The following is a 72,089-nucleotide window of genomic DNA, read 5'->3' as shown; positions in this document are numbered from 1 at the left end:
ATACGAAATGAAGATGATGATGATTGCGTGATACGATGATGATGATGGTGGGTGCTTCGATGGAGAAGATGATCAAGATACGATGATGGTATGATAATAACTGTGACGAATAGATGATTATGATATGTGATGTTATTATCTTAGGTGATGCGAGATGATGAAATAAAAAGCGACTGATGCTCGATGGTGATGGATTTTGAAGGTGAGTATGATGATGATAAGTAACGAATGATAAAGAAGATGATTATGATGAATCACATTTCTGTTAATCGATGATGATGTTGATAATATGTTTAAGAGACATGATGATGATTGATGATAAATGATGATGAAGATGAAGGAAAATGGAAATATGGATTATATAGTTTTAATCTAAGAGTATAACAGAAAAACAAAAATGGCAGGAGGGTTTGGTGTGTTAGTAATATTCTAGAGGTCCTAGGTTCGAACCTAGGCCATTACAATAATTTTTTTTATTAATTACAAGAGAGACTGTTGTTGGGCCGGGTTGCTGTTGGACCGAGTTGCATTTGGGCATAATTCCTTATCTTGAGTTGGGCCGAGTCCCTTTTTCTTTTGTGGGCCGAGATTTGGTTTAGAGTAATTAAGTGAAAAAGATAATTCAAAGAAGTTACTAGCAGTGGAGTGGTTAGGCGTGTTTGTGGTTAACGAGAGGTCGCGAGTTCGAGACATGTTTAGGTCATTTTGTTTTTGGAAAAGCTTTTTAAGGTAGTATTTCATATTACTACTACTACTACTACCACCACCACCACCACCACCACCACCACCACCACCACCACCATCACCACCACCACCACCACCACCACCACCACCACCACCACCACCACCACCACTACTACTACTACTACTATTATCATCATCATTATTATTATTAAAAGTAACATTTCTATTAAAGTTAACATTATAATTAAAATTATCATTTTAATTAAAAGTATCATCAAAATTATCATATTATTAAAAGTGTCATTATTATTATTATTATTATTATTATTATTATTATTATTATTATTATTATTATTATTATTATTATTATTATTATTATTATTATTATTAAACATGATTTTATTATTATTATTATTATTATTATTATTATTATTATTATTATTATTATTATTATTATTATTATTATTATTATTATTATTATTATTATTATTATTATTATTATTATTATCATTATCATTATTGTTATTACTAGTATTATCATTATTATAAGAGTCATTATTTTAATATATTATTATTAACATTATTATTATTACTACAAATAAAAAGACTAGTATTATTATCAAAAATTAAAATTGTCATTATTAAATCTAATTATTATTACCAACACTATTTTAGTATTATTAAAGTCATTATTTTAACAAATCAAAAGTTATTTATTTAAAAAAAACATCAAATACATATATAATAACTATATAAATATTACATTACTATTTTAAATAAGTAATATATGATTTGTATATACAAACAGGTTTGAATATTATTACGTGTTAATAATATGTGTTAATAAATATATGAATAATATAGGTTCGTGAATCCGAGACCAACCCTACACTTGTTCAATGATGTCATATATATTTTTACTACAAAATACAGTATGGTGAGTTCATTTGCTCCCTTTTACTCTTTACATTTTTGGGACTGAGAATACATGCGCTGTTTTTACAACTGTTTTATTAAATGCTTTTGAAATATATTTTGAACTGCGAATACATGAAATGCTTTTATAAATGTTTGACGAGATAGACACAAGTAAAACATTCCTCGAATAAATTATTATGCAGACAGAAGTTCTGTGGATTATTATTGAATTAGTTGGACATTATAATTGCCACTAATTGTTGTGAATATTTCCCCAGATTATTATTGCTTGGTAACCTAAGAATTAGAATCGGGTATGGCCCTAATTCACGCGAATCCTAAAGGTAGCTACCGGGTTTAACACCCCCACCCAGAATGTTCACTAGACGAAAGAGCTAGTGAGCGTGGTGTTTAGTACTTCGAGGTTTATATATTATACAAACGAGATGTTCTGTTTTTGGGGATATTATTTATGCGCATTATATGTTAAGGTCGGTTACCAAGCCAAGCAATGAATGAAAAGTGAATGTTATGTATCGAGAGAATGATTTTATACATAGGTTATGTATATGATATTTTTGTACACGAGATATGTGTACGGTTACTAAGATTTATGAAAATGGTTTCGTACACGAGATAGGTGTACTGTATTTAAATCTTGTAGTTTATCAAAATGATGAATTTTATTGTTTTATGATAAACCTATGAACTCACCAACCTTTGGTTGACACTTGAAAGCATGTTTATTCTCAGGTATGAAAAAAATCTTCCGCTGTGCATTTGCTCGTTTTAGAGATATTACTTGGAATCATTCATGACATATTTCAAAAGATGTTGCATTCGAGTCGTTGAGTTCATCAAGAATATTATTAAGTCAAATATAGTTGGATATATTATAAAATGGTATGAATGCAGTCAACTTTCGATGTAAGGAAAGTTTGTCTTTTAAAAACGAATGCAATGTTTGTAAAATGTATCATATAGAGGTCAAGTACCTCGCGATGTAACCAAATGTAATGTATTCATCCAGATGGATTAGGACGGGTCGTTATAGGGCCTAAGACTCGTTATGCTGTACCTAAATGTCCATGTCAGATGACAGACATGTCAATGGGTAATTATTCTAGGTTTGGTAATTTTGAATAGAGAACAATGCACTCAACCACCGACGTCTGTCTATAATTTCTACATGAAGGTACGGGCGCCTCTTCAATAGGAGTGCTCGAAAAAGGCCGCATATTAACATTCCACAAGGTCTAAACTTTCTTATGTATAATGAAGGATCTTATGTTTTCCCTAATTCGAGAGACAAGATGTGTTTCAATGCTTTCGTTAATGATTGGGTAAATGATCAGTTAGGCGCTAAATTAAAAGTGTTCAACCTCTAAGACACCTTGGCCAAGTTATAGTGTAACCTCTAGGAACATGTCTAGTTATCCCAATGGTCCAATCCTTTACTAGTTTTAAACAAGCAGTTCATAAATTCGCTAAAGAATCCCTCAGCTTAGTGCAATGCTGAGACCGCATTATGGTGTAGTGTACTAGTCAATATTAGAAAATGATTCCATACCTATACATAGCAGGGATACAACTTACAACAATTGTTGTGCTTCAGCATGCGCTTACTATGTTAATATGTGTAACACCATTCATTTTTACGCATTTTTTAACACTCATAGCAGAAGACTTATTTTACAACACATCATATAAATATACATTACACCATTATGTGATTAGAAACACAGGTGTTACGTTAATATGATAAACCATTTCCAATTTAAGTTTATTACAAAAACATCAGAGTTATGCATTGTCAAACATCTTCATCTTCCTGCAGTACTCACCCAAAGCTACTAATATACACATGCAGGGCAAAACACTGTGGGGGAGTTAGCATAATGCTAAGTGAATGGAAATAATCTAATAGGATACCACTATAAGCTCTAAACACAGCTCATGGTTACAAGTCACAGGCTACTGGTGCACTAGCACATATAAGATCGCAAGAGGACCGACGGCCTGGCCAAGCCTTTAACTGCTAACTGATCGGGCTAGTGTTCACCGATAGTCCTTAGTAATGAAACACTGGTATAGTCTTCCAGACGTGAGATACTCGTCATTCACACTATACCACCACATCAATAACACAAGAACCCAACACAATTTCTATTGCACAAAGAACCTCGTTAGGAATAGTTGACCTGTTCCGTCGCATAAACCACTTCGACGAGATCACTGGGTGTACACGCAATAACATAATATCACAGTCACTGGTCACAGACTAAATGCACAGTCTACTCATGCATACTACAGGTTACTAAACATATATCACTAATCAAAAGACATAACACTTTCTTATCACTATATAACTATATCCGAAAGGATAGTCTCACTCACCTGAAAGCACAAGTACTCAGTGGTCTTATTTTACCGATTCTTCACCTTTCTATTTATCACCTAAGAATTATCACATATACAGAAGTCAGTCATAACGTTATATCCGTAAATATACAAGCAGAAAACATAACGACTATATATAAACACTTAGTAAAATTTCACTGCCAAAGACCATCGGTCGATCATCATAGATGCTCGGCCGACTGTCACCACACCAATGATCGATGATCTCACTCCATCGGTCAATCATCTAAATATTATGCGTTGGTCAAAGGACTTACACCATCGGTCAATGGTCTAGTCCCTCGACCGATAGTTAGGCACCATTGGTCAATGGTCAACAACCATCGGACGACTGTAGTTCATCAGCAACAGCAGCTGCTAAGTTACGGGTTTCACACCCACTCTCACCAATCTTGTTCCCAGACTCATTTTTTAATCTAAAAACTACCATTCAATATTCGCTACTTAGTTTATACCATAAGCCCACTAATTTGATACTCAAAACATCATCAAATCTCAATATCTCAAATGAATGAGATAACTGATACGTCAAGAAGTTTAAATCCACTCGCCACAATACACGGGTATTTTAAGTTATCTGGAACACAATGTACCACATTTGGAAATCCAAATAAAGTCCAAATCACATAATCCAAATATCTCTGTGACCCTTGTCACAAAGCGCGTCTAACCCCATAATTAAATAATCAATAACACATAATTATTTAGTTCACTTAAATAAACACAGGGGTGAAAATAGTAATTTACCACTAGGAACAAGACGATGATGTTACAAATCTACCCCCCTAAGAAGATTCCGACCTCGGAATCTGGTCAAGCTCAAATAGGTAATCTAATGCCCCGTCCTAATCCATCTGGATGAATACATTACATTTGGTTACATCGCGAGGTACTTGACCTCTATATGATACATTTTACAAACATTGCATTCGTTTTTGAAAGACTAACTTTCATTACATCGAAAGTTGACGGCATGCATACCATTTCATAATATATCCAACTATAATTGACTTAATAATAATCTTGATGAACTCAATGACTCGAATGCAACGTCTTTTAAAATATGTCATGAATGACTCCAAGTAATATCTCTAAAATGAGCAAATGCACAGCGGAAGATTTCTTTCATACCTGAGAATAAACATGCTTTAAAGTGTCAAACAAAAGGTTGGTGAGTTCATAGGTTTATCATCAAACAATAAAATTCATCATTTTGATAGACCACAAGATTTAAATGCTGCATGGTACAAATGGGCCCGAATCCTATACCCACCTGTAATGTACATGCGATATCTTTTAAATACAGTACACCTTTCTCGTGTACGAAATCATCTTTCATAAATCTTAGTAACCGTACACATATCCCGTGCACAAAAATAACATACACATAACCTGTGTATAAAATCATTCTCTCGATACATAACATTCACTTTGTTTTCATAGCTTGGCTTGGTAACTGACCTTAACATATAATGCGCATAAATAATATCCCCAAAACAGAACTTCTCGTCTGTATAATAATCATATAAACTTCGAAGTACTAAACACCACGCCCACTAGCCCTTCCGTCTAGTGAACATTCTGGGTGAGGGTGTTAAACCCGGTAGCTACCTTTAGGATTCGCGTAAATTAGGGCCATACCCGATTCTAATTCTTAGGTTACCAAGCAATAATAATCAGGGGAAAAATATTCACATAATGGTGGCAATTATCATGTCCACATAATTCAATGGTGGCAATTATCATATCCACATAATTCATTCAAGGAATGTTTTGCTTGTGTCTATCTCGTCAAATATTTATAAAAGCATTTCATATATTCGCAGTTCAAAATATATTTCAAAAGCATTTAATAAAACAGTTGTAAAAATAGCGCATGTTTTCTCAGTCCCAAAAATGTAAAGAATAAAAGGGAATCAAATGAACTCACCATACTGTATTTTGTAGTAAAAATACATATGGCGACATTGAACAATGTAGGGTTGGCCTCAGATTCACGAACCTATATCATTTGTATGTTTATTAATATACATAGTTGTAGTCGAACAATATATATATAAATTTGTTAGTTATATACTTTTTATATTAATAATATATATATGTTTCATTTATTCATTTTGTTATATAAAAATATTAATTTTCGTTATGTTATATGTATTAAATATGTTTTTAATATTATTAAAAATACAAATGATATATATATATATATATATATATATATATATATATATATATATATCATTTGTATTTTTAATAATAGTAGCTATAATAAAACCAAAATAATATTAATAGTGGTAAAAAGGATAGTAATTATATTACTTAATATTACTAACGTGATAATAATGATAATAATAATGTTATTAATAATTATAATTGTAAAATATTAGTTTTATTGTTAATGATAGGCGTGCTACTGGTTTTAGTAATTACATCATAATAATACTCGTGATACTACAAATAATAATACTTATGTTAATATTAACAATTCTATTATTTATAAAATGGTATTAATACTAATGTTTATAAAAGTACTAATAAGTTGTATCATTTGTAGTAAGATTAATAATACTAATCATAATAACAATTAACAATAACTAATAATAATAATAATAATAATATTAATAATTTTAATTAATACTTATAGTAATAATAATGTTAATGGTAATAATAATACTACTTTTAATAAAAATAATATTAATAATGATAATTATACTAAGATGATAGTTTTAATCATGTTGGTACTACAAATACTACTATTTATGATATTTCTAATCCTAATAATAATAATAATAATAATAATAATAATAATAATAATAATAATAATAATAATAATAATAATAATAATAATAATAATAATAATAATAATAATAATAATACTAATGGTAACCATAATAATAATAAGGGTAATAATAATTATAATAACTAATGATAATACTAATAATACAATAGTAATTATAATTTACCATTATAATAATAATAAAACTAAAAATAATAATAATAATAATAATAATAATAATAATAATAATAATAATAATAATAATAATAATAATAATAATAATAATAATAATAATAATAATAATAATAATAATAATAATAACAATAATAATAATAAAATTAGAAAACTACCTTTAAAAACGAGTTGTAAAAAAAATTGCCTGTGCTTAGGCTCGAACCTTCGACCTCTCGTTAACTCGAATACACACTTAACCATCCGTCTAGTTCTGTTTTTACTGATATTATCCCACCTCATTTTATTATAACATGTATCATTCAATTTTCCTTTTTTCTTCTTCATTAACCCAGAACGCAATTGACCAGAGTATAATTCGAAAGAAAATAAGTTTCCATAAAGTCTTTGGATTTATAAACGGTGCAGAAATATTATAAGATTGATTTAATTATCTAAAACAGAAAAGAATTAAAAGAAACCAAGCTGAAACAGAAGAAAAGAAAAAAAAAATAGAACGCGTTTGAACCTTAAATCTAATTCGAAATTAGAGACTGTTTTAGGTAAAGATCATAACATGAAATATATTGCAATTCACTCCTGGAAACCTTCTGGATCGTCAATTAGACTTAAAACATCAAAGTGATTACGAATTTTGCTGAAGAACAATGTTTGACTTTTTTTAAATAAAACTTTGACTCCTAAATTAGGGATCGTTAGAATAAATTAGACATTGTAACTTTGCAGATAGTTTAAACGACGGATTTCTAACCTATCTGCATTTACACATTTTGAAATCTCATTCGAAATTGTGGTTTTGACAAAAAGAAGTAATAACAGAGATATATGTGATGTGTTCTTCTCTTTTTAATTGATTTTTCTGTTTTCTCCCTTGAATTATCTTAGTAGAGTTTTATTTAGATGTTACAAATATATTTACAGCTCATGGAATTTATTTCGTAGCTTAAATGATTTGACACACTTGCAATCAGAAACAGGAAGAAAATAAATAAAAATAAAAAGGCGTACGAATTCCTATTGCATTTGTTATCTTGTGATTATTGGGAATCAATTTGTACTGGTTTCTGATAGAATAAGAAATTTATCTATAGTTGGAAATGATTTAAAACTAAATCCATTCCATTCTGTAATTACATACGTATATAATGTTTTTATATATTTATATACCTGTATTTGTATATGTAAACTGTATGTATCTATATTACGTATATATACAGAGTATATCTGTATTTATATATATTATATTAAATAAATTAGTGATATGAATTATTTAATAAAATCCATTAATATTATTAATTTTGGTAAGAATACTAATAATAATAGAATTAATAATAATAATAGTATTAATAACAATTTTAATCAAAAGTTATACTATTAATAATAAAAATGAAAATAATAATAATAAATGATAATTTTAATTTAAATCATAATTAGATATTTTAATAATTCATATAATAATACTTTTATATATATATATATATATATATATATATATATATATATATATATATATATATATATATATATATATATATATACATATATATATATATATATTTTAATTTTGTTTGATAACCATTCATTAAAATTATTAGAATTCTAATTATATCAATAATATTAGTAATAAGATTAATAGTAATAATATTGACATAAATAAGATATTGGAAGTAACTATAATAATTATATTTAACTATATTTTAAATCAGTAATCAAACTTAATATTACATATTATTAATTTTGACATATATGTAATAACATATATATAACATTTAATATTTATATATATATATATTACAATATATATAACATTAACTATGTATCGAATTCATATATATTTACATATAACCTTATTTTAATCACAAACTTTATTATCTTATTTATTATTTTACATATTCAATTCAAATGATTAAATTGTTTTCTATTATATATATATATATATATATATATATATATATATATATATATATATATATATATATATATATATATATATATACATGCATTTATTTGCAGATAGTGGTTCGTGAATCGTCGGGAATAGTCGAAGGGTAATTGATTTCATGAAGATAGTTTGCAAATTTTAATATTCAACATTACAGACTTTGCTTATCGTGTCGAAAACGTATAAAGATTAAGTTTAAATTTGGTCAAAAATTACCGAGTCGTCACAGGTAAGGGTATCTAGATGTCAACAATTCCTCGGTCTTCTATGTCAAATTGTTGCCTAAACTATGCTTTCACTCCACAGGCACCATAGGAATCTGTTTCTTACGCAACTTAGTCACTTTTTCTATCGACGATGCTCACTTGTTCTTCTACCAATTTCTTACTAGAGTCCACTTTCAGATCTTGTAAAGGAAGAATTTGGTTTTCATCATCCACTTTACACTTCCTGATATAGCAGATGTTGAAAGTGTCATGACTACCTGCTAACTCTCGTGGAAGATCTAACACTACTGTTTGGTCATACAACATTTGACGAATCAGAAATGGACCAATATACCTTGGTGGTAACTTTCTCTTTTTACCAAATCGGATTACACCTTTCTACGATGACACTTTAAAATACACACGTCCACCTATACAGATAGTCATTGGTCGAAGACATGGATTTGCATACATCTTTTGTTGATATCTGGCCGTTTCAATTTATCACGCACAATACAAACTTTGTCTGCTGTCATTTGTACTATCTCAAGTCCAGCAAACTTTGTCAAAAAATCCATAGTGATATGTTCCCATTTATGAGTCGTTATGTTCACAAATTCTCGTAGCATATCCTCTAATGTCTGCATACTTTTCCAAGTGCAACACAAAATCCATAGTGATATGTTCCCATTTACATTCTGGAATTTCCAGTTGGCATAACAACTCATAAGATTTCTGGTGTTCAGCTTTCACTTGAGCGCAAATATGAAACTTTTCCACGGTTTGCGCGATGTCTGTTTTTGTTGTAGGTCACCAATATAACACTTTTAAATCTCTATACATCTTAGTACTACCTGGATGTACAGATAATTTTGATTTATGTGCTTCATTTAAAATTAAATTTCGTAGTCCTCTAAGCATAGGAACCCAAACTAGGTTTCGATAGTTCTTTAATCCACGAGAGTCATCGATTAAATCCACTTTTTTTACCATCAATTCGGATTTCAGATGTTCATATTGTAGAGTTCAAGTTGCACTATTTTGAGTCTATCCACTAAATCTGATATAATTTCAATTCACATAAATTTTACATTGTCAGAGGATTTCTTACGACTTAACGCATCAGCCACGATGTTTGCTTTGCCAAGATGAAATTTGATTTTACAGTCGAATTCTCTAATTAGTTCCCGCCACTGTCTCTGACTCATATTCATTTCCATTTTTGAAAAGATATACTGTAGACTTTTATGATCCGTGCAGATAATACAATGAGTACCATAAAGATAATTTTGCCATAATTTTAACACAAACACTATTGCAACCATTTCTAGATCATGAGCAATATAATTCTTTTCACTTGGTTTCAATTGTCGCGAGGCATATGCAATTACACGCTCTCTTTTCGTTAACACACAACCTAATCCCGACAAAGACGCATCACAATACACAGTGAATTTGTCAGATCCCTCAGGTAGAGCTAACACTGGTGCTTGACATAATAATTATTTAAGGGTTTGGAAAGCCGTTTCCTATTCATCACTCCATAAAAACATCACATCCTTTCTAGTTAACTTTTTCAATGGACCCACTGTTTTTGAAAAATCTCGGATGAACAGTTGATAATAATAGGCCAATCCCTGAAAACTCTTAATTTTCATTGGATTCTTTGGTCAGTTCCAATTCATTACATCTTCAATCTTTGATGGATTAACTTAACTACTTTCCGCATAGATAATATGACCCAAAAATTGAACTTCACGTAACCAGAACTCATACTTTTAAAAATTTTACATATGGATGTTCACGTCTCAAGAGTTCCAACACTTGTCTTAAATGCTCAGGATGTTCAGATTCGGTTTTGGAGTACACTAAGATGTCATCAATGAACACGATTAAAAACTTATAAAAACAAATTTACACACCCAATTCATAAGATCCATGAATATTACTGGAGCCTTAGTTAACCCAAACGGCATCATTAGAAACTCATAATGACAATAACAGGTACGAAACACAGTCTTAGGTATATCAGATTCTGCGACACAAACTTGATGATAAATGAACGTATATCAATTTTCAAAACGTACAAAGCTACTTGAAGATGATCAAATAGATCTTCTATTCTCAGAAGTGGATACTTCATCTTCACTGTTTGCTTATCCAATTCACGATAATCAATATACATGGAGAGAATCCCATATTTTTTTTCACGAACATAAGGGGAGCACCCCACGGGGAACAACTTGTATGAATAAACCCTCGATCCAATAGTTCTTATATTTGGGACATCATTTAGCAAATTTCTGAAGGCACTAATTGGTAAGGAGCTTTAGCAACTGGCGTAGCCCTTGGAACTAGTTCTATCTTATACTTAACTTCCCTGACTGGTGGTAACCCCAAAAAATCATCTGGGTTCTGGATATTCTGACACTATTGGAATATCGGTCACAAGTTTCTTTTCTTTAGTCACATCGATCACATAGGCCAGGTAAGAATCTCGCTCTTTGGCTAGCGATTTATGAGCTTTTATCATAGTAATCAAAGGAAAATGAAACCCACCATGTTAACCACGCGCCACTACTCGTCGCCCATCGGTCAAGGGAAAGGAAATAATCTTCCTATTGCATTTAATATTAGCCTTGTGTTTACTAAGCCAATTCATACCTGTCGCTAAGTCAAATCTCGGAATAAACTACCCTCAATGTCGATGGCGACTCCAGATACACATGTTGTGACTCGGCTACTTCTACACTTAAAGGATCAGGTATCACATCCACATGCAATCTCAACTTGACACACAATGTAGTTGACATAAAAGAGTGATTGGCTCCAGTGTCAAATAACCCGCGAGCCAACACGAATTTTACTAGAAACATACTGGTGATTACATCTTCAGTAGCTGTTGCAGCTTCTGCTGACATGTGACAAGCTCTGGCTTCCGGCAATGGAGGATTCTTGCATTTCTGCCCTGTATATGAAGCAGATGATCCCCCCGCTAAACCAGCACGTGACCCGGATCCCATCCTGTTAGGACCCCGAAGTTGTATAGTGTTAATGTGAAACATGCTTAAATGAAGGTTCCTTAGAAGAGGGCTATATAAGGAACCTATGTAGTTCTAATTAGATAGCCATGGTATTGTAAATGAGTTTTAGAAGCTTTGGAATGTAAATTTTATAGATTCTCTCTCATACTGAGTCTCCTTCTTACATACCGAATCTCATTCTAACTTATCATATCTTACAATCTCAACATGATCTGACCTATCATTTGGTATCAGAGCTTCCAGGGAGTGATATTACATCACTAGATTGATCCAGAGTTTAAAGATTACAGAATCTGTACGCTCTCGGTAGATTGAATCAGATTCGGTATAATCGAATATGATAATCTAACGTTCAGATTTGTGTGATAAGTTCAGCGAAGGTGTATTAGGTTGATTAGAAAGAGTTTCAATCATCATTACAGTTTTTTAACATCAAACATGAAGAATCAAGTTGATTTTTAGAGTTCGTGGCTAAAACTCTCGGTATTGATCAAATATAGCTTGATTCTATATTTTAGTAAATGTTTGAGGTTTCAGTTGTGATCGTGAGGTGTTAAATCACATTTCTGACGGTTTAATTTCATCAATTCTTCAAGTTTTGAAGATTCGGTCAACATTCGGTATCGTAACTGCCATACCGAGTCTGCTTCAAAGTTGATAATTTGTGTTAAGTGTTGCATATTGTGGTGTATTTGTGATTCTATCACTTTCGGTTTGATCATACGCAGCTAATTGGTGTGGTTTGAAAAATGATTCGATTGTATTTCTAAGTTTTCATACTTAGACTCAGTATTGTCAACTGCTACAGTTGACATTCGGTATCCAATACATTCGGTATCTTTGATATTCTATATATTACTAACTTGTTTCCTTGTGCAGTAAGGTTACCGAATCTAATTCAAAGGAATTGGATTGTGTTTGCATTAAAAAGTTTACAGAATTTGACTATCGAATCAGAATCTCGGTATCACTTAATACATTGGTTTTAAGTTTTCCAAGGCTTCAAATCTTGTGGGTACCGAATCCATACTGAATCTGGGTGTGTTACGCTTGTTAGTGATCAGTTTCTGATATAGAATCTGATTTACCGAATCTGCTACAGTATCGAACCATGTACCGAATCTGCTACAATACCAAACCAGATACCGAATCTGACATTTTTGTTAGATTTTTGTGAACCTTTATCCTAGATTTGTGTAATACCGAATCTTTACCAAATCTACCTCAATTTCAAGATGTCTACTCAAAGATACTTTGATCGTTAGATCAGATTCCCGACCTCCAGTGCTGTTTGATGGAAAGTACACTCAGTGGCTTCATCGTATCACTCGGTACATAGACTACAAGGGTGAGAAAGCAAAGTACATATGGGATTCTCTGAGAGATGGTCCAGTTGTAGATTATCATCCTATTACAGGTATGCCAATTCCAGTCTATGAACTTTCTGGTGATAGACGTGAGAGAGCTCAGGGTGACATAGAGGCAAAGAACATTGTTATGCAAGCTATCCCGTATGATTTGTTTGAAAATATTGATAGCAACACTACAACAAAATACATATGGGAGGAGATCAAATGACAGCAAGAAGGTTATGACATGTCAGATGTTACTAAATTGAATAAGGCTCTGGGATTCTATGAAGATTTCAAGCAGGAACCCGAAGAACAACTTAAGGATACCTACCGTCGTTTCAATTTTGTTCTCAATGAGTTGAAAAGGTGTAAGATTATAAAAGTAAATGCTCAAGTCAACATGAAATTCCTTAAAAAGCTCAATGTTAATTAGCTTCCTTATGGAACCATTGTTCGATCTACCAAAGAGATTGACAAGATGACTATTCATGAGCTTGTTGAAGTTCTTATGCATTATCAACATGAAGTGTCTAAACTTCAAGAAGGAAGGAAATAGTCTTCTCCGGGTGATCCACTTGCCCTAATTGCCAAAAAGAAGATCAAATCATATTCTATTTCCAAAAGCTTAACCAAGAAAGTGCTTGTTGAAGAATCAACTGATTCTGAAGAGTTGAATCTTTCTGATGTTGATGATTCTCACCTTGAATTAGTAAAGATGGCAGCCATGTTCACCAAAGCCTTGAACAAACACAAGTTTAAAGGCAAATCAAGGAATCAACGCAAGAACTCATCTTTTTCTGTTAGGACCACGAAGTTGTATAGTGTTAATGTGAAATAAGCTTAAATGATGGTTCCTTAGAAGAGGGCTGTATAAGGAACCAATGTAGTCCTAATTAGATATCCATTGCATTGTAAATGAGTTCTAGAAGCTGTAGAATGTAAATCTTATTGATTCTCTCTTATACCGAGTCTCCTTCATCTTTACCGAATCTCATTCTAACTTGTCGATTCTTCTAATCTCAACATGATCTGACCTATCATTTGGTATCAGAGCTTCAAGTGAGTGATATTACATCACTAGATTGATCCAGAGATTGAAGATTACAGAATCTGAGCACTCTTGGTATATTGAATCAGATTCGGTATTATCGAATCTGATAATCAGAATCTTGTGATAAGTTCAGCGAAGGTGTATTAGGTTGATTAGAAAGAGTTTCAATCATCATTACAGCTTTTTAACATCAATTATGAAGAATCAAGTTGATTTTTAGAGTTCGTGGCTAAAACTCTCGGTATTGATCAATTCCAGCTTAATTCTGTATTTTAGTCAAGGTTTGAGGTTTCAGTTATGACCGTGAGGTGTTTAATCACATTTCTGACGGTTTAATTTCATGAATTCTTCAAGTTTTGAAGATTTGATATACATTCAGTATCGTAACTGCCATACCGAATCTACTTCAAAGTTATTAATTCTCAATCAGTGTTGCAGATTGTGGTGTGTTTGTGATTCTATCACATTTGGTTTGATCGTACGCAACTAATTAGTGTGGTTTGAGAAAAGATTCTGTAGAATTTCTAAGTTTTCATACTTAGACTCGGTATTGTCAACTGATATAGCTGACATTCGGTATCCCATACATTTGGTATCTTTGATATTTTGTGTAATACTAACTTATTTCCTTGTGCAGCAACATTACATAATCTAATTCAGAGGAATTGGATTGTGTTTGAATTCAAATTCATACAGAATCTGACTACCGAGTCAGATACCGAATCAGGATCTCGGTATCACTTAATTCATTGATTTAAGTGTTCTCAGGCTACAAATCTTATGGTTACTGAATCTATACTGAATCTGGGTGTGTTACTTGTATTTTTGATCAGTTTCTGGTAAAGAATCTGGTTTACCGAATCTTCTACAGTACCGAATCCTTACCGAATCTGCTACAGTACCGAATCAGATACCGAATCTGACATTTTTGTTAGATTGTTGTGATTTTTCATCCTAGATTTGTGTAATACTGAATCTTTACTGAATCTACCTCAATTTCAAGATGTCTACTCAAGATACTTTGATCGTTGGATCAGATTCCTGACCTCCAGTGTTGTTTGATGGCAAGTACACTCAGTGGCTTCATCGTATCACTCGGTACATAGACTACAAGGGTGAGAAAGCAAAGTACATATGGGCTTCTCTGAGAGATGGTCCAGCTGTAGATTATCATCCGAATACTGGTATGCCAATTCCAGTCTATGAACTTTCTGGTGATAGACGTGAGAGAGCTCAGGGTGACATAGAGGCAAAGAACATTGTTATGCAAGCTATCCAGTATGAGTTGTTTGAAAATGTTGATAGCAACACCACAGCAAAAGATATACGAGATGAGATCAAACGACGGCAATAAGGTTATGACATGTCAGATGTTACGAAATTGAATAAGGCTCTGGGATTTTATGAAGATTTCAAGCAGGAACCCGATGAACCACTCAAGGATACCTACCGTCATTTCAATGGTGTTCTCAATGAGTTGAAAAGGTGCAAGATCATAAAAGTACATGCTGAAGTCAACATGAAATTTCTCAAAAAGCTTAATGTTGATTGGCTTCCTTATGGAACCATTGTTCGACCTACCAAAGAGATTGACAAGTTAACTATTTATGAGCTTGTTGGAGTTCTTATGCATTACCAACCTGAAGTGTCTAAACTTCAAGAAGGAAGGAAAGAGTCTTCTCCGGGCGATCCACTTGCCCTAATTTCCAAAAAGAAGAGCAAATCATTTACGACTTCTAAAAGTTTGTCCAAGAAAGTGCTTGTAAAAGAATCAACTGATTCTGAAGAGTTGAATCTTTCTGATGTTGATGATTCTCACCTCGAATTAGTCAAAATGGCAGCCATGTTCACAAAAGCCTAGAACAAATACAAGTTTAAAGGCAAATCAAGCAATCAATGCAAGAACTCATCATCTTCCTCGTACTACAAGAAAGCTGATCAATCAAAGCAACAACAATGTGGTGATGATTCCAAGAAGGATGATTCAATATGTTTCAATTGTGGCAAAGCTGGTCATTACTCTAGTGAGTGAAAGATGCCTAAGAAGAAGGACGCAGCTTACTACAAGAAGAAAATGTTGATAGCAAAGATTGTAGAAACTGGGGGAGAGCTGAAGCTGGTTGATGATACTTGGTTTAACTGGACTGATGATTCAGATTCAGAGGTGGAACATGAAAATGTTTGCAAGGTGACTAAACTCATTAAAGCTAAGGAAGTAATGGAGAATTCTGACTCAACATCTGATGATGATGAGGTACAATAATCCGAAATCTCACCTGATTTTATAAAAGTGCAAAATGACATGATGAAGAATCTGGTCTCAATGTTAAAAGAGGTCAAAGGTTTAAGATCTGAAAACAAGGTTTTAAAAGATAAAATCAAACTTTCTGAGACCAGACCTTCTTCATCAAAATTACAATTAAAATTGCAAAGATTGACTGTCCAACTCAGCTCAACTGAAACTGAGTTGGAAGATCTTAAAAAATTGATTCATCCGATTAAAGTCGAAAGGACAGATTATTGTCTAAAATCAGAACGACTTGCAGGAAAAGTTCAATTTTTAGAAAAAGTTCTTTCTGATCTGAAAAACCAACATGAACCCACACTTTCAAAGCTAAACAAGAAAATTATTCAATTGGAAAACACCATAATTGAAAAGAATACTGAAATTTCTTCACTGTCGAAAGAGTCTTTTCAAATGAAAGTACAACTTGCTCGATATTGATGAAACATGACTAGGAACTTCGAAATCAACAGGTTTAACTCACACAAAGGCAAAATTAGTGAATCAAACCAATCTAGTGAATATGTGAAGATTTTTGGGATTAAATTAGTCAAACCACAGCAAGGATTGTGTGATTAGATTAATGCCTAGAGCTATTATTCACCTCTGGAGTGATTTGGGTTGAGAGAGAATCTGTTAAGGCTACCAGATATGAGTGATGTGTGTGTAATGAGAGGCTTAACCTAAAATGAAGAACATAACACTTAAATACCCCTGCCGTTGAGTCAACCGCGTGAGTCAGCTGTCACTCGTACGAGTGATCTATCTCAGCCGTGCGGGTGATCACTCACTCGTGTATGTATACTCAGATTAGATTTGTGACTCAGCTCAGCTCAACCGTTCATATGAGCTTGTCAGCCGTACGAGTGAGACTTCACTCGTACGTGTGACAGAGTCTAATATAGTCAATTATCCTTTTTGCATTCCTGCAGTACCTGTAACCACATATAAACACATATAGGATAATAACGAGCGATCATGGTAGCCCATAAACTGAAGTACTAATCACAAACGTAAGCTAGATGTCTAGGGACTTACAGAAAATGCATCAACAACTCCCCTTAGGACCTAGAACATTGATTACAATAAAGTAAACGTTCATGAAATACAAATAAGTCCAACAGTAACATCAGTTTTACATTAAATACATACCCATATTCTCTCTCTCGCATAAATACATCATCAAAAACAAAATATAAACTAGCAATACAGTATCTGACATAGATCAGCTGGCTTGAACTTGGTTTGAGCATTGCGCATCACTTTCTCTGTTGAGGTATGCATAGTAGACATCGATCACACGTTGATATCTCATAGCTTCCTCCTTTCGATCATCTCTAAACCTAATGTGATGGCAGTGAAGGTCTCCACATCAAATCTCGATAAGTTCCTCAGCCACATAGGATCTAAAATCCTTACATTGTCGAACTGTATGCTTCCATCTTCCTTTTCAATTGAAGTCAAGATCACTGCTTCCTCTGACAACTCATCATAGAACCACCATCTGAAGTTTTTGCATATATCCTTGGGTAAGGGCATCAAGGGTGATTGCTTCATGTACTTGGCTGGACGGAACTTAACAACGTGTACAGGTCCACCTTTAGAATTTCTCTTTGTCGGGTGCATGGAAAACCTGGCGGCTGTTGACTTAAAGATATCTCATCTCCCTGTCTTATACTGATATCTGAGTTTTCTCTGAAACCACCTGGAAAGGTCACTATCTTCAGCATTCAACATCTTCAGCTTAGCAAGTTGCATGATCTCGAAGTAAGGTAGAGTTTTGAAGTGACTAGGACGTGCCATGTAATCAACTCCTCCTTCCCTCTTGATTGCGAAACAATTGATCTCCTTGAAGTAACCCCAGCTCAAAATTTTACCCTTGGAATACTTCTTGGTTCTCTTTCCCCTTTCATAGAAACTAACAAACTTCGGCTCAAGTTCTGGCTTATTCGACTGATCTGGGTTAACGACGTTCTGTTTCCACCAACTCTGACGGATCTCGTCTTCTACAATGTTTCTGTTAACTTTAACCCTATCACGTTTGAACCATTCATTAATTTCATTCCATGCCTCGGGTTTTTCTTGCTCGGCTCGGAGTTTCTTCTTCTTCAGCTCAGTCTCTTTTCTTTCATTCTCAACGAGTAGTTTCTCATATCGGATTTTCTTATTCTTTTTCATTAACTCATCAACTTCCTTGATTTGCTCCTTGTAAACCTTCCTTGCTTCTTCTAAATCATTCAATCTCTTTGTTTTCACCTCACTACTCAAATTGAAAAAGTCACTTAAAGTGTTGAGTGACGGATTTGAGTATGGCTCAAGTGAAGGCATAACAATATCAACTTCTTCTTCTTCTTCTTCTTCTTCTTCTTCTTCTTCTTCTTCTTCTTCTTCTTCTTCTTCTTCTTCTTCTTCTTCTTCTTCTTCTTCTTCTTCTTCTTCTTCTTCTTCTTCTTCTTCTTCTTCTTCTTCTTCTTCTTCTTCTTCTTCTTCTTCTTCTTCTTCTTCTTCTTCTTCTTCTTCTTCTTCTTCTTCTTCATCAGATTCTATTACCAATTCATCTTTAGATTCAACAATCACATCTTCTTTCACATTATCCTTACCAACAGAATCTTCACTCTTCTCATCCACAAACAAATTTTCGAAATCACTTAAGTTGATATTTTGGATTGATTCGGGAGGGATACTGGTAAATGACTCTTCTTGTGGAGCCTTGTTCTCAGCTTCAACTGTCTCTGCATCCTCTGTATCATTTTCACTATCGTATGACAGAGCAGCAAGCTATTCCATCGGAAAATCACTTGATGGAACGTCCCCCTTTTCTACATCATTAAAAACATTTGAATAATTCATATAATATTCAGCAGTAAAGACCTCACCATATTCATTAAATATTCGAATAGGTATCACTAACGGAATCTCAAAAGAGCTTCCTCCAGTTCCAGCATCTTCTTCTTCGTCTTTCTCGTCATCACCACCCAAATCAGAGGAATATTCTTCTCCTGTTTCCTTAATCAACTTTGTTTTACCAGAGGTAAGCTGTTCGGTCTTATTGTTCATCTCCTTCAATTTCTCCTTATTCTCACTCTTAATCGCCAACACCTTCTTTTTCAACTTCTCCGTTCTACCCTTCTGACGGTCCAATCTATTGATAACCTCATGTTTTCCTCCACTAACAACTCAATCTTAGCTTCATTGATATTCTTCTCCTCAATGGCTTGATTCTCTAGATTGGTTATTTTCATGATCAAAGACAACAGTAGAATTTGCTGTGTCTTGAATTCGGATGATGTGACCTGAGGTGTTGTGGTGGCAGTTCTCGGTGAGGTAAGAACGGCTCTTGCATCCTTCATGAAATCGGATGGTTGTCTTTAAGCTTGTTGTTTCGAACCTCCCTGAGATGACCTTTGAGATGAATCATAATTGTGTATAGTTCTCTTCTCCTTCTTCTTGGGTTGTTCTGAAGTCATCGCTTCCTTCCCTTTCCTCTTCCCCTGAATCAAACTAATGTCTTCCTCTATCGCTTCATCATCACCTTTAATAACTTCATCATTAACATTACCTCCTCCTTGAGCTTCACTAGTAGCTCTCTGATTATCATCTCCACCTTCCTCATCTGTAACTTCGTAGTTAGAGTCTGAATCATCGTTTCTCCACGCGTTACCAGCCGAACATCGATAATTCTCCTTAATCAGATGGCATACAAGATTTCTGTTAAAATCAGGTTTTAAACCCTCGTTTCTTATTTCCTCCATTCTTCGGAAAGTTATCGAATTCATTGGCTTAAGGTGAATAATATCCTCTTCAAGCTTTGGTAGATCAGGTGCAGCATCATTAATAATCATTTGAAGAAAACTGGCGTAAATAAGATATCTCTGAGTAGAACTGAAAAGATTCACTTTGAAGTAATAGAAGACGAATCCTGAGAAATCATATGGAGCTTTTAGAACAAGTGCCACAAATATACTTTGCACTTTCTCGTTCAGCTGATCGAAACCAGCTTTACGTCCACTCAAACAATGCATGATCACATGAGCAAGATATCGAAACTGTAGAGACAGAAGCGTCTTCATCAGTTCAGATTTGCCAGCAATATAACCAGAATAAGCACATCTTTTAAAGCATCCATGAATTATCTCATGATCGATTGTCATATGGGAGCAATTCTCGTCATTGAAGCCCAAAATCCTTCTCATCACAGTCTTAGAAACAATGATCTCATGCCCTTGAACAGTACTGACTATCTTAGTCTCATCTTCCGATACATCAAGTATAGCATTTCTCCAGAATTCCCTCTGATGGCTGTAGTATGCCGTGCATTGGGTAGAGATAGCAGTGTGAATTCTTGATCTCTTAAGAAATTCCACAATCTCCTTAAAATGATCACCTCTCTCGAGAGTAGTGTCATAGAGAGCAACTTGATTGTTCAGATCTCCCTTCTCTTGGATAGTTTCTGGTTGAGCAGGTGGGTTAACGGGATTCACTTGAGGATTTGCTTGTTACTCTCCCTGTCCTTCTGGATTAACAATTGGAACATTGACTTGTTGTTCAACCATTTGTGATATCTTAACAACCTGAAACATTAACAGAAATGTTAGAGATATAAATCAATTATCATGAATATCAAGGCATTAGTATCAAAGTGTCAAAAATTTGTTAAACAGGATAAAATGTGCGAGTGATACTGTAACAAGTGTGGCTGAGGGATCAACCGTGCGAGTGATATAGTCACTCGTTCCACTGTTGACACGTTTGAGCAGTAATATGGTTTCAGACAAGGTACACGGTTGAGGTAACATTTATAAGCGAGTGAGTCAACCGTGTGATGACTCGTGCGATTAATCACACGTGTCAGCTCTGTCAAGTGAGTGAGCAACCAATCAAATTGAACGAGTGAGCTCAAAGGTTCACACGGTTGATCATCAACCGCGTACTGACTCGTGCGATTCATGTCTCACGCGTGCGAGTGATGTCACTCCTGCATGTCTGATGAAACCGATATTAAATGCATTTTTAAATCACTGAGATTACATGTTTGATCGTTTTAGGGGCCGATTTACATCATAATAGCAACATTAGGTTCCGATTAACACAAAACAATAACAGATACATATCAAAACAAACTTCAATTTCATGAAATTCGAGTTTTACACCCCTAGGGTTTCGATACACATAAACCCAAATTAAACACTCAAAAATTGATGAAATCATACCAGGTGAGTGGCGCTGTGATCGGTTAATGTAGCTTAGCAAGACCTACGGTGGAAATCGTGAACGGCGATGATCGAATTTTGAGAGCAAAAGTGAGTTTGAGTGTGAAAGTGAACACTGTGTTCGTCACCTCCCTATTTATACTCTCGTGATCAACCGTACGTTTGATCACACGGTTCACCATTCAATCGCTGATCAATCCTAGATTATCCAATTAAGGCTAATCAATGATTGAGTGCAATGAGGGGGTATAATGGATGTCGATTATGGTTTTGGGACCTTATTATCATATTTCGTTAAGTGCTAAACGATCAATAACCATGTCCCGATCTTCCTAAATTACCTTAACCAACAAAGATCAAGTCTCGGGAAAATTCACGAGAGAGATCAATATGGCTAGAGCAATTCTTTCAAAATCAACAACCTAAAATGAGAGGACAAGCTCCCTATTTATAGGTTTGGGACTTACACAGAAGTAAGATGTGCGGGCACTTAGGCATTCCGCACAAGTACTGCGAGAATCCTCCGCACTCTTTAATATTCCACATAATCCTACCGCATTCATTAAGATTTATCGCGGTTTAAGTGTCTTGTATCTTTGCCTTTAAGTGGCTTTTCGCACTAAAAATATACATATACGTATGTATGTATATGATCAACCGCGCATCTCACAGTCACTCGTGCGTGTGACCCAGATGTCTTAGGACAATTCTAGAACAGGATCATTCGTATGGTTAACCTCACATGTGTGGTTACACTTACGGTTCACACATCAGTCGTGCGAGTGAGCCACTTAGATAATTTTAAAAATTCAAATTTTCACAAACTAAGGATTTCGACTCGTTTGGCAATCTTAGAGCTAACTAGTACTTTCAATGTTAGTCATAAATCACTAATCCATCAAGAAATGATCATTAACACTTAGGTTGATCAAAAATCTTAACCAGAATGAGGTTATTACTCTAAACATTCTGTTTCTCATGAGTAAGTCCTACAGTGTAATGTCATCTTAAGTTCACTAATACCTTAAATCATCTAAAGTCCTTCAAACAATCACAAGCTCTACAAACTTCTATCTTGTGGATTTGGTGGCCAAAAATATCTTGATCTCGACAAGGTTCTTTCAGATGTTATTGTGTATTCAGAGGATAATCAGAAAACAAAGGAAAGAAAGAAATCTTTATAAATTTTCTGAGATATAATGTCATGCAACTAAAAATATGCAAATAAAAGAAATTCTACCATGAAATGCAATAACATGCAAAACCAAAATCTTTTTGTTGTTTACAGTTTTCAATGCAAGCTATTTAATAAACAGATAACCAAACATATAAATCCACATTCTTTTTGTGAGCAAGATGATTAACAATTTAAAAATGGATCAGAACTGACATATTGAATCAACTTCTGTTGTTCATTCCTAATTATCCAGTCTATGTCTATTATCATGCAATTACTGATATCAATCCTCATTAAACATGAACATATTCATTCCGGACACTTCGACAATCATGTTGGCATTAATTTCTTGAACACTATAAAGCAGTGATTTTTGAGATCACGCTAAGTTCATTGATCCTTGATTCTTTCATTACTTATGATTGTGCATTTTTATTAGGTTGTCAATTCATTACGCGTAACTTTTCGTTATCTCTTTCCATGTACTTCATTCAAATTGAACAGGATGGTTCTCACGGCATTTTGAATAACCCTGTCAGCCTTTGGCTTCTACCAATGTGTTGACAATCTTCAATCTAGTTGGTTTGGCAGATCTTAGAGTATGTTGGATTATCCGAATAGGCGCATTATTTACCGCGGGGATTGGTCTACAGTTAAAGCAGACTTTCCTGATGACCAGTCGTCACACGAAATAAATCTCAAGGCCTTTAATTTCTTTATGTTAAAGTTGACATGGAAAACGGAATCGAAAGTTAAACTTTCATATATATGTTATTTAGAGTATATCTAGGTAAGTATCTTTCCAACTTACAGTTTTAATAGGTATAACTCTAAATTACAGACGACAAGAATCATGATTGTTCAGTGTGAACGTCGTGATTAAACAATTCAAGCCGTGCGGGGGCGTCACACTAAGAATGATCTGAGTTTTTTATGAGCACATCATGAATTAGCATTCTTCATACTTTCAGGACTTTGCCATCTTGATATGCCAATTATTTTGACTTTGATTTTCTTTTGATATTTCTTTTTCAGCATATCACTATCTTTTGATATATTGATTTTGAACACCATCATGAATGGATTTTCCATTGTTATGCATGAACTCATGTTTCTTTGTTGTGTGCTCAGATCACTCGAAGGTGTTCTCCCTTAAATGCTTGAACGGTCTGCAATAAGGAATTATACTTTTCAACCTTAAGCGAGAAGGGACACTTACTTCGACATAAACTAATTTTCTCTGATATTTTTGGGGTTTAGTTTCGAATATAAGTTTTAGGCCCGTGACAACGTGGTATGCACCAGCCAAACAGATAATCCTCAACCTAAAATCCACCCCCAACCTTTTCTAGTGATTATCAATTATGATAGGGGATACCCTTAACCGACTGTTGAGTTCCTCAACAATTATCATTAGATACAGTTTCGGAGATAATTAGGTGACTACCTTCAAATGCAACAGATCGTCCATGACTTCTGAATCTTAGATGATTGGTATTCTTATTATGATTGTCTAATCCCAAGAATTCATAAGTCACATCTATCAGTACATCACACAACAAATAAACATAAACATTAAAATCAGTCCTTACTAGTTAAATATATCAATTCTCAGTACAGTAATTTCTTCATCTCCCACATATTAATCAAAACAAGCTCCTTTTCGGATTTGTAACTTTTTAGGGTTTTCTGGTAAGGCATTTTACACTTTTTAGGTATTTTCTGTTGAAACATATACTCCCCCTAAAATACTAAAACATAAAATCTTTTTGTCTTTTAGCATTTTCACAAAAGAAATAGAAAATTACTACAGACTAGCATGCAAACATGAAAGAAATCATGCAGAGAAATGCAGACAGGAAGCAAAAATATGCAATACATATAATAAGAAACTAAAATCTATATGTCATGCATCCTATATGCAAAGTCTAAAAGTTTGATTAACCCTCACACACAACATCCGAAATTACGTTATCTCGATCAACAATGCCATTCATCTCTAAAAGTAATAAGAACCTAGGTTTATCGAAAGCCTTAGTGAAAAGGTCAGCCCTCTGGTCCTTAGTACCTATTCTCTTAACCTCAATTATCTTTTTCTCATGGCAATCCCTAAGAAAATGATATTTAACACCTATGTGTTTAGTCTTAGAATGTTGCACAGGATTCTTAGTAATTGCAATAGCAGCAGTATTATCAATATAAAGAGGGGAGAAAGAGATTCTTAGTCCGTAATCGCGAAGTTGTTGTTGAATCCAAACAACTTGTGAACAGCAACTAGCAGCAGCGATATATTCAGCTTCACATGTGGAAAGCACAACTGCGGTTTGTTTCTTGCATTGCCAGGTCACCAGCCTTTCACCTAAAAATTGATATCCTCCTGATGTAGATTTGTTGTTGATTTTGCAACCTGCATAGTCTGAATCACTATATGCTACAAGATCAAACTTGTCTTCGTTCGAATACCAGATGTCAAGATTTGGAGAATGTAACAGATAACGAACAATTCTTTTGGCAGCTGTAAGATGAACTATATTCAGATTAACTTGATAACGAGCACACAGACATGTTGCGAACATAATATCCGGCCTAGATGCAGTGAGATACATGAGCGATCCGATGATTGCTCGATAGTATGTAGGATCAACAGGCTCCCATTCACAGTCTAACAAAATACCATGATTCACAGCTAGCGGGGTTGACACAGGACGTTCTTGAGTCATACCGAAACATTCGAGTATATCATTTACATACTTTGCTTGATGAAGAAAGATTCCATTATCAGTCAGTTCAACTTGCAAACCAAGAAAGTAGCGTAAGAGACCCAATTTGCTCATTTCGAATTCGTCCTTCATAACCTGCTCGAACTCATCGACGAGTTCCTGCTTAGTAGAACCGAAAATAATGTCGTCTACATAGATCTGGACCAAAATGATATCATCATCTTTAACCTTCGTGAACAGAGTACAATCTACCGTGCCCATTTGATAACCTTTTTCGATCAGATAACTAGACAAACGTCCATACCAAGCTCTCGGGGCTTGATGTAAACCATATAGGGCTCTTCGTAAATGGTAAACTTTGTCAGGATTAAGATGATCTTCAAAACCGGTGGTTGATTGACATATACTCTTTCATTTAGTTTGCCATAAAGAAATGCACTCTTGGCATCCATTTGAAACACCTTGAACTTCATAAATGAAGCAAAAGTCAAGAAAATGTGAATAGCTTCCAATCTGGCAACAGGAGCAAAAACTTCATCATAATCGAATTCAGGATCTTGCTGATAACCTTTAGCAACTAATCTTGCTTTATTACGGATAACATTGCCATCTTCGTCAAACTTGCACTTCCAAACCCCTTTGAGATCAATTACTTTAGCACCATGCGGTTTAGTAACTAGCTTCCAAATATCTAAATGATGGAATTGCTGAATCTCTTCTTGCATTGCCATGACCCAATCAACATGCTTCAAGACTTCCTTTGTTATCTTTGGCTCTATTCTAGAAATATGACATGAGTACTTGTAGTATGCAGCAGCAGCTGTCATATGAGTATCAACTTGACCATCAAACTGAACTTGCCTTCTTGTTCTAACACATGCATTTGGATCTCCAATAATATTCTCTCTAGGATGAGCAGTTGTAGTTCTGGGAACTGGTTGTGCGGGAACCGGTATCTCAGCTTGTAGATTCGTAGTATCACCAATATCTTCATGATTATCAGAATTCTCACTTGAAATATCAGATCCGCAGGTATCGTACACTGGATCAACATCTTGATCTGAATCTTGAACTGGTTCATCGACAGTGGGTAATGGAGTTGGAGTTGGAGTAGGTGCAGATACTTCTGGTTCATTTTGTAAATCAAACAGCATTTGTAACTCAACTTCATTCTCCGTCTGATCTGGAGCAAGATTGAATGAGTTAATCAGCTCATCATAGTTTTAAATCCAAGGAAGACTTTTCGGAGCATTCTTCATATGATTCCTCTGGACATCAACTTCAGACCATTCTTCAACACATCTTGTCTCATTGGTGAAAACTCGCTTGTTAGGAGAACTATACCCAAGAAATACTCCAGTAACCACTTTTAAATCAAACTTACTTCCTGGTTTAATTTTGAAGATGGTACACGGTGTACCAAATGGTTCTAGATGCTTCAAAGATGGTTTTCTCCCATGCAATAGCTCATAGCAAGTTTTACCCAGTCGTTTAACAATCAGAACTTGATTCATAGTGTAACACACATTTGCAACAGCTTCACTCCAAAAATGAACAAATAACGATGAATCTGCTAGCATTGTTCTAGCTGTCTCGATCAATACTCTATTCTTTCTTTCAGCAACACCATTCATCTGAAGAGCGTATGCAGAACTGAACTGCATATTGATACCTTTTTCAATACAGAAACCTGCAAGATACTGATTCTTAAATTTTGTACCGTTGTCACAACGAATCTTTCTTACCTTTAAATTGAAACCTGTCTCTAATAGATTGATTAGCACTTTCAAGTTTTCAAATGTATCGGACTTCTCCTTTAAAAACGTTACCCAGGAAAATCTTGAATAATCATCAGTTACAACTAGACAATACTTACTTCCATCAATTCTTTCAAAACGAATTGGACCGAAAAGATCCATATGCAACAATTCAAGTGGAGCAGAGATTGGATTATACTTCACCAGCTTATGAGCTTTCTTGCTCTGCTTACCCTTCTTACACGGAACACATGTTCTTGGAATCTGAAAAGACCGAAGATCAACACCTTCTACAAGATTGTTGTGGACAAGGTGATTCATTTTCCAAAAACTTAAATGTCCCATGCATTTGTGTCAAGTTATAGAATCTTGTTCAGTCGCTTTAGAAAGAAAAGCTTGATGATGTTCAGCAGTTGAAGTAGCAACATTCAATCTAGCATATATAAATCAGCTTGTCTAGGAGCCTTCATCAAAATTATTTATGTAGGAATCACAAACTCTGTTTTCAAAATGTAGTTGAATTCGTCATCAAATGCTACCTTGAAAGATTTTTCACAGATTTGTGAAACCGACAACAAATTGTTTGCCAGCTCTTGACAATAGTTCACTTTTTCGAAACTAACTTTTTCATTCTTCAATAAACCTTGAGCTAGACACAATTGGAGCTGGACAGCCTGTCCATGTGATCGTATGGCCAGGAGCCTTATAACCCATGCGATCGCATGGCCTGAAAAGTGAGGCCAAGTCCTATAAATTGCAACGTTTTCTGCCGAATTGTGTACACCTTATTCACTGATCTCTCTCACTCTCTCAATATATATTTATATTTTAATTATAATTTTAATATTAATTTAATAATAATAAGGTTATAGTAGCGAATGTTTTAAGTTTGTAAGTCGAAATTCTGTACGTGTAACACTACGCGATTAATACTCATTTTAAGTTATGTTCAACCTTTTTAAATTAATGTCTCGTAGCTAAGTTATTATTATGTTTATTTAAGCCGAAGTAATCGTGATGTTGGACTAAATATTAAGACTGAGTTATTGGGTTTTGGACCATAATTGGGGTTTGGACAAAAGACCGACACTTGTGGAAATTGGACTATGGGCTATTAATGGGCTTTATAATTGTTTAACTGAATGATTGTTCGTTAATTTAATATAGAGATTTACAATTTGACATATTTATAAATAACCACATACACTCGATCGGATACGATGGGCGGGATATTTATAAATACTGATAATTGTTCATTTGACCGGACACGGGAATGGATTAATAGTCAATGGACTCATTAAAACAGGGGTGAATTACATACAAGGGAAATTGGTGTAATTGTTAATAAATATTAAAACCTTAGATTACACACAGTCGATAACCTGGTGTAATCATTAACAATGTATTAAAACCTTATTAAAGTTTAAGTCCCCAATTAGTTGGAATATTTGACTTCGGGTATAAGGGTAATTTGACGAGGACACTCGCACTTTATATTTATGACCGATGGACTATTATGGACAAAAACCAGTTGGACGTATCGAATAATCCAGGACAAAGGACAATTAACCCATGGTAATAAATTAAAATCAACACGTCAAACATCATGATTACGGAAGTTTAAATAAGCATAATTCCTTTATTTTATATCTCATCGCACTTTTATTTACCGTCATTTTATTTATCGCACTTTTAATTATCGCACTTTTATTTATCGTCATTTACTTTACGCTTTAAATTAAGTTATTATTTTACATTAGGACTTAAAATTGACAAACCGGTCATTAAATGGTTAAACCCCCTTTTTATAATAATAATAATACTACTTATATATATATATATATATATAAATATATATATATATATATATATATATATATATATATATATATATATACATACATACATACATACATACATATATATATTTATATACAAATATAGTTAATAAAAATATAGCGTTAAACTTAACTGTATCTCTGTGGAACGAACCGGACTTACTAAAAACTACACTACTCTACGATTAGGTACACTGTCTATAAGTGTTGTAGGAAGGTTTAGGTATATCCCATTCTATAAATAAATAAATACTTGTGTAAAATTGTATCGTATTTAATATTATTTCGTAATAAAATATAATAGTATTTCGTACTACCCCTCGCACACATCAAGTATTTTTGGCGCCGCTGCCGGGGATCGAAAGCGAACGTTATTTTTTTTTTTTTTTTTTAGTTTTTTAGCTATTTTTGTAAAAATATTTTTTATATAAGTTTTGAATTTCAAAAATATAAAAACATAAAAAGAAAAATACATTTCTATATTTTTAAGTGTTTAAATTAAAAAGTTTATATTTTTTATTTATTTTGTTAAAAGTTTTAAAAACTAATAAGTAATATTTTTTTATATATATGAGTTTTATTATATAATACTTTATATAAATATAAATCAGAAATAAAAATCAAAGTAAAAAAAAAAAGAAATCTGAAGCTGCAATTTTTGAACCTGCATCCTATCTGAATCTGCAAGCCATGCGATCGCATGGCTGCAGTGTCTAAAACCCATGCGAACGCATGGGTGGTCTTACAAGTTGAACATCGTACAACATTAAATGCAGAATTAGGGTTAATTTAATTATTATTAATTCTAATTAGGGTTTTAATTATTTAACTTTTTAATTCTAGTTTTTATTATTAATTAGTAATATTAAGTTTTAATTAGTTTTATTAATTATAAAATTAATACTTTTATAAATTAATAATATAAAAATAATATTTTTATAAAAATTGTATTTTTATAACTTTAGTCTCTTTTTATAAATTGTATATTTTTATCATTTAATTCGTAAATCGTATATTTGTCGTTCATAATTAGTTTTAAACTTAGTTTTTGCCGTAGTCTTTATATTTCTAGATTTTTAGGCTTTGTCGTAAAATCCATTAAGTGCTTTTTCTTTAGATTAAGATTTAGGTGCTTTAGAATTTTACGACGTTGCTTATCACTTTAGTTTTAAATAGATTTTAGTGCCTAATTAAGTTATTGCCGTTTTGGATATAGAATTTCTTTAAGCTTTAATACCTTTAGGCGCAACTTTTTAGTCTTAAGTTTTTAGACTTTTAAGTTTCGACGCTCTACTTTCTTATTATTGTTTTTTCGACTTTTTATTTTTCGACGTTTGTTTTTCGACTCTTATTTTTCGACGCGCTTTTTCTTTCTCATTTCTACGCTCTAGTTTTTAGGACATGGAATTTTCTTTGTTTTTTTTTAAATTTTGACGAAAAAATTATTTTAAGCGGTTAAATTGATAGGCATCCAAAATTTTCTGATTGGTAGTAATAGTTGGATTTGTTAGTGGCGAGTTGAGGGCTTCCGATTTAAAGGGTCCTGGCTACCTGCTGCATCTATTGGATATTTGAAACGTGGGCAAAATCAGAAAAGTCTATTAATTTAATAACTTATATAATTTGTATCTTTATAACTAATAGGATATTCAGTGAATGCACCGAGCAAAACGTTCACCACCTTTCATACGTTCACCACCTGTAACTCGATCAAGACATCTAGCCAATATTGTCGCCGTTGATTTTTCTTTAGAATCATTATCTAGTCGACCAAGTACTCCAATTCAAATTTTCGATAATCCATTTTTTGAACCCGACCTTACAATTGAGAACCCGGAGGATATACAAGGACAATTCAGAGATCCTGAACCACTAATCATTCCTCCTGAACCACTAATCATTCAACCAGAGATTGTCGAGGAAATAACCGTTAAATCAGAATCCTCCAGTGATTCAAATTCAACAAATTCAATCATGGAAAATTCGGAACCTCTAAGTATGGAAGACATAATGAGAGCTACACGCACTGGCCAAGGTCATGCCATTACTCAACCAGACATTAATGCGCCAGATTATGAAATCAAAGGACAAATCCTACACATGGTAACTAATCAATGCCAATTTAGTGGTACACCAAAAGAAGATCCAAACGAACATCTTCGAACCTTTAATAGGATCTGTACTCTATTTAAAATCAGAGAAGTTGAGGATGAACATATCTATCTCATATTATTTCCCTAGACTTTAAAGGGAGAAGCCAAAGATTGGTTAGAATCGTTACCTGAAGGGGCGATTGATACATGGGATGTCTTAGTTGAGAAATTTCTTAAAAGATTCTTTCCGGCATCTAAAGCCGTGAGACTTCAAGGAGAAATTGTTACGTTCACACAAAAGCCAAATGAAACTCTATATGAAGCGTGGACAAGATTCGGAAAGTTGTTGAGAGGATGTCCTCAACAAGGTTTAGACACTTATCAAATAGTGCAAATATTCTACCAAGGATGCGATGTTGCTACACGAAAAGACATCGACACAGCAGCTGGTGGTTCTATTATGAAGAAAACCGCAACTGAAGCTCACAAAATTATTGATAACACATCCTCCCACTCACATGAGTGGCATCAAGAAAAAGATATCCTTCGTTCATCTAAAGCGGCTAGAGCCGATTCTAGCCATGACTTTGATTCCATTTCCGCAAAGTTAGATGCTTTCGAGAGACGAATGGAAAAGATGACTAAAGATATTCACGCAATCTGAATTAGTTGTGAGCAGTGTGGAGGACCACATTTGACAAAAGATTGTCTCAGTATTGAACAAACAATGGAACAAAGAGAGAATGTTTCATACATGAATCAAAGGCCTGGAAATAATTATCAAAATAATTATCAACCGCCAAGACCAAACTACACTCAAAATCAGAATTATAACCGAAATGTTCCATACAACAACCAACAAGGTCCTAGCAATTAACAAGTATCTAATAATACTTACAATCAACAAAGACCTATTTTTCCAAATAAACCACCACAAACCGATGATAAAAAGCCAAATTTAGAAGATATGATGTCAAAGCTAGTTGAATCTCAAACTCAATTTTTCACATCTCATAAACAAACTAATGAACAAAATGCTCAAGCATTTAGAAATCAACAAGCTTCAATCCAAAATCTGAAACAAGAAGTAGGTAACCTAGCAAGGTTAATTGGAGAAAGAAAACCAGTGAGTCTACCTAGCGATACAAATGCTAACCCCCGGAATGAAACATCTAAAGTCATTACCGCAAGAAGTGGTATTACACTCAAACAACCTGAAATGCCAGTAATTTCTGATGACTCTATTCCTACTACACAGGCATCATAATCTGAGCAAGATAAGGAATCAGAACCGGTAGTTGAAAAGGTTAATGAAAATAACACAATTAAGGCTAAACCTTATGTTAAACCATACTAACCACCGCTTCCTTACCCGAGTAAAATGAGAAAAGAAAGACTTGAAGCCGAGCAATCCAAATTCTTGGATATGTTTAAACAAATAAATGTCAATCTTCCTTTCATTGATGTGATTTCAGGAATGCCAAGATACGCTAAATTCTTGAAAGATCTAATCACAAATAGAAAGAAAATGGAAGAACTCTCGGTTGTTACAATGAATGCTAATTGTTCTACAATGCTGTTGAATAAGCTACCAGAAAAATTATCAGATCCAGGAAGTTTCACAATTCCATGTTTTCTGGGTAGTCTTAGTTCAATAGAAGCATTGGCAGACTTAGGTGCTAGTATAAATTTAATGCCATATTCATTATACGCTAAACTAGACCTAGGAGAATTGAAACAAACATGAATAAGCATACAACTAGCCGATCGATCAGTAAAATATCCTAGAGGGATAATGGAGAACATGCTAGTTAAAGTTGGTACTTTAGTATTACCAGTAAACTTTGTTATTCTGGACATGGAAGAAGATTCTCGAGTTCCTCTTATATTAGGAAGACCATTCTTAAACACGGCTAAAGCAATAATAGACGTGTTCGGTAAGAAACTGACCCTAAGTATAGAGGACGAGAGTGTTACCTTTTCTGTTGATAGAGCCATGCAACAACCGCAATCTGCATATGATACATGTTATTATGTTCAAACCATAGATTCACAAGAAGAATTGTTACAAGAATTTCCAGAATTACAAGGAACAGGAGAATGTTATTTAGGAGAAGGAACTGAACCAATTGATGAAGCTGAAATGTTAGCCGCACTCATGGCTAATGATTACGAACCAACAACATAAGATCTTCAAATGTTAAAAGAAGAAGACAGATATCGTTACAAATCATCGATAGAAGAACCACCGACATTAGAGTTAGAGCCACTTCCAAACCATTTGGAATACGCTTATTTACATGGTGAATCTAAATTACCTGTAATAATATCGTCTTCTCTTATGGAAAATGAAAAATCTCGACTCATTTCTGTGCTAAAAGCTCATAAACCAGCTATTGCATGGAAGATTCATGACATTAAAGGCATAAGTCCTCCGTATTGCACACATAAAATTCTTATGGAAGAAAATCATAAAACATATGTGCAACGCCAACGAAGACTAAATCCTAATATGCAAGATGTTGTCAAGAAAGAAATTATAAAACTGCTTGATGCAGGTTTAATTTATTCAATTTCTGATAGTCCATGGGTAAGCCCAGTTCAATGCGTACCTAAGAAGGGTGGCATGACTGTCATCACAAATGAAAAAGATGAGCTTATTCCTACTAGGACTATAACAGGATGGCGTGTTTATATTGATTATAGAAATTTAAATGAAGCCACCAGAAAAGATCACTTTCCCTTACCTTTCATTGATCAAATGTTAGAAAGGTTAGCTGGAAACAGTTACTATTGTTTTCTTGACGGTTTCTCCGAATACTTTCAAATTCCAATCGCACCCGAGGACCAAGAGAAAACCACCTTTGAAAGGACCCATTCATATACATTATAAACGATTCACAATAGTTGATTACATTGCGAGGTATTTGACCTCTATATGATACATTATACAAACATTGCATTCGTTTTTAAAAGACAATCTTTCTTTACATCGAAAATTGACAGGCATGCATACCATTTCATAATATCCACTATCCAACTATAAATTGATTTAATAATAATCTTTGATGAACTCAATGACTCGAATGCAACGTTCTTCGAAATATGCTATGAAAGACTCCAAGTAATATATTTAAAATGAGCAAATGCACAGCGGAAGATTTCTTTAACACCTGAGAATAAACATGCTTTAAAGTGTCAACCAAAAGGTTGGTGAGTTCATTAGTTTATCATAATCATTTATTTCCATCATTTTAATAGACCACAAGAATTTCATTTCCAGTTCTCATAAATATACGTCCCATCCATAGAGACAAAAATAATCATTCATATGGTGAACACCTAGTAACCGACATTAACTAGATACATATAAGAATATCCCCTATCATTCCGGGATCCTCCTTCGGACATGATATAAATTTCGAAGTACTAAAGCATTCGGTACTTCGGATGGAGTTTGTTAGGCCCAATAGATCTATCTTTAGGATTCGCGTCAATTAGGGTGTCTGTTCCCTAATTCTTAGATTACCAGACTTTAATAAAAAGGGGCATATTCGATTTCGATAATTCAATCATAGAATGTAGTTTCAATTACTTGTGTCTATTTCGTCAAACATTTATAAAAGCGCATGTATTCTCAGTCCCAAAAATATAAAGGGTAAAAAGGCAAATGAAACTCACCATACTGTAGTTCGTAGTAAAAATACATATAACGTCATTGAACAAGTGCAAGGTTGGCCTCGGATTCACGAACCTAAATTAATTATATATATTTATGTGTTGGTCAATATTTGTCTAACCAATTAGGTCAAGTTATAGTGTACCACAATCCTAATGCTCGAGACTAATATGCAAAAGTCAACAAAAGTAAATTTGACTCAAAATAATTTCTAAAAATCTATACATGATTAATATATAGTTTAAATATCGTCATTTTATATTTTTAAATATTTTTAAAAGATTTATTAGAGTAAATAATATAATTTATTTATTAATAAATAAAATTTTATATTAAATTTATATAATAAAATATACTTATATATATATTAAGTAATAAAATTTATAGGGTTCATTTAATATCATAAAGATAATATGATAGTTATTATTAAAGTAAGTTATTACACGTAGTAAAATATGTTTGTATCACATATTTATTTGATAAAATAATATCTATAATGTTAGTAAGTAAAAGTTGTATTATTTTGTAATAATAATAATTATTATAAAAATATCAATATTTATAATTACTAAGATGACATTATGATAAAACGATAATTCTAATTATGATAACTTTAATATTTACAATAATTTTTAATATTATCTTTAAAATAATAATTCTATTTAAAATAATAATAATAATAATGATATTTTATAGTAACAATGACATTTCTATTAAAATGATAATTTTTGTTAAAATGATAGTTTTAAAACTAACGATACTTTTAATAATAATAGTAATGATAAAAATAATAAGAACGATAATTTTATCTAAATCAATATCTTATAATATTTTAATTTCATCATGATACTCTTACCCATTATTTCCTAATCGTTTCATTTAATAGCTTTTAATCGTCTTTTATATCGTGTTCATAATAATGATAATAATAGTAATCAAAATAATTAGGTGTTACAAATATTTGTTTTAATTACACTAATATTAATAATGATAGTTACTATGACATTATTAACGATAATACTAATAATTATCTTAATGATAATATAGTAATAGTAATAATAATAGTAATAATAATAATAACAATAACAATAACCATTTTTAAATAATGATATATATATTAATAATGATAATAATAATAATAATACCAATAATAATAATAATAATAATAATAATAATAATAATAATAATAATAATAATAATAATAATAATAATTGGATAATAATAATAATACTAATTATAACTTTAATGATAATAACGATAGTAATAAATAAAAAAAATAACATTTTTTAATGATAAATCCCTTTTATTGATAAAGATAATAATAATGATAATAATAAGATAAAACTAGAACGACGATAAAAACGACGATAATAATAATCATTTTTTAATAAAAATAGCGAAAATTCAATTGATTATAACTTCTAATCCGTTCATCGAAACCATTCGATATCTAAAGGAAAAGTTCTTAATTTTTCGCTAGCTTTCCAAGGACATGCATATCTTATACCTTATCTCAACCGTAAGTGTAACTAATTCAAGATTCAACCTAACCTGTCTAAGGACAATATCAAAAGTACAAGCATGCATAATCCTAAATACTCAAGCTCTAGTCAGGGACACACTATTAGTATGTAAAAGTTAAATTATGAGTACTCACATATCAATATTGAGATTCAATATTGCAGGAAAGGTACGTAGACGCAACGGAAATGATAAACACTATATTGACCTCACGAGCATACCCATGAACCATACTCAATCACCTCTATAGCTATAACCCATAATTTCCTTAATCCTATCCCACTCGAAAAACAACTTCGAAATCACTCGGACAGCACTCCGTTGTAATATTTTATGTATACTAATAATATCTTGAAATAATACGGAGTAAATATATATATATGTAAATCGATTGAGAGAGTTTAGAGAAAAATATTTTCAAGTTTCTATGAAATAATGAAACTTATTGAATTCTATTTATAATAGATTTTTGAATTATTAAAGTGAATTATTAAAGTATGAATTATTAAAGTGAATTATTAAAGTATGAATTATTAAAGTGAATTATTAAAGTATGAATTATTAAAGTGAATTATTAAAGTATGAATTATTAAAGTGAATTATTAAAGTTAAAGTAAAGTAAAAATAAAATAAAGGTAAAGTTTAAGTATAGTAAAAGTATAAAACTATGTACATATAATACGCGTATAAATATATATAATATTAATTTAAATCGTTATATATATTTAATAAAATAAAATATAAATATCGTTATCTTTATCATACTAGTTAAGTAATGAGTTGTCAAAAGTGGTTCTAGATATTTATAAAAGTTATATACGTTTTAATAATAAAGTTCTTTTTAAACTGAAAACGTTTTTGTACGTTTGAAACTAAATAGATCAATCGAGTCTTTATGAGATTCAATCTTCCACTATCCTTTGTCTAGTTCTCAATGATTGACAATTTGTTCTTATTTATAAATCACTTTACCATTTTCCGAATATTGTTAAAATGGAACGATTTCTCAAATCAACGTGGGCCTTTCAACAGAGACTTGTAATCATAATTCAATATATCTGATAATTCAATCATTTGATCTTATCTTCTAATTCCATTGATAAACATTTTGAAACAGGTACAATCATATAAAGTATTTAATCTAATATTTTGTTTACGTTTCAAGTTATAATATATATACACATATGCATATATAATCATATCCGTTTAATGGTTCGTGAATCGTTGGAACTTGGTCGAGGTTGAATGAATGTATGAACATAGTTTAAAATTCTTGAAATTTAACTTAACAAATATTGCTTATCGTGTCGAAAACATATAAAGATTAAAGTTTAAATTTGGTTGGAAATTTCCGGGTTGTCACAACCTTCACGTGCCCTTATGGTACTTTTGCTTACAAACGCATGCCATTTGGACTTTGCAACGCCCCTGCAACCTTTCAAAGGTGTATGATGGCGATTTTTCACGACATGATAGAAGAATGCATGGAAGTTTTCATGGATGACTTTTCAGTCTTCGGTGATGCTTTTGAAACATGTTTTGTTAATCTTGAACGAATGCTTATTAGATGCGAGCAATCAAATCTAGTACTTAATTGGGAGAAATGCCATTTCATGGTTAAAGAAGGCATCGTTCTTGGTCATAAAATTTCAAAGGAAGGAATTAAAGTGGATAGAGCTAAAGTAGATGTAATTCGATCAAGACATCTAGCCAATATTGTCGCCGTTGATTTTTCTTTAGAATCATTATCTAGTCGACCAAGTACTCCAATTCAAATTTTCGATAATCCATTTTTTGAACCCGACCTCACAATTGAGAACCCGGAGGATATTCAAGGACAATTCAGAGATCCTGAACCACTAATCATTCCTCCTGAACCACTAATCATTCAACCAGAGATTGTCGAGGAAATAACCGTTAAATCAGAATCCTCCAGTGATTCAAATTCAACAAATTCAATCATGGAAAATCCGGAACCTCTAAGTATGGAAGACATAATGAGAGCTACACGCACTGGCGAAGGTCATGCCATTACTCAACCAGACATTAATGCGCCAGATTATGAAATCAAAGGACAAATCCTACACATGGTAACTAATCAATGCCAATTTAGTGGTACACCAAAAGAAGATCCAAACGAACATCTTCGAACCTTTAATAGGATCTGTACTCTATTTAAAATCAGAGAAGTTGAGGATGAACATATCTATCTCATATTATTTCCCTGGACTTTAAAGGGAGAAGCCAAAGATTGGTTAGAATCGTTACCTGAAGGGGCGATTGATACATGGGATGTCTTAGTTGAGAAATTTCTTAAAAGATTCTTTCCGGCATCTAAAGCCGTGAGACTTCAAGGAGAAATTGTTACGTTCACACAAAAGCCAAATGAAACTCTATATGAAGCATGGACAAGATTCAGAAAGTTGTTGAGAGGATGTCCTCAACAAGGTTTAGACACTTATCAAATAGTGCAAATATTCTACCAAGGATGCAATGTTGCTACACGAAAAGACATCGACACAGCAGCTGGTGGTTCTATTATGAAGAAAACCGCAACTGAAGCTCACAAAATTATTGATAACACAGCCTCCCACTCACATGAGTGGCATCAAGAAAAAGATATCCTTCGTTCATCTAAAGCGGCTAGAGCCGATTCTAGCCATGACTTTGATTCCATTTCCGCAAAGTTAGATGCTTTCGAGAGACGAATGGAAAAGATGACTAAAGATATTCACACAATCTGAATTAGTTGTGAGCAGTGTGGAGGACCACATATGACAAAAGATTGTCTCAGTATTGAACAAACAATGGAACAAAGAGAGAAAGTTTCATACATGAATCAAAGGCCTGGAAATAATTATCAAAATAATTATCAACCGCCAAGACCAAACTACACTCAAAATCAGAATTATAACCGAAATGTTCCATACAACAACCAACAAGGTCCTAGCAATTAACAAGTATCTAATAATACTTACAATCAACAAAGACCTATTTTTCCAAATAAACCACCACAAACTGATGATAAAAAGCCAAATTTAGAAGATATGATGTCAAAGCTAGTTGAATCTCAAACTCAATTTTTCACATCTCATAAACAAACTAATGAACAAAATGCTCAAGCATTTAGAAATCAACAAGCTTCAATCCAAAATCTGAAACAAGAAGTAGGTAACCTAGCAAGGTTAATTGGAGAAAGAAAACCAGTGAGTCTACCTAGCGATACAAATGCTAACCCCCGGAATGAAACAGCTAAAGTCATTACCACAAGAAGTGGTATTACACTCAAACAACCTGAAATGCCAGTAATTTCTGATGACTCTATTCCTACTACACAGGCATCATAATCTGAGCAAGATAAGGAATCAGAACCGGTAGTTGAAAAGGTTAATGAAAATAACACAATTAAGGCTAAACCTTATGTTAAACCATACTAACCACCGCTTCCTTACCCGAGTAAAATGAGAAAAGAAAGACTTGAAGCCGAGCAATCCAAATTCTTGGATATGTTTAAACAAATAAATGTCAATCTTCCTTTCATTGATGTGATTTCAGGAATGCCAAGATACGCTAAATTCTTGAAAGATCTAATCACAAATAGAAAGAAAATGGAAGAACTCTCGGTTGTTACAATGAATGCTAATTGTTCTGCAATGCTGTTGAATAAGCTACCAGAAAAATTATCAGATCCAGGAAGTTTCACAATTCCATGTTTTCTGGGTAGTCTTAGTTCAATAGAAGCATTGGCAGACTTAGGTGCTAGTATAAATTTAATGCCATATTCATTATACGCTAAACTAGACCTAGGAGAATTGAAACCAACATGAATAAGCATACAACTAGCCGATCGATCAGTAAAATATCCTAGAGGGATAATGGAGAACATGCTAGTTAAAGTTGGTACTTTAGTATTCCCAGTAAACTTTGTTATTCTGGACATGGAAGAAGATTCTCGAGTTCCTCTTATATTAGGAAGACCATTCTTAAACACGGCTAAAGCAATAATAGACGTGTTCGGTAAGAAACTGACCCTAAGTATAGAGGACGAGAGTGTTACCTTTTCTGTTGATAGAGCCATGCAACAACCGCAATCCGCATATGATACATGTTATTATGTTCAAACCATAGATTCACAAGAAGAATTGTTACAAGAATTTCCAGAATTACAAGGAACAGGAGAATGTTATTTAGAAGAAGGAACTGAACCAATTGATGAAGCTGAAATGTTAGCCGCACTCATGGCTAATGATTACGAACCAACAACATAAGAACTTCAAATGTTAAAAGAAGAAGACAGATATCGTTACAAATCATCGATAGAAGAACCACCGACATTAGAGTTAGAGCCACTTCCAAACCATTTGGAATACGCTTATTTACATGGTGAATCTAAATTACCTGTAATAATATCGTCTTCTCTTATGGAAAATGAAAAATCTCGACTCATTTCTGTGCTAAAAGCTCATAAACCAGCTATTGCATGGAAGATTCATGACATTAAAGGCATAAGTCCTCCGTATTGCACACATAAAATTCTTATGGAAGAAAATCATAAAACATATGTGCAACGCCAACGAAGACTAAATCCTAATATGCAAGATGTTGTCAAGAAAGAAATTATAAAACTGCTTGATGCAGGTTTAATTTATTCAATTTCTGATAGTCCATGGGTAAGCCCAGTTCAATGCGTACCTAAGAAGGGTGGCATGACTGTCATCACAAATGAAAAAGATGAGCTTATTCCTACTAGGACTATAACAGGATGGCGTGTTTATATGGATTATAGAAATTTAAATGAAGCCACCAGAAAAGATCACTTTCCCTTACCTTTCATTGATCAAATGTTAGAAAGGTTAGCTGGAAACAGTTACTATTGTTTTCTTGACGGTTTCTCCGAATACTTTCAAATTCCAATCGCACCCGAGGACCAAGAGAAAACCACCTTTGAAAGGACCCATTCATATACATTATAAACGATTCACAATAGTTGATTACATTGCGAGGTATTTGACCTCTATATGATACATTATACAAACATTGCATTCGTTTTTAAAAGACAATCTTTCTTTACATCGAAAATTGACAGGCATGCATAGCATTTCATAATATCCACTATCCAACTATAAATTGATTTAATAATAATCTTTGATGAACTCAATGACTCGAATGCAACGTTCTTTGAAATATGCTATGAAAGACTCCAAGTAATATATTTAAAATGAGCAAATGCACAGCGGAAGATTTCTTTAACACCTGAGAGTAAACATGCTTTAAAGTGTCAACCAAAAGGTTGGTGAGTTCATTAGTTTATCATAATCATTTATTTCCATCATTTTAATAGACCACAAGAATTTCATTTCCAGTTCTCATAAATATACGTCCCATCCATAGAGATAAAAATAATCATTCATATGGTGAACACCTAGTAACCGACATTAACTAGATACATATAAGAATATCCCCTATCATTCCGGGATCCTCCTTCGGACATGATATAAATTTCGAAGTACTAAAGCATCCGGTACTTCGGATGGAGTTTGTTAGGCCCAATAGATCTATCTTTAGGATTCGCATCAATTAGGGTGTCTGTTCCCTAATTCTTAGATTACCAGACTTTAATAAAAAGGGGCATATTCGATTTCGATAATTCAATCATAGAATGTAGTTTCAATTACTTGTGTCTATTTCGTCAAACATTTATAAAAGCGCATGTATTCTCAGTCCCAAAAATATAAAGGGTAAAAAGGCAAATGAAACTCACCATACTGTAGTTCGTAGTAAAAATACATATAACGTCATTGAACAAGTGCAAGGTTGGCCTCGGATTCACGAACCTAAATTAATTATATATATTTATGTGTTGGTCAATATTTGTCTAACCAATTAGGTCAAGTCATAGTGTACCACAATCCTAATACTCGAGACTAATATGCAAAAGTCAACAAAAGTAAATTTGACTCAAAATAATTTCCAAAAATCTATACATGATTAATATATAGTTTAAATATCGTCATTTTATATTTTTAAATATTTTTAAAAGATTTATTAGAGTAAATAATATAATTTATTTATTAATAAATAAAATTTTATATTAAATTTATATAATAAAATATGCTTATATATATTAAGTAATAAAATTTATAGGGTTCATTTAATATCATAAAGATAATATGATAGGTATTATTAAATTAAGTTATTACACGTAGTAAAATATGTTTGTATCACATATTTATTTGATAAAATAATATCTATAATGTTAGTAAGTAAAAGTTGTATTATTTTGTAATAATAATAATTATTATAAAAATATCAATATTTATAATTACTAAGATGACATTATGATAAAACGATAATTCTAATTATGATAACTTTAATATTTACAATAATTTTTAATATTATCTTTAAAATAATAATTCTATTTAAAATAATAATTATAATAATGATATTTTATAGTAACAATGACATTTCTATTAAAATGAAAATTTTTGTTAAAATGATAGTTTTAAAACTAACGATACTTTTAATAATAATAGTAATGATAAAAATAATAAGAACGATAATTTTATCTAAATCAATATCTTATAATATTTTAATTTCATCATGATACTCTTACCCATTATTTCCTAATCGTTTCGTTTAATAGCTTTTAATCGTCTTTTATATCGTGTTCATAATAATGATAATAATAGTAATCAAAATAATTAGGTGTTACAAATATTTGTTTTAATTACACTAATATTAATAATGATAGTTACTATGACATTATTAACGATAATACTAATAATTATCTTAATGATAATATAGTAATAATAATAATAACAATAACAATAACCATTTTTAAATAATGATATATATGTTAATAATGATAATAATAATAATAATACCAATAATAATAATAATAATAATAATAATAATAATAATAATAATAATAATAATAATAATAATAATAATAATAATAATAATAATAATAATAATAATAATAATAATAATAATAATAATAATAATAATAATAATAATTGGATAATAATAATAATACTAATTATAACTTTAATGATAATAACGATAGTAATAAATAAAAAAAATAACATTTTTTAATGATAAATCCCTTTTATTGATAAAGATAATAATAATGATAATAATAAGATAAAACTAGAACGACGATAAAAACGACGATAATAATAATCATTTTTTAATAAAAATAGCGAAAATTCAATTGATTATAACTTCTAATCCGTTCATCGAAACCATTTGATATCTAAAGGAAAAGTTCTTAATTTTTCGCTAGCTTTCCAAGGACATGCATATCTTATACCTTATCTCAACCGCAAGTGTAACTAATTCAAGATTCAACCTAACCTGTCTAAGGACAATATCAAAAGTACAAGCATGCATAATCCTAAATACTCAAGCACTAGTCAGGGATACACTATTAGTATGTAAAAGTTAACTTATGAGTATTCACGTATCAATATTGAGATTTAATATTGCAGGAAAGGTACGTAGACGCAACGGAAATGATAAACACTATATTGACCTCACGAGCATACCCATGAACCATACTCAATCACCTCCATAGCTATAACCCATAATTTCCTTAATCCTATCCCACTCGAAAAACAACTTCGAAATCACTCGGACAGCACTCCGTCGTAATATTTTATGTATACTAATAATATCTTGAAATAATACGGAGTAAATATATATATATATGTAAATCGATTGAGAGAGTTTAGAAAAAAATATTTTCAAGTTTCTATGAAATAATGACACCTATTGAATTCTATTTATAATAGATTTTTGAATTATTAAAGTGAATTATTAAAGTATGAATTATTAAAGTGAATTATTAAAGTATGAATTATTAAAGTGAATTATTAAAGTATGAATTATTAAAGTGAATTATTAAAGTATGAATTATTAAAGTGAATTATTAAAGTTAAAGTAAAGTAAAAATAAATAAAGGTAAAGTTTAAGTATAGTAAAAGTATAAAACTATGTACATATAATACGCGTATAAATATATATAATATTAATTTAAATCGTTATATATATTTAATAAAATAAAATATAAATATCGTTATCTTTATCATACTAGTTAAGTAATGAGTTGTCAAAAGTGGTTCTAGATATTTATAAAAGTTATATACGTTTTAATAATAACGTTCTTTTTAAACTGAAAACGTTTTTGTATGTTTGAAACTAAATAGATCAATAGAGTCTTTATGAGATTCAATCTTCCACTATCCTTTGTCTAGTTCTCAATGATTGAAAATTTGTTCTTATTTATAAATCACTTTACCATTTTCCGAATATTGTTAAAATGGAACGATTTCTCAAATCAACGTGGGCCTTTCAACAGAGACTTGTAATCATAATTCAATATATCTGATAATTCAATCATTTGATCTTATCTTCTAATTCCATTGATAAAAATTTTGAAACAGGTACAATCATATAAAGTATTTAATCTAATATTTTGTTTACGTTTCAAGTTATAATATATATACACATATGCATATATAATCATATCCGTTTAATGGTTCGTGAATCGTTGGAACTTGGTCGAGGTTGAATGAATGTATGAACATAGTTTAAAATTCTTGAAATTTAACTTAACAAATATTGCTTATCGTGTCGAAAACATATAAAGATTAAAGTTTAAATTTGGTTGGAAATTTCCGGGTTGTCACAACCTTCACGTGCCCTTATGGTACTTTTGCTTACAAACGCATGCCATTTGGACTTTGCAACGCCCCTGCAACCTTTCAAAGGTGTATAATGGCGATTTTTCACGACATGATAGAAGAATGCATGGAAGTTTTCATGGATGACTTTTCAGTCTTCGGTGATGCTTTTGAAACATGTTTTGTTAATCTTGAACGAATGCTTATTAGATGCGAGCAATCAAATCTAGTACTTAATTGGGAGAAATGCCATTTCATGGTTAAAGAAGGCATCGTTCTTGGTAATAAAATTTCAAAGGAAGGAATTAAAGTGGATAGAGCTAAAGTAGATGTAATTCGATCAAGACATCTAGCCAATATTGTCGCCGTTGATTTTTCTTTAGAATCATTATCTAGTCGACCAAGTACTCCAATTCAAATTTTCGATAATCCATTTTTTGAACCCGACCTCACAATTGAGAACCCGGAGGATATTCAAGGACAATTCAGAGATCCTGAACCACTAATCATTCCTCCTGAACCACTAATCATTCAACCAGAGATTGTCGAGGAAATAACCGTTAAATCAGAATCCTCCAGTGATTCAAATTCAACAAATTCAATCATGGAAAATCCGGAACCTCTAAGTATGGAAGACATAATGAGAGCTACATGCACTGGCCAAGGTCATGCCATTACTCAACCAGACATTAATGCGCCAGATTATGAAATCAAAGGACAAATCCTACACATGGTAACTAATCAATGCCAATTTAGTGGTACACCAAAAGAAGATCCAAACGAACATCTTCGAACCTTTAATAGGATCTGTACTCTATTTAAAATCAGAGAAGTTGAGGATGAACATATCTATCTCATATTATTTCCCTGGACTTTAAAGGGAGAAGCCAAAGATTGGTTAGAATCGTTACCTGAAGGGGCGATTGATACATGGGATGTCTTAGTTGAGAAATTTCTTAAAAGATTCTTTCCGGCATCTAAAGCCGTGAGACTTCAAGGAGAAATTGTTACGTTCACACAAAAGCCAAATGAAACTCTATATGAAGCATGGACAAGATTCGGAAAGTTATTGAGAGGATGTCCTCAACAAGGTTTAGACACTTATCAAATAGTGCAAATATTCTACCAAGGATGCGATGTTGCTACACGAAAAGACATCGACACAGCAGCTGGTGGTTCTATTATGAAGAAAACCGCAACTGAAGCTCACAAAATTATTGATAACACAGCCTCCCACTCACATGAGTGGCATCAAGAAAAAGATATCCTTCGTTCATCTAAAGCGGCTAGAGCCGATTCTAGCCATGACTTTGATTCCATTTCCGCAAAGTTAGATGCTTTCAAGAGACGAATGGAAAAGATGACTAAAGATATTCATGCAAACTGAATTAGTTGTGAGCAGTGTGGAGGACCACATTTGACAAAAGATTGTCTCAGTATTGAACAAACAATGGAACAAAGAGAGAATGTTTCATACATGAATCAAAGGCTTGGAAATAATTATCAAAATAATTATCAACCGCCAAGAACAACTACACAAATGTTCCATACAACAACTAACAAGGTCCTAGCAATTAACAAGTATCTAATAATACTTACAATCAACAAAGACCTATTTTTCCAAATAAACCACCACAAACCGATGATAAAAAGCCAAATTTAGAAGATATGATGTCAAAGCTAGTTGAATCTCAAACTCAATTTTTCACATCTCATAAACAAACTAATGAACAAAATGCTCAAGCATTTAGAAATCAACAAGCTTCAATCCAAAATTTGGAATAAGAAGTAGGTAACCTAGCAAGGTTAATTGGAGAAAGAAACCAGTGAGTCTACCTAGCGATACAAATGCTAACCCCCGGAATGAAACAGCTAAAGTCATTACCACAAGAAGTGGTATTACACTCAAACAACCTGAAATGCCAGTAATTTCTGATGACTCTATTCCTACTACACAGGTGAAATGTCCCGTTCTTATTGATTAAAAACGTTCCATATTAATTGATTTCGTTGCGAGGTTTTGACCTCTATATGAGACGTTTTTCAAAGACTGCATTCATTTTTAAACAAACCATAACCTTTATTTCATCAATAAAGGTTTAAAAAGCTTTACGTAGATTATCAAATAATGATAATCTAAAATATCCTGTTTACACACGACCATTACATAATGGTTTACAATACAAATATGTTACAACAAAATAAGTTTCTTGAATGCAATTTTTACACAATATCATACAAGCATGGACTCCAAATCTTGTCCTTATTTAAGTATGCGACAGCGGAAGCTCTTAATAATCACCTGAGAATAAACATGCTTAAAACGTCAACAAAAATGTTGGTGAGTTATAGGTTTAACCTATATATATCAAATCGTAACAATAGACCACAAGATTTCATATTTCAATACACATCCCATACATAGAGATAAAAATCATTCATATGGTGAACACCTGGTAACCGACAATAACAAGATGCATATATAAGAATATCCCCATCATTCCGGGACACCCTTCGGATATGATATAAATTTCGAAGTACTAAAGCATCCGGTACTTTGGATGGGGTTTGTTAGGCCCAATAGATCTATCTTTAGGATTCGCGTCAATTAGGGTGTCTGTTCCCTAATTCTTAGATTACCAGACTTAATAAAAAGGGGCATATTCGATTTCGATAATTCAACCATAGAATGTAGTTTCACGTACTTGTGTCTATTTTGTAAATCATTTATAAAACCTGCATGTATTCTCATCCCAAAAATATTAGATTTTAAAAGTGGGACTATAACTCACTTTCACAGATTTTTACTTCGTCGGGAAGTAAGACTTGGCCACTGGTTGATTCACGAACCTATAACAATATATACATATATATCAAAGTATGTTCAAAATATATTTACAACACTTTTAATATATTTTGATGTTTTAAGTTTATTAAGTCAGCTGTCCTCGTTAGTAACCTACAACTAGTTGTCCACAGTTAGATGTACAGAAATAAATCGATAAATATTATCTTGAATCAATCCACGACTCAGTGTATACGTATCTCAGTATTGATCACAACTCAAACTATATATATTTTGGAATCAACCTCAACCCTGTATAGCTAACTCCAACATTCACATATAGAGTGTCTATGGTTGTTCCGAAATATATATAGATGTGTCGACATGATAGGTCGAAACATTGTATACGTTTCTATGGTATCTCAAGATTACATAATATATAATACAAGTTGATTAAGTTATGGTTGGAATAGATTTGTTACCAATTTTCACGTAGCTAAAATGAGAAAAATTATCCAATCTTGTTTTACCCATAACTTCTTCATTTTAAATCCGTTTTGAGTGAATCAAATTGCTATGGTTTCATATTGAACTCTATTTTATGAATCTAAACAAAAAAATTATAGGTTTCTAGTCGGAAAAATAAGTTACAAGTCGTTTTTGTAAAGGTAGTCATTTCAGTCGAAAGAACGACGTCTAGATGACCATTTTAGAAAACATACTTCCACTTTGAGTTTAACCATAATTTTTGGATATAGTTTCATGTTCATAATAAAAATCATTTTCTCAGAATAACAACTTTTAAATCAAAGTTTATCATAGTTTTTAATTAACTAACCCAAAACAGCCCGCGGTGTTACTACGACGGCGTAAATCCGGTTTTACGGTGTTTTTCGTGTTTCCAGGTTTTAAATCATTAAGTTAGCATATCATATAGATATATAACATGTGTTTAGTTGATTTTAAAAGTCAAGTTAGAAGGATTAACTTTTGTTTGCGAACAAGTTTAGAATTAACTAAACTATGTTCTAGTGATTACAAGTTTAAACCTTCGAATAAGATAGCTTTATATGTATGAATCGAATGATGTTATGAACATCATTACTACCTTAAGTTCCTTGGATGAACCTACTGGAAAAGAGAAAAATGGATCTAGCTTCAATGAATCCTTGGATGGCTCAAAGTTCTTGAAGCAAAATCATGACACGAAAACAAGTTCAAGTAAGATCATCACTTGAAATAAGATTGTTATAGTTATAGAAATTGAACCAAAGTTTGAATATGATTATTACCTTGTATTAGAATGATAACCTACTATAAGAAACAAAGATTTCTTGAGGTTGGATGATCACCTTACAAGATTGGAAGTGAGCTAGCAAACTTGAAAGTATTCTTGATTTTATGAAACTAGAACTTTTGGAATTTATGAAGAACACTTAGAACTTGAAGATAGAACTTGAGAGAGTTCAATTAGATGAAGAAAATTGAAGAATGAAAGTGTTTGTAGGTGTTTTTGGTCGTTGGTGTATGGATTAGATACAAAGGATATGTAATTTTGTTTTCATGTAAATAAGTCATGAATGATTACTCATATTTTTGTAATCTTATGAGATATTTCATGCTAGTTGCCAAATGATGGTTCCCACATGTGTTAGGTGACTCACATGGGCTGCTAAGAGCTGATCATTGGAGTGTATATACCAATAGTACATACATCTAAAAGCTGTGTATTGTACGAGTACGAATACGGGTGCATACGAGTAGAATTGTTGATGAAACTGAACGAGAATGTAATTGTAAGCATTTTTGTTAAGTAGAAGTATTTTGATAAGTGTATTGAAGTCTTTCAAAAGTGTATAGATACATATTAAAACACTACATGTATATACATTTTAACTGAGTCGTTAAGTCATCGTTAGTCGTTACATGTAAGTGTTGTTTTGAAACCTTTAGGTTAACGATCTTGTTAAATGTTGTTAACCCAATGTTTATAATATCAAAAGAGATTTTAAATTATTATATTATCATGATATTATGATGTACGAATATCTCTTAATATGATATATATACATTAAATGTCGTTACAACGATAAACGTTACATATATGTCTCGTTTCAAAATCATTAAGTTAGTAGTCTTGTTTTTACATATGTAGTTCATTGTTAATATAATTAATGATATGTTTACTTATCATAATATCATGTTAACTATATATATAACCATATATATGTCATCATATAGTTTTTTTACAAGTTTTAACGTTCGTGAATCACCGGTCAACTTGGGTGGTCAATTGTCTATATGAAACCTATTTCAATTAATCAAGTCTTAAAAAGTTTGATTGCTTAACATGTTGGAAACATTTAATCATGTAAACATCAATCTCAATTAATATATATAAACATGGAAAAGTTCGGGTCACTACAGTACCTACCCGTTAAATAAATTTCGTCCCGAAATTTTAAGCTGTTGAAGGTGTTGACGAATCTTCTGGAAATAGATGCGGGTATTTCTTCTTCATCTGATCTTCACGATCCCAGGTGAACTCGGGTCCTCTACGAGCATTCCATCGAACCTTAACAATTGGTATCTTGTTTTGCTTAAGTCTTTTAACCTCACGATCCATTATTTCGACGGGTTCTTCGATGAATTGGAGTTTTTCGTTGATTTGGATTTCATCTAACGGAATAGTGAGATCTTCTTTAGCAAAACATTTCTTCAAATTCGAGACGTGGAAAGTGTTATGTACAGCCGCGAGTTGTTGAGGTAACTCAAGTCGGTAAGCTACTGGTCCGACACGATCAATAATCTTGAATGGTCCAATATACCTTGGATTTAATTTCCCTCGTTTACCAAATCGAACAACGCCTTTCCAAGGTGAAACTTTAAGCATGACCATCTCTCCAATTTCAAATTCTATATCTTTTCTTTTAATGTCAGCGTAGCTCTTTTGTCGACTTTGGGCAGTTTTCAACCGTTGTTGAATTTGGATGATCTTCTCGGTAGTTTCTTGTATAATCTCCGGACCCGTAATCTGTCTATCCCCCACCTCACTCCAACAAATCGGAGACCTGCACTTTCTACCATAAAGTGCTTCAAACGGCGCCATCTCAATGCTTGAATGGTAGCTGTTGTTGTAGGAAAATTCTGCTAACGGTAGATGTCGATCCCAACTGTTTCCGAAATCAATAACACATGCTCGTAGCATGTCTTCAAGCGTTTGTATCGTCCTTTCGCTCTGCCCATCAGTTTGTGGATGATAGGCAGTACTCATGTCTAGACGAGTTCCTAATGCTTGCTGTAATGTCTGCCAGAATCTTGAAATAAATCTGCCATCCCTATCAGAGATAATAGAGATTGGTATTCCATGTCTGGAGACGACTTCCTTCAAATACAGTCGTGCTAACTTCTCCATCTTGTCATCTTCTCTTATTGGTAGGAAGTGTGCTGATTTGGTGAGACGATCAACTATTACCCAAATAGTATCAAAACCACTTGCAGTCCTTGGCAATTTAGTGATGAAATCCATGGTAATGTTTTCCCATTTCCATTCCGGGATTTCGGGTTGTTGAAGTAGACCTGATGGTTTCTGATGCTCAGCTTTGACCTTAGAACACGTCAAACATTCTCCTACGTATTTAGCAACATCGGCTTTCATACCCGGCCACCAAAAATGTTTCTTGAGATCCTTGTACATCTTCCCCGTTCCAGGATGTATTGAGTATCTGGTTTTATGAGCTTCTCTAAGTACCATTTCTCTCATATCTCCAAATTTTGGTACCCAAATCCTTTCAGCCCTATACCGGGTTCCGTCTTCCCGAATATTAAGATGCTTCTCCGATCCTTTGGGTATTTCATCCTTTAAATTTCCCTCTTTTAAAACTCCTTGTTGCGCCTCCTTTATTTGAGTAGTAATGTTATTATGAATCATTATATTCATAGATTTTACTCGAATGGGTTCTCTATCCTTCCTGCTCAAGGCATCGGCTACCACATTTGCCTTCCCCGGGTGGTAACGAATCTCAAAATCGTAATCATTCAATAATTCAATCCACCTACGCTGCCTCATATTCAGTTGTTTCTGATTAAATATGTGTTGAAGACTTTTGTGGTCGGTATATATAATACTTTTAACCCCATATAAGTAGTGCCTCCAAGTCTTTAATGCAAAAACAACCGCGCCTAATTCCAAATCATGCGTCGTATAATTTTGTTCGTGAATCTTCAATTGTCTAGACGCATAAGCAATCACCTTCGTTCGTTGCATTAATACACAACCGAGACCTTGCTTTGATGCGTCACAATAAATCACAAAATCATCATTCCCTTCAGGCAATGACAATATAGGTGCCGTAGTTAGATTTTTCTTCAATAACTGAAACGCTTTCTCTTGTTCATCATTCCATTCAAATTTCTTCCCTTTATGCGTTAATGTAGTCAAGGGTTTTGCTATTCTGGAAAAGTCTTGGATGAACCTTCTGTAGTAACCAGCTAGTCCTAAAAACTGGCGTATGTGTTTCGGAGTTTTCGGGGTTTCCCACTTTTCAACAGTTTCTATCTTTGCCGGATCCACCTTAATACCTTCTTTGTTCACTATGTGACCGAGGAATTGAACTTCTTCCAACCAAAATGCACACTTTGAAAACTTAGCGTACAATTCTTCCTTCCTCAATACTTCTAACACCTTTCTCAAATGTTCACCGTGTTCTTGGTCATTCTTTGAGTAAATAAGTATGTCATCAATGAAAACAATGACAAACTTGTCAAGGTATGGTCCACACACTCGGTTCATAAGGTCCATGAACACAGCTGGTGCATTAGTTAAACCAAACGGCATGACCATAAACTCGTAATGACCGTAACGTGTTCTGAAAGCAGTCTTTGGAATATCATCTTCTTTCACCCGCATTTGATGATACCCGGAACGTAAGTCAATCTTTGAATAAACAGACGAGCCTTGTAGTTGATCAAATAAGTCATCGATTCTCGGTAGTGGGTAGCGGTTCTTGATGGTAAGTTTGTTCAACTCTCGGTAGTCGATACACAACCTGAATGTACCATCTTTCTTCTTGACAAACAAAACAGGAGCTCCCCACGGTGATGTGCTTGGTCGAATGAAACCACGCTCTAAAAGTTCTTGTAATTGGCTTTGCAGTTCTTTCATCTCGCTGGGTGCGAGTCTGTAAGGAGCACGAGCTATTGGTGCAGCTCCTGGTACAAGATCTATTTGAAATTCAACGGATCGATGTGGGGGTAATCCCGGTAATTCTTTCGGAAATACATCGGGAAATTCTTTTGCAATGGGAACATCATTGATGCTCTTTTCTTCAGTTTGTACTTTCTCGACGTGTGCTATAACAGCATAGCAACCTTTTCTTATTAGTTTTTGTGCCTTCAAATTACTAATAAGATGTAGCTTCGTGTTGCCCTTTTCTCCGTACACCATTAAGGGTTTTCCTTTTTCTCGTATAATGCGAATTGCATTTTTGTAACAAACGATCTCCGCTTTCACTTCTTTCAACCAGTCCATACCGATTATCACATCAAAACTCCCTAACTCTACTGGTATCAAATCAATCTTAAATGTTTCGCTAACCAGTTTAATTTCTCGATTCCGACATATATTATCTGCTGAAATTAATTTACCATTTGCTAATTCGAGTAAAAATTTACTATCCAAAGGCGTCAATGGACAACTTAATTTAGCACAAAAATCTCTACTCATATAGCTTCTATCCGCACCCGAATCAAATAAAACGTAAGCAGATTTATTGTCAATAAGAAACGTACCCGTAACAAGCTCCGGGTCTTCCTGTGCCTCTACCGCATTAATATTGAAAACTCTTCCACGGCCTTGTCCATTCGTGTTCTCCTGGTTCGGGCAATTTCTAATAATGTGGCCTGGTTTTCCACATTTATAACAAACTACATTGGCATAACTTGCTCCGACACTACTTGCTCCGCCATTACTCGTTCCGACACCATTTGTTCCTTTCGTTCTATTAACCCCTGGTCCGTAGACCTCACACTTCGCCGCGCTATGACCATTTCTTTTACACTTGTTGCAAAATTTGGTGCAGAACCCTGAGTGATTCTTTTCACACCTTTGGCATAGTTGCTTCTGATTGTTGTTGTTGTTGCGGTTATTATTGTTGTTGGGATGATTGTTGTAGTTGCTGCTGTTGTTGTTGTTGTTGTTGTTGTTGGGCCGTTTGTTGTAGTTGCGATTGATGTTGCGATTGTTGGGATAATTGTTGCGATTATTGTTGTAATTGCTGTTGTTGTTGTATTGGTGATTCTTATCACCGTTTTCCTCCCACTTTCTTTTGACTTGCTTCACATTGGCCTCTTCAGCAGTCTGTTCTTTAATTCTTTCTTCAATCTGGTTCACTAGTTTGTGAGCCATTCTACATGCCTGTTGTATGGAGGCAGGCTCGTGTGAACTTATATCTTCTTGGATTCTTTCCGGTAATCCTTTCACAAACGCGTCGATCTTCTCTTCCTCATCTTCGAATGCTCCCGGACACAATAGGCACAATTCTGTGAATCGTCTTTCGTACGTGGTAATATCAAATCCTTGGGTTCGTAACCCTCTAAGTTCTGTCTTGAGCTTATTGACCTCAGTTCTGGGACGGTACTTCTCGTTCATCAAGTGCTTGAATGCTGACCACGGTAGTGCGTACGCATCATCTTGTCCCACTTGCTCTAGATAGGTATTCCACCATGTTAACGCAGAACCTGTGAAGGTATGCGTAGCGTACTTCACTTTGTCCTCTTCAGTACACTTACTTATGGCAAACACCGATTCAACCTTCTCGGTCCACCGTTTCAATCCGATCAGTCCTTCGGTTCCATCAAATTCCAAAGGTTTGCAGGCAGTGAATTCTTTGTAGGTGCATCCTACACGATTTCCTGTACTGCTAGATCCAAGGTTATTGTTGGTATGTAGCGCAGCCTGTACTGCGGCTATGTTTGAAGCTAGAAAAGTACGGAATTCCTCTTCATTCATATTCACGGTGTGTCGAGTAGTCGGTGCCATTTCCTTCAAAATAGTTAAATGGAACAAGTTAATCATACAGAATATTAAGAGTAGTTAATAGTATTTCGTAGCATAATATGAACTCATTTATAAAAGCTTTTTCTTCATATTAGCGTTTTATAAGTTTAAATTCGGGTAGTACCTACCCGTTAAGTTCATACTTAGTAGCTAATATACAATTCAACTACTACAATTCTATATGAAAAACTGATTATAATAATATTTCGCGTTCAAACTTTTATACAATATTTTACAAACTTACAATACCGCTTATTTTACATAAAGCATGAAATATAGCACACAATAACTTTGATACAAGATAGTTGTGAAGACAATTCTAGCTAGTACACAAGTCGTTCAGCAAAGGCAATAAAGACACGTAATTCATACGTCCAGAAACAAGTCATGCATTCTGGTTTTACTAGGACTACTTCCCATCCTTGGTCTTGTGCAACATAACCGTTATGGCCGTTGATAAGACAGCGTGTTGTAACGTCATCAAAGGGACGAGGGTTACGTAATGTCCAACAGTCCCGTAATAATCTAAAAACCTCATTTCTTACCCCAATTACCGACTCCGTCACTTGTGGAAACGTTTTGTTTAATAGTTGTAGCCCGATGTTCTTGTTCTCACTTTGGTGAGAAGCGAACATTACTAATCCGTAAGCATAACATGCTTCTTTATGTTGCATGTTAGCCGCTTTTTCTAAATCACGAAGTCCAATATTTTAAGATATATTGAGTCAAAATAATTTCTTAACCCGTTGCGTAAAATAGCATTTGGGTTCCCCGCAATATATGCGTCAAAGTAAACACATCGTAACTTATGGGTTTCCCAATGTGATATCCCCCATCTTTCAAACGAAAGTCTCTTATAAACCAAGACATTCTTGGAACGTTCTTCGAATGTCTTACAAACTGATCTCGCCTTAAATAGTTGTGCCGAAGAATTCTGGCCGACTCTAGACAAGATTTCATCAATCATGTCTCCGGGTAGGTCTCTTAAAATATTGGGTTGTCTATCCATTTTGTGTTTTTAAACTGTAAAATAGACAAGAGTTAGATTCATAAAAAAAAATACTTATTAATACAAGCAATTTTTACATATATCATAAAGCATAAGAACACTATATTCCATATATTACACCACACGAATACAACTATCTTATTCCGACTCGCTCGTTTCTTCTTCTTCGGTTTTGGTTCGTTTTGCCAAGTTTCTAGGGATATATGATGTTCCCCTAATACGAGCCGTCGTTGTCCACATTGGTTTAGAAAAACCTGGTGGTTTAGAGGTTCCCGGGTCATTGTTACAACTTAAGGACTTCGGGGGTTGACGATACATATAAAGTTCATCGGGGTTGGAATTAGATTTCTCTATTTTTATGCCCTTTCCCTTATTATTTTCTTTTGCCTTTTTAAATTCAGTTGGGGTAATTTCTATAACATCATCGGAATTCTCGTCGGAATCCGATTCATCGGAGAATTGGTAATCCTCCCAATATTTTGCTTCCTTGGCGGAAACACCATTGACCATAATTAACTTTGGTCGGTTGGTTGAGGATTTTCTTTTACTTAACCGTTTTATTATTTCCCCCACCGGTTCTATTTCTTCATCCGGTTCCGATTCTTCTTCCGGTTCCGATTCTTCTTCCGGTTCCGACTCTTCTTCCGGTTCCTCTTCGGGAACTTGTGAATCAGTCCACAAATCATTCCAATTTACATTTGACTCTTCATTATTATTAGGTGAGTCAATGGGACTTGTTCTAGAGGTAGACATCTATCACATAATATCAAACACGTTAAGAGATTAATATATCACATAATATTCATATGTTAAAAATATATAGTTTCCAACAAAAATGTTAAGCAATCATTTTTAAAGAAAACACGGTCGAAGTCCAGACTCACTAATGCATCCTAACAAACTCGATAAGACACACTAATGCAAATTTTCTGGTTCTCTAAGACCAACGCTCTGATACCAACTGAAATGTCCCGTTCTTATTGATTAAAAACGTTCCATATTAATTGATTTCGTTGCGAGGTTTTGACCTCTATATGAGACGTTTTTCAAAGACTGCATTCATTTTTAAACAAACCATAACCTTTATTTCATCAATAAAGGTTTAAAAAGCTTTACGTAGATTATCAAATAATGATAATCTAAAATATCCTGTTTACACACGACCATTACATAATGGTTTACAATACAAATATGTTACAACAAAATAAGTTTCTTGAATGCAGTTTTTACACAATATCATACAAGCATGGACTCCAAATCTTGTCCTTATTTAAGTATGCGACAGCGGAAGCTCTTAATAATCACCTGAGAATAAACATGCTTAAAACGTCAACAAAAATGTTGGTGAGTTATAGGTTTAACCTATATATATCAAATCGTAACAATAGACCACAAGATTTCATATTTCAATACACATCCCATACATAGAGATAAAAATCATTCATATGGTGAACACCTGGTAACCGACAATAACAAGATGCATATATAAGAATATCCCCATCATTCCGGGACACCCTTCGGATATGATATAAATTTCGAAGTACTAAAGCATCCGGTACTTTGGATGGGGTTTGTTAGGCCCAATAGATCTATCTTTAGGATTCGCGTCAATTAGGGTGTCTGTTCCCTAATTCTTAGATTACCAGACTTAATAAAAAGGGGCATATTCGATTTCGATAATTCAACCATAGAATGTAGTTTCACGTACTTGTGTCTATTTTGTAAATCATTTATAAAACCTGCATGTATTCTCATCCCAAAAATATTAGATTTTAAAAGTGGGACTATAACTCACTTTCACAGATTTTTACTTCATCGGGAAGTAAGACTTGGCCACTGGTTGATTCACGAACCTATAACAATATATACATATATATCAAAGTATGTTCAAAATATATTTACAACACTTTTAATATATTTTGATGTTTTAAGTTTATTAAGTCAGCTGTCCTCGTTAGTAACCTACAACTAGTTGTCCACAGTTAGATGTACAGAAATAAATCGATAAATATTATCTTGAATCAATCCACGACTCAGTGTATACGTATCTCAGTATTGATCACAACTCAAACTATATATATTTTGGAATCAACCTCAACCCTGTATAGCTAACTCCAACATTCACATATAGAGTGTCTATGGTTGTTCCGAAATATATATAGATGTGTCGACATGATAGGTCGAAACATTGTATACGTGTCTATGGTATCTCAAGATTACATAATATATAATACAAGTTGATTAAGTTATGGTTGGAATAGATTTGTTACCAATTTTCACGTAGTTAAAATGAGAAAAATTATCCAATCTTGTTTTACCCATAACTTCTTCATTTTAAATCCGTTTTGAGTGAATCAAATTGCTATGGTTTCATATTGAACTCTATTTTATGAATCTAAACAAAAAAATTATAGGTTTCTAGTCGGAAAAATAAGTTACAAGTCGTTTTTGTAAAGGTAGTTATTTCAGTCGAAAGAACGACGTCTAGATGACCATTTTAGAAAACATACTTCCACTTTGAGTTTAACCATAATTTTTGGATATAGTTTCATGTTCATAATAAAAATCGTTTTCTCAGAATAACAACTTTTAAATCAAAGTTTATCATAGTTTTTAATTAACTAACCCAAAACAGCCCGCGGTGTTACTACGACGGCGTAAATCCGGTTTTACGGTGTTTTTTGTGTTTCCAGGTTTTAAATCATTAAGTTAGCATATCATATAGATATATAACATGTGTTTAGTTGATTTTAAAAGTCAAGTTAGAAGGATTAACTTTTGTTTGCGAACAAGTTTAGAATTAACTAAACTATGTTCTAGTGATTACAAGTTTAAACCTTCGAATAAGATAGCTTTATATGTATGAATCGAATGATGTTATGAACATCATTACTACCTTAAGTTCCTTGGATGAACCTACTGGAAAAGAGAAAAATGGATCTAGCTTCAATGAATCCTTGGATGGCTCAAAGTTCTTGAAGCAAAATCATGACACGAAAACAAGTTCAAGTAAGATCATCACTTGAAATAAGATTGTTATAGTTATAGAAATTGAACCAAAGTTTGAATATGATTATTACCTTGTATTAGAATGATAACCTACTATAAGAAACAAAGATTTCTTGAGGTTGGATGATCACCTTACAAGATTGGAAGTGAGCTAGCAAACTTGAAAGTATTCTTGATTTTATGAAACTAGAACTTTTGGAATTTATGAAGAACACTTAGAACTTGAAGATAGAACTTGAGAGAGTTCAATTAGATGAAGAAAATTGAAGAATGAAAGTGTTTGTAGGTGTTTTTGGTCGTTGGTGTATGGATTAGATACAAAGGATATGTAATTTTGTTTTCATGTAAATAAGTCATGAATGATTACTCATATTTTTGTAATCTTATGAGATATTTCATGCTAGTTGCCAAATGATGGTTCCCACATGTGTTAGGTGACTCACATGGGCTGCTAAGAGCTGATCATTGGAGTGTATATACCAATAGTACATACATCTAAAAGCTGTGTATTGTACGAGTACGAATACGGGTGCATACGAGTAGAATTGTTGATGAAACTGAACGAGAATGTAATTGTAAGCATTTTTGTTAAGTAGAAGTATTTTGATAAGTGTATTGAAGTCTTTCAAAAGTGTATAGATACATATTAAAACACTACATGTATATACATTTTAACTGAGTCGTTAAGTCATCGTTAGTCGTTACATGTAAGTGTTGTTTTAAAACCTTTAGGTTAACGATCTTGTTAAATGTTGTTAACCCAATGTTTATAATATCAAAAGAGATTTTAAATTATTATATTATCATGATATTATGATGTACGAATATCTCTTAATATGATATATATACATTAAATGTCGTTACAACGATAAACGTTACATATATGTCTCGTTTCAAAATCATTAAGTTAGTAGTCTTGTTTTTACATATGTAGTTCATTGTTAATATAATTAATGATATGTTTACTTATCATAATATCATGTTAACTATATATATAACCATATATATGTCATCATATAGTTTTTTTACAAGTTTTAACGTTCGTGAATCACCGGTCAACTTGGGTGGTCAATTGTCTATATGAAACCTATTTCAATTAATCAAGTCTTAACAAGTTTGATTGCTTAACATGTTGGAAACATTTAATCATGTAAACATCAATCTCAATTAATATATATAAACATGGAAAAGTTCGGGTCACTACAACAGGCATCATAATCTGAGTAAGATAAGGAATCAGAACCGGTAGTTGAAAAGGTTAATGAAAATAACACAATTAAGGCTAAACCTTATGTTAAACCATACTAACCACCGCTTCCTTACCCGAGTAAAATGAGAAAAGAAAGACTTGAAGCCGAGCAATCCAAATTCTTGGATATGTTTAAACAAATAAATGTCAATCTTCCTTTCATTGATGTGATTTCAGGAATGCCAAGATACGCTAAATTCTTGAAAGATCTAATCACAAATAGAAAGAAAATGGAAGAACTCTCGGTTGTTACAATGAATGCTAATTGTTCTGCAATGCTGTTGAATAAGCTACCAGAAAAATTATCAGATCCAGGAAGTTTCACAATTCCATGTTTTCTGGGTAGTCTTAGTTCAATAGAAGCATTGGCAGACTTAGGTGCTAGTATAAATTTAATGCCATATTCATTATACGCTAAACTAGACCTAGGAGAATTGAAACCAACATGAATAAGCATACAACTAGCCGATCGATCAGTAAAATATCCTAGAGGGATAATGGAGAACATGCTAGTTAAAGTTGGTACTTTAGTATTCCCAGTAAACTTTGTTATTCTGGACATGGAAGAAGATTCTCGAGTTCCTCTTATATTAGGAAGACCATTCTTAAACACGGCTAAAGCAATAATAGACGTGTTCGGTAAGAAACTGACCCTAAGTATAGAGGACGAGAGTGTTACCTTTTCTGTTGATAGAGCCATGCAACAACCGCAATCCGCATATGATACATGTTATTATGTTCAAACCATAGATTCACAAGAAGAATTGTTACAAGAATTTCCAGAATTACAAGGAACGGGAGAATGTTATTTAGGAGAAGGAACTGAACCAATTGATGAAGCTGAAATGTTAGCCGCACTCATGGCTAATGATTACGAACCAACAACATAAGAACTTCAAATGTTAAAAGAAGAAGACAGATATCGTTACAAATCATCGATAGAAGAACCACCGACATTAGAGTTAGAGCCACTTCCAAACCATTTGGAATACGCTTATTTACATGGTGAATCTAAATTACCTGTAATAATATCGTCTTCTCTTATGGAAAATGAAAAATCTCGACTCATTTCTGTGCTAAAAGCTCATAAAACAGCTATTGCATGGAAGATTCATGACATTAAAGGCATAAGTCCTCCGTATTGCACACATAAAATTCTTATGGAAGAAAATCATAAAACATATGTGCAACGCCAATGAAGACTAAATCCTAATATGCAAGATGTTGTCAAGAAAGAAATTATAAAACTGCTTGATGCAGGTTTAATTTATTCAATTTCTGATAGTCCATGGGTAAGCCCAGTTCAATGCGTACCTAAGAAGGGTGGCATGACTGTCATCACAAATGAAAAAGATGAGCTTATTCCTACTAGGACTATAACAGGATGGCGTGTTTATATTGATTATAGAAATTTAAATGAAGCCACCAGAAAAGATCACTTTCCCTTACCTTTCATTGATCAAATGTTAGAAAGGTTAGCTGGAAACAGTTACTATTGTTTTCTTGACGGTTTCTCCGAATACTTTCAAATTCCAATCGCACCCGAGGACCAAGAGAAAACCACCTTTGAAAGGACCCATTCATATACATTATAAACGATTCACAATAGTTGATTACATTGCGAAGTATTTGACCTCTATATGATACATTATACAAACATTGCATTCGTTTTTAAAAGACAATCTTTCTTTACATCGAAAATTGACAGGCATGCATACCATTTCATAATATCCACTATCCAACTATAAATTGATTTAATAATAATCTTTGATGAACTCAATGACTCGAATGCAACGTTCTTCGAAATATGCTATGAAAGACTCCAAGTAATATATTTAAAATGAGCAAATGCACAGCAGAAGATTTCTTTAACACCTGAGAATAAACATGCTTTAAAGTGTCAACCAAAAGGTTGGTGAGTTCATTAGTTTATCATAATCATTTATTTCCATCATTTTAATAGACCACAAGAATTTCATTTCCAGTTCTCATAAATATACGTCCCATCCATAGAGACAAAAATAATCATTCATATGGTGAACACCTAGTAACCGACATTAACTAGATACATATAAGAATATCCCCTATCATTCCGGGATCCTCCTTCGGACATGATATAAATTTCGAAGTACTAAAGCATCCGGTACTTCGGATGGAGTTTGTTAGGCCCAATAGATCTATCTTTAGGATTCGCGTCAATTAGGGTGTCTGTTCCCTAATTCTTAGATTACCAGACTTTAATAAAAAGGGGCATATTCGATTTCGATAATTCAATCATAGAATGTAGTTTCAATTACTTGTGTCTATTTCGTCAAACATTTATAAAAGCGCATGTATTCTCAGTCCCAAAAATATAAAGGGTAAAAAGGCAAATGAAACTCACCATACTGTAGTTCGTAGTAAAAATACATATAACGTCATTGAACTAGTGCAAGGTTAGCCTCGGATTCACGAACCTAAATTAATTATATATATTTATGTGTTGGTCAATATTTGTCTAACCAATTAGGTCAAGTCATAGTGTACCACAATCCTAATGCTCGAGACTAATATGCAAAAGTCAACAAAAGTAAATTTGACTCAAAATAATTTCCAAAAATCTATACATGATTAATATATAGTTTAAATATCGTCGTTTTATATTTTTAAATATTTTTAAAAGATTTATTAGAGTAAATAATATAATTTATTTATTAATAAATAAAATTTTATATTAAATTTATATAATAAAATATACTTATATATATATTAAGTAATAAAATTTATAGGGTTCATTTAATATCATAAAGATAATATGATAGGTATTATTAAAGTAAGTTATTACACGTAGTAAAATATGTTTGTATCACATATTTATTTGATAAAATAATATCTATAATGTTAGTAAGTAAAAGTTGTATTATTTTGTAATAATAATAATTATTATAAAAATATCAATATTTATAATTACTAAGATGACATTATGATAAAACGATAATTCTAATTATGATAACTTTAATATTTACAATAATTTTTAATATTATCTTTAAAATAATAATTCTATTTAAAATAATAATAATAATAATAATGATATTTTATAGTAACAATGACATTTCTATTAAAATGATAATTTTTGTTAAAATGATAGTTTTAAAACTAACGATACTTTTAATAATAATAGTAATGATAAAAATAATAAGAACGATAATTTTATCTAAATCAATATCTTATAATATTTTAATTTCATCATGATACTCTTACCCATTATTTCCTAATCGTTTCGTTTAATAGCTTTTAATCGTCTTTTATATCGTGTTCATAATAATGATAATAATAGTAATCAAAATAATTAGGTGTTACAAATATTTGTTTTAATTACACTAATATTAATAATGATAGTTACTATGACATTATTAACGATAATACTAATAATTATCTTAATGATAATATAGTAATAGTAATAATAATAATAACAATAACAATAACCATTTTTAAATAATGATATATATATTAATAATGATAATAATAATAATAATACCAATAATAATAATAATAATAATAATAATAATAATAATAATAATAATAATAATAATAATAATAATAATAATAATAATAATAATAATTGGATAATAATAATAATACTAATTATAACTTTAACGATAATAACGATAGTAATAAATAAAAAAAATAACATTTTTTAATGATAAATCCCTTTTATTGATAAAGATAATAATAATGATAATAATAAGATAAAACTAGAACGACGATAAAAACGACGATAATAATAATCATTTTTTAATAAAAATAGCGAAAATTCAATTGATTATAACTTCTAATCCGTTCATCGAAACCATTCTATATCTAAAGGAAAAGTTCTTAATTTTTCGCTAGCTTTCCAAGGACATGCATATCTTATACCTTATCTCAACCGCAAGTGTAACTAATTCAAGATTCAACCTCACCTGTCTAAGGACAATATCAAAAGTACAAGCATGCATAATCCTAAATACTCAAGCACTAGTCAGGGATACACTATTAGTATGTAAAAGTTAAATTATGATTACTCACGTATCAATATTGAGATTCAATATTGCAGGAAAGGTACGTAGACGCAAAGGAAATGATAAACACTATATTGACCTCACGAGCATACCCATGAACCATACTCAATCACCTCCATAGCTATAACCCATAATTTCCTTAATCCTATCCCACTCGAAAAACAACTTTGAAATCACTCGGACAGCACTCCGTCGTAATATTTTATGTATACTAATAATATCTTGAAATAATACGGAGTAAATATATATATATATGTAAATCGATTGAGAGAGTTTAGAGAAAAATATTTTCAAGTTTCTATGAAATAATGAAACCTATTGAATTCTATTTATAATAGATTTTTGAATTATTAAAGTGAATTATTAAAGTATGAATTATTAAAGTGAATTATTAAAGTATGAATTATTAAATTGAATTATTAAAGTATGAATTATTAAAGTGAATTATTAAAGTATGAATTATTAAAGTGAATTATTAAAGTTAAAGTAAAGTAAAAATAAAATAAAGGTAAAGTTTAAGTATAGTAAAAGCATAAAACTATGTACATATAATACGCGTATAAATATATATAATATTAATTTAAATCGTTATATATATTTAATAAAATAAAATATAAATATCGTTATCTTTATCATACTAGTTAAGTAATGAGTTGTCAAAAGTGGTTCTAGATATTTATAAAAGTTATATACGTTTTAATAATAAAGTTCTTTTTAAACTGAAAACGTTTTTGTACGTTTGAAACTAAATAGATCAATCGAGTCTTTATGAGATTCAATCTTCCACTATCCTTTGTCTAGTTCTCAATGATTGACAATTTGTTCTTATTTATAAATCACTTTACCATTTTCCGAATATTGTTAAAATGGAACGATTTCTCAAATCAACGTGGGCCTTTCAACAGAGACTTGTAATCATAATTCAATATATCTGATAATTCAATCATTTGATCTTATCTTCTAATTCCATTGATAAACATTTTGAAACAGGTACAATCATATAAAGTATTTAATCTAATATTTTGTTTACGTTTCAAGTTATAATATATATACACATATGCATATATAATCATATTCGTTTAATGGTTCGTGAATTGTTGGAACTTGGTCGAGGTTGAATGAATGTATGAACATAGTTTAAAATTCTTGAAATTTAACTTAACAAATATTGCTTATCGTGTCGAAAACATATAAAGATTAAAGTTTAAATTTGGTTGGAAATTTCCGGGTTGTCACAACCTTCACGTGCCCTTATGGTACTTTTGCTTACAAACGCATGCCATTTGGACTTTGCAACGCCCCTGCAACCTTTCAAAGGTGTATGATGGCGATTTTTCACGACATGATATGTGACAACTCGGAAATTTCCAACCAAATTTAAACTTTAATCTTTATATGTTTCCGACACAATAAGCAATATTTGTTAAGTTAAATTTCAAGAATTTTAAACTATGTTCATACATTCATTCAACCTCGACCAAGTTCCAACGATTCACGAACCATTAAACGAATATGATTATATATGTATATGTGTATATATATTATAACTTGAAACGTAAATAAAATATTAGATTAAATACTTTATATGATTGTATCTGTTTCAAAATGTTTATCAATGGAATTAGAAGATAAGATCAAATGATTGAATTATCAGATATACTGAATTATGATTACAAGTCTCTGTTGAAAGGCCCACGTTGATTTGAGAAATCTTTCCATTTTATACTGAATTATGATTACAAGTCTCTGTTGAAAGGCCCACGTTGATTTGAGAAATCTTTCCATTTTAACAATATTCGAAAAATGGTAAAGTGATTTATAAATAAGAACAAATTGTCAATCATTGAGAACTAGACAAAGGATAGTGGAAGATTGAATTTCATAAAGACTCGATTGATCTATTTAGTTTCAAACGTACAAAAAACGTTTTTAGTTTAAAAAGAACTTTATTATTAAAACGTATATAACTTTTATAAATATCTAGAACCACTTTTGACAACTCATTACTTAACTAGTATGATAAAGATAACGATATTTATATTTTATTTTATTAAATATATATAACGATTTAAATTAATATTATATATATTTATACGCGTATTATACGTACATAGTTTTATACTTTTACTATACTTAAACTTTACCTTTACTTTATTTTTACTTTACTTTAACTTTAATAATTCACTTTAATAATTCATACTTTAATAATTCACTTTAATAATTCACTTTAATAATTCATACTTTAATAATTCACTTTAATAATTCAAAAATCTATTATAAATAGAATTCAATAGGTTTCATTATTTCATAGAAACTTGAAAATATTTTTCTCCAAACTCTCTCAATCGATATACATATATATATTTACTCCGTATTATTTAAAGATATTATTAGTATACATAAAATATTACTACGGAGTGCTATCCGAGTGATTTCGAAATTGTTTTTCGAGTGGGATATGATTAAGAAAATTATGGGTTATAGCTATGGAGGTGATTGAGTATGGTTCATGGGTATGCTCGTGAGGTCAATATAGTGTTTATCATTTCCGTTGCGTCTACGTACCTTTCCTGCAATATTGAATCTCAATATTGATACGTGAGTACTCATAATTTAACTTTTACATACTAATAGTGTATCCCTGACTAGTGCTCGAGTATTTAGGATTATGCATGCTTGTACTTTTGATATTGCCCTTAGACAGATTAGGTTGAATCTTGAATTAGTTACACTTGCGGTTGAAATAAGGTATAAGATATGCATGTCCTTGGAAAGCTAGCGAAAAATTAAGAACTTTTCCTTTAGATATCGAATGGTTTCGACGAACAGATTAGAAGTTATAATCAATTGAATTTTCGATATTTTTATTAAAAATGATTATTATTGTCGTCGTTTTTATCGTCGTTCTAGTTTTATCTTATTATTATCATTATTATTATCTTTATCAATAAAAGGGATTTATCATTAAAATTTGTTATTTTTTTTTATTATTACTATCGTTATTATCGTTAAAGTTATAATTAGTATTATTATTATTATCCAATTATTATTATTATTATTGGTATTATTATTATTATTATTATCATTATTAATATATATATCATTATTTAAAAATGGTTATTGTTATTGTTATTATTATTATTACTATATTATCATTAAGATAATTAATAGTATTATCGTTAATAATGTTATAGTAACTATCATTATTAATATTAGTATAATTAAAACAAATATTTGTAACACCTAATTATTTTGATTACTATTATTATCATTATTATGAACACGATATAAAAGACGATTAAAAGAAATGATTAGGAAATAATGGGTAAGAGTATCATGATGAAATTAAATATTATAAGATATTGATTTAGATAAAATTATCGTTCTTATTATTTTTATCATTACTATTATTATTAAAAGTATCGTTAGTATTAAAACTATCATTTTAACAAAAATTATCATTTTAATAGACATGTCATTGTTACTATAAAATATCATTATTATTATTATTTTAAATATAGTTATTATTTTAAAGATAATATTAAAAATTATCGTAAATATTAAAGTTATCATAATTAGAATTATCGTTTTATCATAATGTCATCTTAGTAATTATAAATATTGATATTTTTATAATAATTATTATTATTACAAAATAATACAACTTTTACTTACTATCATTATAGATATTATTTTATCAAATAAATATGTGATACAAACATATTTTACTACGTGTAATAACTTACTTTAATAATACCTATCATATTATCTTTATAATATTAAATGAACCCTATAAATTTTATTACTTAATATATATAAAAGTATATTTTATTATATAAATTTAATATAAAATTTTATTTATTAATAAATAAATTATATTATTTACTCTAATAAATCTTTTAAAAATATTTCAAAATATAAAATGACGATATTTAAACTTTATATTAATCATGTATAGATTTTTGGAAATTATTTTGAGTCAAATTTACTTTTGTTGACTTTTGCATATTAGTCTCGAGCATTAGGATTGTGGTACACTATGACTTGACCTAATTTGTTAGACAAATATTGACCAACACATAAATATATATAATTAATTTAGGTTCGTGAATCCGAGGCCAACATTGCACTTGTTCAATGACGTTATATGTATTTTACTACGAAATACAGTATGGTGAGTTTCATTTGCCTTTTTACCCTTTATATTTTTGGGACTGAGAATACATGCGCTTTTATAAATGTTTGGCGAAATAGACACAAGTAATTGAAACTACATTCTATGGTTGAATTATCGAAATCGAATATGCCCCTTTTTATTAAAGTCTGGTAATCTAAGAATTAGGGAACAGACACCCTAATTGACGCGAATCCTAAAGATAGATCTATTGGGGCTAACAAACCCCATCCAAAGTACCGGATGCTTTAGTACTTCGAAATTTATATCATGTCCGAAGGAGGATCCCGGAATAATAGGGGATATTCTTATATGTATCTAGTTAATGTCGGTTACCAGGTGTTCACCATATGAATGATTATTTTTGTCTCTACGCATGGGACGTATATTTATGAGAACTGGAAATGAAATTCTTGTGGTCTATTAAAATGATGGAAATAAATGATTATGATAAACTAATGAACTCACCAACCTTTTGGTTGACACTTTAAAGCATGTTTATTCTCAGGTGTTAAAGAAATCTTCCGCTGTGCATTTGCTCATTTTAAAGATATTACTTGGAGTCTTTCATAGCATATTTCGAAGAACGTTGCATTCGAGTCATTGAGTTCATCAAAGATTATTATTAAATTAATTTATAATTAGATAGTGGATATTATGAAATGGTATGCATGCCTGTCAATTTTCGATGTAAAGAAAGATTGTCTTTTAAAAACGAATGCAATGTTTGTAAAATGTATCATATAGAGGTCAAATACCTCGCAATGTAATAAACTATTGTGAATCATTTATAATGTATATGAACGGGTCCTTTCAGTTGGTATCAGAGCGGTGGTCTTAGCGAACCAGGTCTGCATTAGTGTGTCTAACTGATAAGTCGATAGGATGCATTAGTGAGTCTGGACTTCGACCGTGTCTACATGTCAAAAGTTTTGCTTATCATTTTGTGTCGAAAATTAACTACTTATCATCCTCAGGAAATTACCTGCTTATCATTTTTAGTCTAAGACACGTCTTGTTGTATCGATTGCATGAATAGTGTATAGACAAAAATTCATATCTTAGCATATCTGCTAAATCATATCTTATCGTATCTGTTACTTTAAACTTTGCCTGACATATCCCGCAAAGTCCTCCGTAATCTAGGAAATCTTTTGATCTATATATATATATATATATATATATATATATATATATATATATATATATATATATATATATATATATATATATATATATATATATTCTATGTAATTAGAATACCATCCGTTAGCCAAAATCATTTCATATAAAAAAATCCTTTATCCAATCATACGAAATGGAATTCGTCATCAGTTCAAGTCACTCAGATTCCGAAATGGAATCCCATTCAAGCTCCGAAAGCAGTGTGACCGGAATAGATTAACCAATCAGTCATCACCTATTCTGGATGAATTGGGGATGGGTTCGTAGCCTCCTCAATCATTGGAGACAAGAAGAAGGTGATCCCTTCCATCCACCACATTGCCCTCTTGACGAAGAACCTGAAGCACTTACCAGCGAACCTGTCTGAAATACCATGTTCTCGCTCATTTTCAGAGTATCTTATCACGATTATATATTACATCAAATTTTAGATTTTATTTATCCGCTCGTTCGAACCGACAATCACCCCGGTGTAATAGAAGAAGTCAACGAGCTTCGCGCTCGGGTAGTGGCTTTGGAGAATATGGTGCAGAGATTACAAACACCAGCAGCAGCATCAGCAGCATAACCAGTACCACCATCATCAACGCCAACAGTACCATTACCACCTCCAACCACAACCGCGTCGTAAACCTCAACTTCACAATCTGTCCCACGAGCATCAACGTCATACGCACCATAGATACCAAGGAGTACCAACAACAATAACTGACGAAGTATTAATTCATAACTTCATTGGAGAAACATTCCGCGGTGATTATGTAATCTCTAAAGTCTTAGAGATTATCTAATCTAGCCCTAACCATAAATCAGTTAAGCGTACCAAAATGATAGAAGGAAGAGTAGAAACCCTGACAAAAATGGTGTGTGATTAACAAGCTAAACTTGCTTTACCAACAGCATCAACAGTACCGTCAGCGTTACCAGCATCGTCAGTACAGTCAACATCCGAATCAACAACACCGATAACATCACAAACTCCGTCAGTTCAAGAATCACTGTAGACATCATTACGAATCAATAACGTGTATATTGTATCAACGAGTTATGAAGAATTAAGTCATTCCCTCTGAAGAAATTATATGTATATATATATATATATATATATATATATATATATATTTTGAAATAAATCTTTCCGTGCTAAGCTATTGTGTGTGAATCTTAACTACTCGGTTAATTCATATTACAAATATGCAATAATGTACGTCCTTCGGCTGCAACTTAACCAGCGTTAACTACAATCTCTGTCGCAATTCAACAAATTCCAATTCATAATAAATCAAGTATATATTTGATTTTACACTTTCATCATCGATGTACCCGAAACTTTTCAGATAACATCATTCGTACTTTGCGAAAATCACAAGAATTCCACGAACCGAACATCATACATCAACAAATAACGAAGTATTGATTCATAATTTCAATGTCATTAAAGAAATACTGCGTAAAAGTTATGTACTTTTTAAAGCCTTTAGGGATTATTCAATTCTAGTTTCAACCGTAAATCAAATGAGTTTAATTTAACATTAACTCATTAAATCTATGTTACATCTGAAGAAAATATACATATATATATTTTCATAAAGACTGTAATAAAATTCTTTTGTACAAAATATTAATTGTGAAATTTTTTTTAAAGGGTAGGTAATACCCGAGAGATATATAAATTCACAAATAATATGTTACATTCTTGAAATCTGATTCAGAAAATCATCCATTATACTCCCTACTTTCACAACAGTATACATTCTTTTATAGAAATCAAAACAACCATACTCATTCAAAATTTAATTACATATTCTGATCTTGAAATCTCAAAATTCAACTCGAGATATGACCAAAATCATCACTCTTAGATCCTTACATCTTTCACAAGCTATATTTTGACTTCAAAACTGTGTTAAAACATCAAATGTATGTTAACGATTACAATCTGTGTTCAAACCCTTCGAAAATTTCTGAAGACACTTCGAATGATGAGCAATCGAGATGAGGATCCAACCACATGTTACCCACAGTTATGTAC

General features: G+C 32.2%; 3 non-coding genes across 3 annotated transcripts; all 3 read right to left on the bottom strand.

Annotated features, from left to right (window-relative positions):
• Positions 1 to 31,930: 31,930 nt before the first annotated feature.
• On the bottom strand, positions 31,931 to 32,037 carry LOC139869827 (small nucleolar RNA R71). Its single transcript, XR_011766404.1, has one exon. It is a non-coding gene; the product is annotated as a small nucleolar RNA R71 (small nucleolar RNA).
• Positions 32,038 to 39,210: 7,173 nt separating this feature from the next.
• Positions 39,211 to 39,317, bottom strand: LOC139869692 (small nucleolar RNA R71). The gene has a single exon (XR_011766275.1). It is a non-coding gene; the product is annotated as a small nucleolar RNA R71 (small nucleolar RNA).
• Positions 39,318 to 46,537: 7,220 nt separating this feature from the next.
• LOC139869719 (small nucleolar RNA R71) lies at positions 46,538 to 46,644 on the bottom strand. The gene has a single exon (XR_011766302.1). It is a non-coding gene; the product is annotated as a small nucleolar RNA R71 (small nucleolar RNA).
• Between the last annotated feature and the right edge of the window lie 25,445 nt (positions 46,645 to 72,089).

Source organism: Rutidosis leptorrhynchoides, chromosome 9 (assembly GCF_046630445.1).
Source record: "Rutidosis leptorrhynchoides isolate AG116_Rl617_1_P2 chromosome 9, CSIRO_AGI_Rlap_v1, whole genome shotgun sequence".
Taxonomy (NCBI): Eukaryota; Viridiplantae; Streptophyta; class Magnoliopsida; order Asterales; family Asteraceae; genus Rutidosis; species Rutidosis leptorrhynchoides.
This window is presented reverse-complemented; position numbering and strand designations above follow the sequence as displayed.